At 45.5% G+C, this 71,450-nt stretch overlaps 1 protein-coding gene and 1 non-coding gene across 4 annotated transcripts; both read left to right on the top strand.

Annotated features, from left to right (window-relative positions):
* The first annotated feature begins 677 nt into the window (after positions 1 to 677).
* On the top strand, positions 678 to 811 carry LOC130025627 (small nucleolar RNA SNORA72). The gene has a single exon (XR_008792759.1). It is a non-coding gene; the product is annotated as a small nucleolar RNA SNORA72 (small nucleolar RNA).
* Positions 812 to 7,844: 7,033 nt separating this feature from the next.
* On the top strand, positions 7,845 to 53,307 carry POLD3 (DNA polymerase delta 3, accessory subunit). 3 transcript variants are annotated; one of them, XM_056115913.1, is made up of 12 exons: positions 7,845 to 8,012; positions 8,904 to 8,959; positions 15,145 to 15,247; positions 22,741 to 22,780; positions 24,643 to 24,775; positions 31,503 to 31,740; positions 33,054 to 33,126; positions 37,845 to 38,010; positions 39,909 to 40,015; positions 43,569 to 43,678; positions 46,333 to 46,411; positions 52,345 to 53,307. In XM_056115913.1, the coding sequence occupies exons 1-12, from the start codon at positions 7,953 to 7,955 to the stop codon at positions 52,545 to 52,547; spliced, it is 1,368 nt and encodes a 455-aa protein (XP_055971888.1). In that variant the 5' UTR covers positions 7,845 to 7,952; the 3' UTR covers positions 52,548 to 53,307. The 3 variants fall into 3 exon arrangements, with proteins under 3 accessions (XP_055971888.1, XP_055971887.1, XP_055971889.1); XM_056115912.1 differs by having other exon boundaries at positions 31,503 to 31,749; positions 52,345 to 53,306; XM_056115914.1 differs by having other exon boundaries at positions 7,851 to 7,987; positions 31,503 to 31,749.
* Positions 53,308 to 71,450: the final 18,143 nt, after the last annotated feature.

The following is a 71,450-nucleotide window of genomic DNA, read 5'->3' on the forward strand; positions in this document are numbered from 1 at the left end:
CTCCTGCACATTAACTTCTCTTTTTTGTTTCTATACTGTCACCTCTCAGGTCTCCTTCTCCTCTCAATTCTTCTTTCAGGTCTTCACTTCATGGCATGTTCCTTGACTGTTGGTGGTCCGTGAGCTTCTGCCTTCAGCTCTGTCCTTAGTTTCTCTGATTCCTTCAGATGGCTTCAGTTCTCATTACAAATTATCGATCCCTAATCTGTCTTTGTATCTGGACACAAGCATATCCCATCACCTAGTGGACTTCTCCAGTGGTTGGATATGCTATTGATTTTCTCTCATAATATGATTTTGCAACTGATACCTTATCTTATTTCCAACCTGACCATATGTTTCTTCTCTATAGTCAACTCAGAAGGAACTCATCAGCTGTTGCATTGGTAAGTACCTATCCCAAACACTTTCCACCAGCACTCAGTATACTGAAAAAGATCTTGATAATCTAAGATTTTTTTGAATGATGTGTGGGGTGTGGGATACGGGCTCAAGAATATATCTCTCATGTTAAGGACCTGGGGATGCAGTGGGGGCTACGGGTTGGGGGGCAAGGGGTATGCAGTGGGTGGGAAACAGAGCAAACAGTCGTCCTGGCTCACTAATTGTTTTGGTAACTGGGGATTTTACCTGGAAGTTTAAAAACTGATAAGGCACGTTAAAACTGCCCCTGAAAATCGGAACGATTCTCTCTGTTCCGATTTTGTGATAGTCAGGCAGGCTAAACATTGCTATAATAAGACCATACATGCGTCTCTAGATCTAACTCTTTACCTACTTAGCTCAGGTCTTAGAAATGCTAGTCACAATATTGACATCCCAATAGGAGCACCCCAGTAGGAGCACAACAAATTAGATTGGAAAGTAACAGATGCCAAATGAGCTCCGCAAACAGAAACAGTAATAGAAGGTTCAATCAGCACCAAACAACTTAGTCAGTCCTCAGACAAGACTTAACAACCCCATGGTGATATAAAACCATCTTCACAAATTTTCTTTTACCAAACCATTTTTGATAATTCCATTTAGTTGTTAACAAGCGATATAAAAATCAACTGTTTTGTGCCTCCTACAGGGGCAGGTTTGGAGGGTGGTTGGGAAAAGGGAGACAATGGTGGAGGAAAGGTGGCGAACTTGGTGTTGAAACATTAAATGCCCGTAACAACTGTATTATGAATACCTATGTAAATCTCAGTGTTTAAATATAGGTTTCTTTTTTTTTTTTTTTAATGCTGGTGATGAATAAAACTTCCTCTGAAGCCTCCTTTGGCTCTCATCTCCGGGTGTCAGCCGACCTTGGCTGTACATTTCATAATTCAGTTGATTGAGGGCGTGCATGTTCTCACAGAGCAGCACTTGTTTCTGTTTTTGTTTTTAAAGAGGAAACATTGGGGCTGAAGAAACAGCACTGGGATTCCGGTGCTTGCCTTGCATGTGGTGGGCCCCGGAACTCTGCCACAAGCAACCCCTGAGTACAGCCAGGAGTAACCCCAGAACACAGGTAGATATAGCCCTCAACCCCTTCCAAAATGAAATGAGGGGCTGGAGTGATAGCACAACGGTAGGGTGTTTGCCTTGCATGCAGCCAACCCGGGTTCGATTCCCAGCATCCCATATGGTCCGCTGAGCACTGCCAGGAGTGATTCCTGAGTGCAGAGCCAGAAGTACCCCTGAGCATCACCGGGTGTAACCCTAAAAGGAAAAAGAAAGAAAGAAAAGAAAAAGAAATGAAATAAATGAAAAAAGAGGGAACAGTGGCATGGCGTCATTATAATGCGTGACAGAGCACTCTGGTCTCCATTCTTGCCTGTTTTGCACGAAGTGAAAGAGGGAATCTTTTGAGATTGGACAGCCAAGACTAGCTTCCCCACATTCCCTTTGATCCTGGACAGGTTAGCTGCCTCCTCCTGGTTCTCAGGGCAAAGTTTAAGGACTGCTCACTTGGTGCTGACCACACTCCCAGGAGGGAAACAAATCAAACAGGTGGCTTGCTAGTAAAACCGGACCTTGGATGTCTGGGAATGAATGCATGAACAAGCTTATGCTCTGGAGTGACTGAGGCCTGGACACCAGCATCCGGGAAGGATGCTTGGACAGGTATATGGACCCAAGTCACTTTGTGCTCATGGATCTGATCGTCACCTACTCTGGAACGCTGCTCTCACCCTTCCCCTCTGCTCTCATACTCCCCACCTCTCTCCCCCAAGCCTGCAGCAGCCCTGCGGCCAGCAGGCTCTGGGCTTCCTAATCTAGGAAACTAGGAGTCTAGGGCTCCAGCCGATAGCAAGGCTTACTGCTCTTCTCTCCACCCCAGTATTAAGCATCATCTACACCTCCATCCTGTTTTTTGCCAGAATCATCAGGCTCTCTGACACTTGTCGTTTCTGGGGTGCAGTTGGTATGAGGAGGAGAGGAAGGCAGTCTACTGTTTGAAACACAAAACTGAGGGATTGCTTGGAAATCTGGAGGTTCTTTGTCCTGGCTCCCACTGCGGCATTAGTGACATCACCATCCCTGAGAGTTTGAGTTGGCTTCCTTTGGTTAGCAAATTCTTTGGTTTATTTCTTTGAGGCGGGGGGGGGGGGGGGTTGGGGATCACACCCAGTGGTGCTTTAAGGGTACCTCTCAACTCAGTTCTTGGGGGATCATGTGATGCTGTGGATTGAACCTGGGTGCATGCAAAGCATGCATTCCAGCCCATTGAACTAGCTCTCTGATCCCCACTTATTGCTATTATTTTTTGGTTTGGGGATCACACATTGTGGTGCTCAGGGATTATTCATGGTTCACGGGTTACTCCTGACTGTGCTCAGAAGACTGTGTGGTGCCAGGGATAGAACCAGGGCCTCCAACATGCTCTGACCATTTAACTCTGTGTCCAACCCTGTTTTTGCACAGCGGGTAGGGCGTTCGCCTTACACGCGGCCAACACGGCCGACCCGAGTTCGATTCCTCCGCCCCTCTCGGAGAGCCCGGCAAGCTACCGAGAGTATTCGATATGCCAGACACAGTAACAACAAAGTCTCCAATGGAGACGTTACTGGGCCCGCTCGAGCAAATCGATGATCAATGGGAGGGCCTCTTAATTTTTAACACTGATATAAGCTTCATCCTTAAGGAAAAGAAAGTGAGGTGTTTTTTAGTCTTTCACATTTCAAAAGGGGGAATGATTGCAGATTCCTGGGAGAAGAGATAATTTTAGATCATTAAATGTCTCAGTGTTTCCTTTTTAAAGTATTTTATTTTTATAAAGCTGCTCACAATAATTTATTACATTTAATATTCCAATACCAATCCCACGACCACTACCCTTACCCACCACTAGTTTGAATGTTCTAATCCTGCCCCCAAAGCGGGATCTAAGTAATTTATTTTGCATTCTTTGTTATAAATAATACACTAAAAATGATCAAAAAATTTCCTTAGAGGAAAGTATGCAAAGATTATTGTATTTCACTCTGGAGCCATTAAATCCTTATATAAGAATGAGATATTGCGTGGCCGCATTTGCTGTGGGAATTCTAAAATTTTAGATACTGAGATTAACTTAATTTTTTTTTAACTGGATGGTGACTTTGGGTCCTAGAGAAATTTATTTTTGAGTCTCTGGATCATGGCTATTAATGAGCTTATATGGCACCAGAGGCAGTTGCTGGGCATGACAGTCAAGCTACCAGAAACACAGGGAGGTGGGGGGAGGTCGCCCATTCCTGACTCCCTGTGTGCCTGGAGATTTCGGGCACAACTTCTGCATTCCTGTTTTTATCTTCAGATTTATTCATGATTGAGACTCAACCGAGCCTGTGAAAGTTAGCCTTGAGCATGGTGGCGATGGAGTTCTGGAGGTTTTCGGCTGCCAGCGCTCTGTTGGGGCAGGGAGGGGAACTCACCCACCCTCCTCTGGATTGCCTTGGATGAGACACCTGGCACAGGGTCTGGAGGCATCTCTATAGTGTATTGTTTTGTGTTCTCTTCCTGCCTTAGTGTTTTCAAAATGAGGATATTTCCATTTGTTTCTGGTGATAAAAATAATGCACTGCACTGCACTGTCCTCCCGTTGTTCATCAATTTGCTCGAGCGGGCACCAGTAACATCTCCATTGTGAGACTTGTTGTTACTGTTTTTGGCATATCGAATACTTCACGGGGAGCTTGCAGGCTCTGCCCTGCCGGCGAGATACTCTCAGTAGCTTTCCGGGCTCTCCGAGAGGGGCGGAGGAATCGAACTCCGGTCGGCCATGTTGGCTGCGTGCAAGGCAAACGCCCTACCGCTGTGCTATCGCTCCTATAGCACAGCGGTAGGGCGTTTGCCTTGCACGCAGCCAAACAAAAACAAAAGCAAAGATATAGACATTCAAATTTCATCATTTTCCGTAATTTTACCACTTTCTATGCTATCGGAGTTATTTGTTTATCTCTATGGTAGAAAATATTGTGTGATATTATTGTGTGATGTCTTTCTAATTCTAGCATTCGATGAGATCAATATCTGTAGCTTGAAATCTACTATTATTTACACATCAAAAGTTGGCAGCCACTACAGAGCCAAGCTGCTTTTATTCAGTAAATTGACTGCCAAACATTTATCACCATTGCTTATAACTGTCTCTTCTTTAAAGATGATGAAACCTAAGGATTAATGAGGTAAAGTGATCTACACAAGGCCATGCAAGTAAGTGAACTCCAACTGTGTTTAGACCCAGACAGTCAGCCACTAGAACCAATTTACTAAGGGAAGGGGGAGATGAGAGGGAACCTTGAGACTGGTGGAGGAATTCAGACACTGTGGTGGTGGGAGTAGAAACATTTGTTTTTATTTTTTCAATTAGCAATAATTGTGCCTGGAATAAGCCTGATTGGCTATGATACTGGCACAGTGCAAAGCTAAGGGTTAGCAACAGTGTACGCCTGAAACATTACTATAATATTGTAAATCAAGGTATCTAAATTATAAATATTTTTTTAAAAGCCCTGGTTTGAATTTGTTTTCTTATTTTCTTTTAAAATAATAACAAGCATTCCCAAAGCTAACATTCTGTTTAGCTACTTCCCCTGTTGGAATGCCTGAGTACAAGGAGAAAAGTTATCCCTACCTTTCTCTAGCTCCCAGCCTAATCCCTCCTGAGCATTGCCTGCTCACTCCTTCTAGATCCATCACTCCATATTTGGAGATGCCTTTGAGTGCTTATTTAAATGGGCTGGAGCGATAGCACAGCGGGTAGGGCGTCTGCCTTGCACGCAGCCAACATGGCCGACCCGAGTTCGATTCCTCCGCCCCACTCGGAGAGCCCGGCAAACTACCGAGAGTATTCGATATGCCAGACACAGTAACAACAAAGTCTCCAATGGAGACGTTACTGGGCCCGCTCCAGCAAATCGACGATCAACGGGAGGGCCTTACTTAGGGCCTTACCACCTTGGGACTGGAGAGATAATACAGTGGGTAAGTGGTCTTGCATATGCCCAACTTGGGTTCAATCTCGGCCATCCTATACGATCCCTGGAGCATTTCCAGGAGTAATTCCTGAGTGCAGAGCCAGCAGTAACTCCTGAGCATTTCGGGGTATGACCCAAAAACTAAACAAACAAATAAATTGATCATTTCATCACTGTCTTGTCTGGAATCCATTTTTACCCACTATTCCCTCTCCCCACAATCTCTTCTTTTGTTCGAGATTGAAGATTAAACCCATTTGTCCTAATCCCCTATTTTCTGTTTCTTTCTGGTTTGAGAAGCCTTGGTACAACAGTTAAAAATACTCAAGCAATGATGTCTTAAAATTTTTTTTATTGATATCAACATGCATGCAAAACACTACACACCGCAGAAGCATACAATCCAAAGTTATTGTTTTATTTATTTATTTCTTCAGCATTCTCAAGCAACACTTAAACTTTATTTTGACTTTTTTTTTTTTTTTAGATTTTGGGTTACACACAGTTGTGCTCAGGGTTTACTCCTGGCTCTGTGCTCACAGATCCCTTCTGGCTGTCTTGGGGGACCATATGAAGTACTGGGGATGAAACCCAGGTGCTGTACTATCTCCAGTTCCTGTAGCACTGTCCTCCTGTTGTTCATTGATTTGTTCAAGCAGGCCCAGTAACATCTCCATTGTGAGACTTGTTGTTACTGTGTTTGGCATGTCAAATACCTCATGGGTAGCTTGCCAGGCTTTGCTGTACAGGCGTGATACTCTAAGTAGCTTTCTAAATAGCTTGCTGGGCTCTCCGAAAGGGATGGAGGAATCAAACCAGGCTCAGCCTGGTCGGCCTCATGCAAGGCAAACGCCCTACCCGCTGTGCTATCGCTCCAGCCAATCCCTATTACGATGATTTTTAAAGTAGGATCCACACATGGCAGTGCTGGGGCCAGAACCTGTCCTCAGATCTCTCTGCTTTCTTGGTCAGTCAGGCTGGGGTGGTGATGCTTGGGACATAGAGTTCTGTAAATAACCAACTGTTACTGATTTTATTTGAAAAAACAGGATAAATATTTTATGCTAGGTGCTCTAGTGCCAGAAACTCTACAGTATTATCATCTGCTCCCTTGGGGGAAAAGTTATCAGTCTTGGGCAGGCTTTTACATCCTGCAATGTTCAGGGTTTACTTTTGGCTCTGAGCTCAGGGAACACTTAATATTAGGCTATGTGTAGTGCAGGGAATCAAACCGGTAGTCTTATCTACATGCAAGGCAAATGTATCAACCCCTGTTAATCGTTCCAGTCCCAAAGGCTATCACTTTCTGTTCAGTTATCTTGTCTTATCTCTCAAGCCTGTGGAGCAATGGTGAAAACTTGAGCTTCAGTTCCAGTGCTTACTAGTGAACCTGGAAATCCTTTCTTGATTCTTGGCAATGTCATTTACTGGGAACAAACACAATTCATTTGTAAGGCTGCTTTGAGGAATAAATGAAATCCCACCTTCAAAGCACCTGTGACAGTAAGTCTTATATATGATACCCAGATACCCAACCGTTACTGGTTTTTGTTTGAATACACAGGAAAAATATTTTATGCTTCTTATTTTATTATCTTATTTTGTTTATTATGGGTTGGAGGGATAGCACAGCAGGTAGGGCATTTGCCTTGCACGCAGCCAAACTGGGTTTGATTCCTCCTCCCCGCTTCGAAAGCAGGGCAAGCCACCAAGAGTATCCTGCCTGCACAGCAAAGCCTGGCAAACTACCCGTGACGTACCTGATATGCCAAAAACAGTAGCAACAAGTCTCACAATGGAGACATTACTGGTGCCTGCTTGAGCAAATTGATGAACAATGGGAGGACAGTGCTATGGTGTTTATTACAATTCACTGCTGTGTGCCCACTATTCTAGAAGCACCTGAGCTAGAACAGGCGCAGCTAGATATTTTTTCTTTTTTTGGCTTTTTTTTTTTTGGGGGGGGGGGTCATACCCGGCGATGCTCAGGGGTTTCTCCTGGCTCTGCACTCAGGAATCACTCCTGGAAGTGCTCGGGGACCATATGGAATACTGGGAATCTAACCCGGGTCGGCTGCGTACAAGGCAAACGCCCCCACCCACTGTACTATCGCCCCGGCCCAGATATTTGTTGAATATGAAGAGGTCAGGATTATTTTATCAATTTACAGGTGGCCAGACTGTACGTAGCTCCTAAACTGCAGGCACTTTGTCCTGGTCAGAGGACCCAGCAGCAAAACACGCCTCTTGATGCCAGGATTCAAGCCCGCCCTCCTTGCCCGCCCACTTCCGTTCACTCCCTTTAGCTCCGCCCACATCTGCCGCTTAGCGACTGATTGCGTCCCTCGGCGGCCGCCGTAGCGCGTCGCCCCCGTTGCCGGGGAGACGACCCGGCCGTGGGAGGGCGGAGAGACGTTTCCCGCCGGCGGGAGCTGCGTCTGCGGCTGTGACGGCCACCGCGGTGTCCCGAGGAGTGTCCGGAGGGGTGTCCCGCGGCCGCGGGCCCGGCGCTGCGCCATGGCGGACCAGCTCTACCTGGAGAACATAGACGAGTTCGTCACGGACCAGAACAAGATCGTGAGGCGCTCGGGGCCGGAGGGCTGGAGCTGGCGGCGCGGGGCCTGGTGGGGGTGGCGGGTGGGCGTGGGGCGGGCGCGGGACCTGGCGGGGGCGTGGGGGGCGTGGGGCGGGTGTGGGGGCCGCAGCTACAGGTGCTGCCCCGACGCTCCCCGCCTCCCGGCAGGCCGGCTCCCCGCTCTGCCCCCCGACCGCTCTCCGGCTCGGGCTGCGTTTCCCCCCACCCCCGCCCTTCGCCTTCCGGGAGAGCCCCCCGCGGGGTGGGAGGCACCCTCGGCCCGGCGGGCGAGGCGGAAGCCCCCGGTGAACTTGGTCTGTGGTTGGTTAGGAGAGGGCGAGGGCGTTTGCCAGCTGCACGCGTCGCCGCTGCTCGCGCCAGCCGGCACCCAGGGGCGCCTTCTCTCGCCCGACGCTGGGGAGGAGGGTGATGGGGAACTGGACAGTCCAGACTCCAGGCCGGTACTCGCAGGTCCGGCGTCCGATGCGCGCCCCTCGTCTGCCCTTCCCAGATCCTCCAGTTGTCTCTGTGCCCTTTGGGGGGTTCTCTGGGTTATCTTAGAGGGTGCTAGGAGGGTGGAGTTTTTGATGGGAGACCCACGGGAAGGATAGGTCTAAGAGAAATAAGGGGGGACAATGAGAACTTACGCTTGCGGTGTATATTCGGCGCTTTATATTAGACTCTCGCAGTAATTGATCTGTGAGGCAGACTTCTTAATATTTGTAAAATGGACATCGCGGTCCCTCTTGCCCAGACGGAGGGCTGTTGGCGAAAGTGGGAGGCATTTATTATCATTTATCAGGTCATCTAAGAGCAGGAATCTCTAGGACTCTTTGGAACTGAACTACAGTCTGGAGTCATCTAATACAATACTTAAAAATTTCTTTCTGCAGGTGACATACAAATGGCTGAGCTACACGCTAGGGGTTCATGTTAACCAGGCCAAACAGTAAGTCCTTGTATTTTTTTCTATTCCTTGTAGTTAGGTTACAGTTTCTTTTTGTTTGATTTTGGTATTCTGTATGGCCTCAAGGATGGGGAATAGAAGACAGTACTATTTTCACTATCTTTTATGATTTTCTGCTTAGAATGTGGGTAGATTTACATGCAAATATGGGGTGATAAATTTACTGGACTGGGTTGATTTGCCGTCTTGCCGTGTGACTTGCCCTGTGGCTAGCATCACTCTGTTATTTCAAGGATATTAAACAGGTTGACCTATTCTAATACCTGAGGCCAACTAAACAGGTTATGGCACTGTAAGTTCAGCTTCTGTGTCTGTTACATTACATCTTCATTACATTTTCACCAGTGGCCCTTAGGCACGTGTGTGTTGGTGTGTCAGTGAAATAGTTTCATGGGTATTCAAAGTGCATAGGTGTTTGACACAGTTGTCCAGCAGTGTTCAGAGTTTACTCCTGGCTCTGTGCTCAGGAAACACTTATATGTACATAAAGCAATGTGTGGTACCAGAAATCAAATCCGTGTCTATCACATGCAAGGCAAATGCATCAGCCCCGGTTCATTGCTCGCCGCTCCCACCCCACCCCACTCTCTGCCTCTGTGGCAGTCACCTTCCTTCTTTCTGTCTCTCTACGTTGGGCATCATGGTTTGCAATACAGATACTGAGAGGCCATCATGTTTGGTCCTTAGTCTACTTTCAGCACACATCTTTTATCCCCAGCTATCCCTCCAACCTTCATTGACTTAGTGATCCCTTCTCCATACAACCTTCTCCCCCAGCACATGAGGCAGGCTTCCAACCGTGGAGCAATCCTCCTAACCTTTGTCTCTACTGTCCTTGGGTGTTAGTCTCATACTGTGTTATTTTATATTCCACAAATGAGTGCAGTCATTCTATGTCTGTCCCTCTCCTTCTGACTCATTTCACTTAGCATGATATTCTCCATGTCTGTCCACTTACAAGCAATTTTCTTGACTTCATCTTTTCTAGGGCTGGAGCGATAGCCCAGCGGGTAGGGCATTTGCCTTGCACACCCGGGTTCGATTCTTCCACCCCTCCCAGAGAGCCTGGCAAGCTACCGAGAGTATCTTGCCCACACGGCAAAGCCTGGCAAGCTCCCCGTGATGTATTCGATATGCCAAACACAGTAACAACAAGTCTCACAATGGAGACGTTACTGGGCCCGCTGGAGCAAATTGATGAACAACGGGAGGACAGTGCTACAGTGCTACAGTGCATATTTTCTAACAGCTGCATAGTATTCCATTGTGTAGATATACCGAAGTTTCTTTAATCAGTCATCTGTTCTCGGGCACTTGGGTTGTTTCCAGATTCTGGCTGTTGTGAACAGTACTGCAATAAACATACGAGTCATTTCTGCTGTGCTTTTTTGTATTCCCGGGATATATTCCGGGGAAGTGGTATTGCTGGGTCATATGGAAGCTCAGTTTTTAGTTTTTGGAGGAATGTCCATATTGTTTTCCAAAATGACTGGACAAGTCCGCATTCCCACCGACAATGAATAAGATTTCTCCCCGCATCCACGCCAGCACTTCTTGTTCCAGATCTTTGTGATGTGTGCTAGTTTATTTTGGAAATTATTTTAAGATCTGTCTTAGAACAGTAAGCTTGACAAACATATGCTCCTCCCTGCCATTGACTTACATAATACAATATATAGAAATATAAAATAATGTGATTATATAAATATAAAAACATTTTATATTTATAAAATATAAAAAATGATAATGCTGTGAAGGAATTTAAGGACAGCATTGTATATTCTAGACTGTTTTTCTTGGGAAAAATTATAATGGAACTGGTCAGGAGGAAATACTAATAAAATGAGATTAACAGTTAATGACATGTAGGAGGTACATTTTATAAGAAGTAACATTTTAACAGTAATACTTAAGACGATTGCAAATTTTGTTGGTTAATGTAAGGTGTTTGGCATACTTGGATAGATAAACATGTCTAAGATGCAAAAGTCTATATATAATTTTTAATTGTTTGTGCAAAGTTAGGGCTGAAGCGATAGCACAGCAGGTAGGGCGTTTTCCTTGCACACGGCCGACCCGGTCAGCCCAGGTTCGATTCCTCTGCCCCTCTCGGAGAGCCCGGCAAGCTACTGAGAGTATCTCACCCACACGGCAAAGCCTGGCAAGCTACCGGTGAAGTATTCAATATGCCAAACACAGTAACAGTCTCACAGTGTTACTGGGCCCACTCGAGCAAATCGATGAACAATGGGAGGACAGTGCTACAGTGCAAAGTTGACCTTGTTACTATATGTTGGAGAACTGAGGTTGAGGTCAGAGACACAGTATTGTGGGTATGCACTTGTTTTGCACATGGCCAACCCAGGTTCCATTCTTGACATCACAAGTGGTCCCCTGAGTCACACCAGAAGTGATCCCTGAGCACAGTGCCAAGAGTGGAGTAAATCCTGAGCACTGGTAGGTGCAAAATAAATAAATGGAGAGAGACCTGGGGTTGAGCAAATTGTAGTTAGAATACAGCAAGTGCTCCAGTAATGGATGTGGGCTAGGTTCTGTTAGGTGTTCGAGGGCAAGGTGCCATGACTGCCAAGGATTGAACTTAAGTCTACTTTATGCAAAGCACACTACTTTTTTTTGAGGGTTTTTTTTTGGGGGGGGGTGGGGAGAAGGGGGTAAGTCAAACCCCGTGGTTCTCAGGAGCTATTCCTGACTCTTCACCCAGGAGTGACCCCTGGCAGTGCTCAGGGGACCATCTGTATTGCTGGAGATCAGACCAGGGTTGACCGCCTATAAGGCACATAACCTCAACCCCAGTCCATCTCTCTGGCCTTTTCTTTTCTATAAAGGGTGGGAACTTTACTACTCTCTCAAGGTATTCATTGTAAAATTGAACTACTTTCCTTCCATCCCTCCCTCCCTTCCTTTTTTTTTCTTTTTTTTTTTCAGACACAGTCAGATGTGCTGAGGGCTTCCCTCTGGCTTTGTGCTCTGGGATTACCCCTGGCAGGCCCAGGGACCATATGGGTTGCTGGGAATTGAACCCAGGTCAGCCACATACAAGGCAAACACCCTGCCTGCTGTGCTATCTCTGCCCAAACTTGCACTTAGAAAAATGTGTTGATTAAATGTGACTTGATTTGCGTCTGTTCACTTCTTTATGGCGGACTTGGATAATGAATGGGAAGTGGGAGCAGAATTGACACCTGGAGGTGAAATATTGCAGCCAAGAGATTTGGAGGGCATAAAGTCAAGCATTGCTCAGGAGGAAGAACTCAGACTTGGCAACTCAGTGGAAAGGGAGAAGTAAAGAGTAACGACTCCCGGATTTCAGGCTTGGGTTGTTTGAGCAGATGTTGTTGTCAGGAATGCAATGAATGAAATAGACTAGGAGAACGTGTTGTAGAATATGTAATACGGTGACACAATCTTGGTGTGTCCAGGGTTACCAGTTTTAGCACTGAAAATCCGGCCTCTGGAGACCCATCCAATCTGGCAAAGCTGGATGAGGCTGTATCCCAGTATAAAGGTAGAAAGAGAGCCCCAGCAGATACAGAAATGGAGGAGGAAGTCAAATCAAGTAGGAAACAGAATGGAGATAGTTCCAGGGGAACAGGGGCCACTGGTGCATTGATTATGAAAGCTAAGAGAGTGGTCAGTGATCAGGGTTTCTAACTCTCTTTGACAAATGTGACATGTTAAGGTGGTTCAGTAAATGCTGCTTGAAATAAATAGAAGATGATATCTCTCACCGTTTTTGTTAAACTGAGTTATTGAGGAGGCAAGTGTCTCCTGTCGGAGCACAGGGATTTCTGTGTTGAGTGTTTAGCAGTCTCAGGTTAGTGACTCTGAGTGGTCATAAAATTGCAATTTCATGAGCTGCACACTTGTGGTCATACTTAGTGATTCTTTTTTTCTTTTTTTTTTTTTTTTGGCGTGGTATGAGTTCACAAAGTAAAATGAGGGGGCTGCAGCTGCGATGTGTGTACTTTGGTGGGCCAGAGTCGCCTCCCCACCTCCCCAAGCCTCCCCAACAGAGAGACAGGGGACCACAGCTTGATGGTGAAAATGGCCCTTTTAATGCAGAGCTGCTAGCATACTTATAGAACATCTAAGGGGGAGGGGGTGTTGAGCTAAAGACACAGGTGTGATTGATCATTTACATAGATAAACCTTTGGTGGAGGAAATTCTCTTGGGGAGATTAACTCAAGGAGACACTCTTCCTCCCAGGGACATCTACATTGCTTTTATCTTTCCTTCTAGTTGTGTAGGTTATCAGTACTTGTAGTTGTTTGGATAAACACAGTAAGAGACAAGGATCCCCAACTTAGTTCTCTGGCTTCTGAGAGCAAGCAGAGCTTTTACCGTCTCTGTAAATCTCTAAGTCCTCCGGCCAGTTCAGCTTATCCTTCCCCAGAGGGGTTCTGTCTCTTAAGTCATAATAGCTTGCATCAAGATTTATGCTTTCTAGACTGTCCCATTTCGATGCCAGGGTAGCTTTGCCCCTTGCCCCGGGTCCATCCCAGTCCCACAGCGGGACCTCCCTTTTGGGGTGTTAGTACCTATAGGAACTGAAGCCTGAGTCAAGTAACTATGCCCAGGAGTAGATATATCTCAGAGTCAGTCAACTCCCAAGTATTAGGAGCATAGCATTAATGAGCTTTCTGTGTTTAACCAAAGAACATTGGTCTATAATAAAATATAAAAAGGTTGCAGGGGAAATAGAAAAACAGGTACAGAGACACAACACTTCAAATACAAAGCAGTACGAATGCAAAGTTCAGAATTAACAGAAAGTTTTGACTTAAAAGTAATCAAGACGAGGTTGGGGAACTGTGACAATGAGAGGTAAAATACAAAGGAAATGTTAAACTTTAACTAAATTAGGGATGCTAGCAAGGGCTCTATAAGCTTCTCTGGGAGGAGGAAAGGGACATTTCACTGATGAAGCCTAAAACACTTAGGGTTAATATCCATCAGCACGTGGCTGGGGGCGGGGTGTGTTGGACTCCTCCTGGCAGTACTCAAGCCTGCTTCTGGCCCTGTGCTCAGGGTTACTTCTGGTGATGGTTGGTGGTCTATGCGTAGTGCCACGGATCGAACCAGGATTGGCCATGTACAGAGCAAGCACCTAAACCCCTGGCTGTCTGTAATAGTTCTTAATGTTTAGAGCAATGAATCCTTTTGAGGATCTAAATCCTCAAACTGTCTCCTTCGCCCCATCAAAGCATATGTACATTTTGTTTACAACTTGGGGTGTTGGGAGGGCTTATAGATGGACACACGAACCATAGGTTGTGAGAATCAGTCAAATCCTATTTTATACCGTCAGTTATTAAAAGGACTTGAAAAATCACTTAACTCCTAGGATCACATAACTTGTAATGTAGCTGCTATTTTTTTCTTCTGTCTTTTATACTTCCTCTTCTTCCTCTTCTATCATCCTTCCTCCTCCTTATCATTATCACTGTCACTGTATCCCTGTCATCCTGTTGTTCATCAATTTGCTCTAGTGTGCGTCAGTAACATCTGCATTCATTCTAGCCCTGAGATTTTAGCAGCCTCTCCTTACTCGTCCTTCCCAATGGTGCCACGTTGAAGGCTCTTTCAGGGTCAGGGGAATGAGACACATCATTGTTACTGTTTTTGGCATATTGATTTGATTATTATTATTATCATCAGTATTATTCTTTTGCGCCTCCCAAGCATTGCTCAGGAGGCCCAGAAGCCACTCAGTGATACTTGACCTACTTGATCAGTGATTCAGTGTAAGGGCAAGGATGCAGTTCTCGGGGGCCTTGAGGGACCGAATGTCGCTCAGGCGCTTGTTACACCCTAACTTGTTCTATCTCCCTCCTGAGTTCATTCTTGACTCAACTGTTCTATTGTGTGTCAATGTCACTGCAAGCAGGTTCAATACTCATTGGATTCCTTTTATTTCCATTGCTTGATCACTGTGCCAAATCAATACAAGTTGACCCAACCCTCCCTCCCTTCCTTCTTCCTTTCTTTCTTTCTTTCTTTCTCTTTCTTTTTCTTTCCTTTCTTTCTTTCTTTCTTTCTTTCTTTCTTTCTAACATATCTAACTTTTAAAGCACAAATTAAGAGTCAGTGGGCAAGGTAAAAATGAACGCTTTCACTAATGACTCCTGCCTTTTGTTTGGAACAGGATGCTATATGATTATGTTGAAAGGAAGAGGAAGGAAAATTCAGGAGCTCAATTGCATGTAACCTACTTAGTATCTGGCAGTCTCGTTCAGAATGGACATTCGGTAAGTTTGCTCAAATCTTATCATGAACTTAGATGTATCTGATCTGTGGACATGAGAGGAGGGAGCTAAGGGAAACTATGATTTAGGGTTTTTTGGTTTTCTTGCTAGAGGAGCAGTTTTGGGCTACAGCGGGCAGTGCACTAGCCCTTTAAGCCTGTCTCCCGAGCCCCCAAGGTTAGTATTACGGAAGTTTAAAAAAATTACTTGAAAATGACGATTATTTTTAGTCTTTTGTTTGTTTGTTTTGGGGGCTACACCCAGCAGTACTCAAGGCTTACACCTGGCTCTGCATTCAGGAATGACCTCTGGCAGTGCTCAGGGCAGCATGTACAGTGCCAGGGATTGAACTCAGGTAGGCCACATGCAAGGCAAGTCCCTTAACTTCTATACTATCTTTCTGGCCCTATTTTGGGTGTTTTTTTTTTTTTTAAAAAAAAAAAACCTTAAATTTTGGAAAGTTTGAGTAGTTTCATGACTGTTGCGGAGACCATTTTTATGAGATTTTCTTAGATAGTAGGACATTTAGAGACTGCTTCTGGGGGCTGGAGTGATAGTACAGCAGATAGAGCACTTTCCTTGCATATGGTTGGCCTGGGTTCAATCCCCAATATCCCATATGGTCCCTTAAGGACCACCAGGAGTAATTCCTGAGTGCAGAACCGGGAGTAACATCTGAGCATTACCAGGTGTGGTCCAAACACCACCCTACCTCTGCCCCCAAAATAGACTGCTTCTGTTAGGCTTCTCTCTTCCTCAGGAAGGTATATTGCAGTTTATTAGTTGTCAAGCCACAAATTTAGGAGTTCATAAAGTGCAATTTAACTTAGTTTTTTGGGCTCTCTCTGTGCTCAGGGTTTACTCCTGGCTCTAACCTCTGGGATCACTCCTGGTGGGACTTGGAAGACCATCGGGGTATTCCAGAGGAATCAAACCTGGTTCAGCCATGTGCAAGGAAAGTGCTTTACCCATTGTTCTCTCTCTCCTCTTTCTGGTACTCCACATGGCTCTCTGAAGCCCACCAGAAGTGGCCCATAAAACAACTGAACTTGATTTTACTTTGAGCCCTCATTTGGAAGACGTAGTCTGCATGGCCGAAGGATGGGGTGTTGTTGGGTTGCTGAGCTAATTAATATTTTTATTTATCTTTTTATCATTCCATCTGATACTTGGTAGACATGACCCGTCAATGCAGGTTGCTGCTGTTTTCATCCTCCTAACCACAAAATTTCCTCTGGTCTCAGTTTCTCAGCGCTGTTCCATGCCCCTCTCTGGGACAGAGGCATCCTTTTATACCCCTGAGTGCTGTTTCATGTGGTCCAAAAAACAGCCCCACCTCACCCCAATTTTAGAGAACTTCTATATAGGTTTCAAGGTTAAAAATTTTGTTTCAGAAGCCTGGGAGATAGGAGTTATGGTGTAGCCCTTACATGTGCCTGACCTGAGTTGGATCGTATGCTCGCAACCCATCCCCATTCCACCCTTCTCCCCGCTTCCCAGGAGTCATTGTGAGTGGTTTCTGGACACCCCGAGCATGGCTTGGGAGATCCCTCCCTATGTTGAAAATTAATTAAAGAATATGTGTTTTAACATAAAACTCCATTTTTGTTCTGATTACATGACAGATTTTTTTTTTAAGGGACAGTACTTGACAGTGTTCAGAGGTGATGTGGTGCCAGGGAATGAACTCTGGCCTTGTACATACCAGACAGTGCTCTGCCACTTGCACTGTCTCCCTAGCCCATGACAGCAAGTTGCAATGGATCCTTGGATATCTTTAGGATTATTTCTTCAGGATTTAGGGTATTCTTGAAAGAACCCTTAAAAATGCATTCAAGTTACTCACTCAGTGCATTTGTGGTGGCAGCTTGGACCCAGGGATCACTCCTGGTGGGACTCTGTGGACCATATGCAGAGCTGGAGTCAGCATCTTAATCCCTGAACTATCTGGCCCCAGGATTTCTGGTTTTTTTTTTTTTTTTTTGGCAGAGCTGTGGGGCTTGGGTCCTATCCGGCAGTACTCAAGGTTTACTTTGTGACTGTGCTCGCCCAGGGGACACTCAGTTCCAGGAAGCAAACCCAGGACTCCCATATGCAAAGCCCTCAGCTCTTCTCAGTGCATTTGAGGCCTTTTTTTTTTTTTTGATATTTTATTTTTTAATTTATTTATTGAATCAGTGAGGGAAAAGTTACAAAGCTTTCAGGTTTAAGTCACTGTGATGCAATTATCAAACACATTTCCCTTCACCAGTACTTATTTTTCACCACCAAGAACCCCAACATACCCCCCTTCCAACCCTCCCATTGCCTGTGAGGCAGATGAATTCTAGTTAACACTATCTACTTTGATTAGTTTCATTGTTTCAACAAAAGATGCACCATTATTATTTAGAGTTTACACCCCCAAATCAGACTCGCTGAAAAGGCATTGTGAAATAATTTGTTTACTACAGCTGGTTGCAAAAACCAAATGAAGTCATGCTGCGGCCGTGCGATTTTGGATTTCTGATATTTTACTTATTTCTGCCGAGAGTCACATACTTCTAAACTGGTTTCTGTGGCTCTAGAGCCATGGCCGTGCCGGAGATGCGCTCGTGGGGGGCAACTCGTGACCTCGGTAGGGCGTAAAGGACGAGCCGGGAACGCCCCCCTTCCCATGAGGTTTCAGTCACCCTGTCACAACTGGCTCATACCTGGCTTTCCAAAAGGCTCTGAGGCGGCTGCCATCTTGCTTTCCAGAGGGTAAAAGGTTGAGGCCATTTTTGAATGTTTGGAGTTTTTTTTTTTTGTTTTAAGGTCGCACCCTGTAGGGCTTCCTCCCGTTTCTGTGCTTAGGGTTTACTCCTAGTGGTGCGTGGGGACTGTATGTGGTACCAGGGATTAAAAACAGGTACCAGTCTGGAGGGATGGGTGTTGAAACACTCTATGATTGACACCGAGTCATGAATAGCTTTGTAATGGGGTTTTTTTATGTAGGAGTACTGCTCTTTATTCAGCCACTGATTAGCTGATTGAATTGTGCATGAACTCATTAATCCATTTCTTACCTTTTTTTTTCATTTTTTATAATTGTATATATTGAATCACCATGAGGCATTTACAAAGCTTTCGGGTCTAAGTCTTGGTCATACAATGAAACACCCGTACCTTCACCAGTGCCCATTCTCCACCCCCAAAAACCCCAGTATACCCCCATCTCACACCCTCCCCCCTACCTGTGGGGCAGACGATTTCCACATTACTCTCTCTCTGATCACATTCAATATTTCGACACCAGACCCACCATTATTATTTGAGATTTTACCCCAGCACTCAGATCTGCTGAAAAGGCAACAGTAGACAATTTGTGTTCTGTTGCTGGTTATGAATAACATATGATGTTGCGTGGCTGCAGTAGGGCCATGTGATTTTGAAATTCCGAATTTTAACACTTAAATCTGGAGGGATTTCTGCCACTGGGTTTAGAGATTTTTCTCCTGAGTCTCTGGGATCATGGCTGTTGAGCAGCTTGATCAGGAGCCAGAGAGGCCGTTCGTGGGCGATGACGTGGGTTCTCATTGGGACGGAGAGACCAGGACCGACTCCACCCCCATCCTGTGAGGCCCAACAAGTTTCGTCACTGCGGGCCCAGACCTGACTGTTCAGTGGCCTCTGGAGGATGACGGCTACCAGGCCGCCAAGGGGGAGCAGGCGGAGGGACAACATCCTTTTCCCCCTGGGGTGGCCCTGCGACAGTAACCTACTGCGGGGTCCGGATGCATTTCTGCCAAAAGCCGCTGGGTTTCGAGATTTGTTTCTGAGTCTCTGGGATCATGGCCGTTAAGCAGCTTGATCAGAAGCCAGAGAGGCCGTTCGTGGGTGATGACTTGGGGTCTCGTTGGGGTGGGGAGGACAGGTAGCTTTGTAATGTTGACTCGGTTAAAACAAAAATGAAACAAAAATATTGGCTACCAGTCTGTTTTCCAACATGCCCATCATCAGGTATTCTTTTCTGGGCTGGAGAGAAAGTGCAGGGTTAGGGACTTACCGTGCACGTGATTGATCCCTTTGGTTTCCAGCAGCACGTGGATCCCCCAACTTTCCCTCCCCCTTCTTTGTTTTTCTCCGTCTGGCTTACTGATGTTCTTCTGTTTCTGAATTTAAATTTGACCCATTTTTTTTTTAAGAAGCAACGATGCATTTTCAAATAAAACCTTAATCAGAATCTGGTATATAAAGTATATCCAGAGTGGGGTTACAGTGCCGATAAGCAAATTCACTGGGTTTTATACACTGGTGAGGGTTCTGATACTATCATTTCTTCTGCATTTATTGGCTACAATTTATTTTTTATGAAGGACTTTCATCAGCTAGCCGTATTTTCTTTCCTTTCTGAAATGCTCAGGGGCTTTCTCCCAGCACGGCCCCCCTTTGTGGTTCTTGAACTCATTAATCCATTTTAACGCAGAATCTGAGCGCTGCGTCGGTCTGTTTTGCTTTAGCACCAGCAAGCTGCCATTTCTAGTGTGTTGTGGATAGTTCCTCATACTTTTTCTCATCAGCGCTGTCATTTTTTTTTTTTTTGGTTGTATAATTCTGTAGAGCATGACTTTTTTAGAAATGTCTGTTTTACTTTTTTAAAAAAGAAAATGCATTATGAAATCATACTCATACTCCTAGTTCAAACTTATAATTACATTCTTAAAACTTAATTTTATGTTGCTTTTATGTTGTGATTTATAGTGGTTCCTAACATATGTATTTGCTTTAGCCAGTTATGACATTTAAAAAAGCAAAACAAATATTTTTGTTGCAGTATCTTAACTAAAAACAATTAAAGATTACTTTGCGGTTCTTTTTTTGTCCTAGTAGGTATGCAACTATCCTCTTATTTTAGAATCACTTGAAATAAGTCCTCTGCTAATTCAATATATATTATTTTATTATTATATTATTTTTCCCCCAGTTTCAATTTAATATTTTTGTCCTTTTTCTATTTTCGTTGGTTTTGTGTTTTTATTCCATTGCTTTTGTTTTTATATATATTTCATGTATAGCAAATGTATATTACACAACACATTGAAATAGAGGTAGGTAGATAGACACATACATATATATATTTTGTGGTGCTGTGGATTGAACCCAGGACTTCACACATGCAAGGCAGCTACTCTACGAATGAACTACATACCTGGCCCAGAATATATTTTGATAGAAGCAGACATACTCTTAATCACCTTTATCAGATAAATGGGTGCATACTTTGCTTTTCTTCACGTTAGATCCTGAGCAGCACTTCAGCAGTCACAGAAACATTCCTCACTGCTTAGACAGTCATGTGCTTCTACATTGACTGGTCTACATTAGTGTATTCAGCCTCTTGCTGATAATTATGTGAGTGATATTTAGTCTTTGGCTTTTATAGCAGCGCTGCAGCAAATAGTTCTGTGGGCTGGAGCGATAGCACAGCGGGTAGGGCGTCTGCCTTGCACGCAGCCAACATGGCCGACCCGAGTTCGATTCCTCTGCCCCTCTCGGAGAGCCCGGCAAGCTACTCAGAGTATCTCACCCGCACGGCAGAGCCTGGCAAGCTCCCCGTGACGAATTCGATATGCCAGACACAGTAACAACAAAATCTCCAATGGAGACGTTACTGGGCCCGCTCGAGCAAATATATATGTGTTATATATTTTTGTATATTTGAGAGCTGCATTCCTAGAAGTAGGGTATACATGTGATTCTGTTGGGTATTGCCAAATTTTCCATCCTATCAACAATATAGGAGACCTGTTTCCATATAACACACCATTTGGGCCTATTTACTTTTACAATGAATTTCTTTGTGCATAACTTTTGCTTCCTTTTTTAAAGGTATATCAATCTTTGTTTTCTCTGTGGGTTTGTGCACGCGCGTGTGTGTGTGCTTGTGTGTTTGTGTGTGTGTGATTTAGAAGCTCTATATTAATCCTTTGTTGTATATCTATCTCACATACCTTTTTCAACTTTACCTTTCTTTTTTGAGTATATTAAAATTTATTACTACCGTTTTCAAAACTTGTGATCTTGGTTTTTCTTTCTTGCCTTTGTGTAAAGACAAACAAAAGAGACACATTTGCTACTTGAAACCTGAAAGCCGACTCTGCAATGTGTCACCTAGAGCATGCCTTCTGCGACCAAATCGAGCAACCAAAACTTTATTGTTTTCCTGAGTAAAATTCAAGCAGCCATCGTCGGGTACAAAAGCTGCGATTTATTTTGCCATTCTTGATCAGCCGAACTTGGACACACTTCCTAGCTGCAGAATTGGGCTGTTTGACCTCAGCTCCCAACTTCCTCCAGCACAACCCCCTTTGCATGGGAAGCACCTCCAGAAGGGTCGGTCTTCAGGGCTGTGCTCAAGTGCGCTTTTCTGTACTGTCTGTCATTGCTGCAGAGCTTCCAGGCAGTCAGAAGACTGACCACTTACCATCCGGCCTGTAGCATGGGCCTAAGCAAAAGAGCCACCTTATTCTTTGTACTTTGCTTAGTTTGGGGAGCTTTTTGGTCACGGAAAAGTTACTTCTTTTTATGTGTAGCTTATTTCTAGACTTTTGAAGTTCTGCTTTGAAAAGTATTCCTTTTTCACGTATGATTTTTTTTTTCTATTCTGTTCTACTTGTTTTTGGTTTGGAACCACACCTCACGGTACTTATAGGTGTTACGGCTCTTGTCTTGGGGGTCCCTCCTGGGATTGTTAGGTGACCTTGTGGTGCCAGAAATTGGCAGTTTCTGCTTGTTTTCTTATTTCTGCTCTCATCCTCTTGGTTTATGGCAGTCCATTCCATTGTTTCTTTGAGCTCCTTAAACATCCTCAACATTTCCTCTAAAGTCTGTAAGAGAGGTCATATAACTGGTTTTCACTGGTTGAGTCTGGCTACCATCTTGGGTCACATGGCATAGTGGGGTTCTGTGTCGCTTTCCCATTGTCCTTTTGCACCCTGGAGGTGAGTTTTGTGTGTTTTTGTGCGGCTGAGTGTCTAGAGCCAGACTCTGAGATACGATGAAGTAAAGAAACGCATGACCACATTACAGCTGCGCACTTCAGGGCTCCTGACTGACTCTGGGCAAAATGGTGCAGTTCTGAGTGCAGCTTCCTAGCTGTGAATTCAGGGACACTGCCCCCTTTTTTGGTTGTTTTGATGGCGGGCTTCATGCACACTGGGCTTCAGGGCTTGCATGTCAGTTGTGTGGGGAACCAGAGACAGCATGCTCCTGGGGAGGTGGAGCTGGGGAGCGGTCACAGTGCAGCGCCACAGAACTCACATGCTGCGTGGGGTCAGGAGTGGCCCTAGCCCCCCAGCCCCCTCTGATTGGGGCCCCCACAACAACAGCAATAAAAAAAATTATTCAATGGTAGCAATGTTTAGGGTTAGCTGGTATTTCTAATTTCACAGCCAAGTTCCACTATTCTTGTCGGGGAAACTTAAATTTGCAAGGTGTGCTGCTTTCAACACTAATAAAGTGTTATTTCCTCCTAGTGCCACAAGGTTGCAGTAGTGAGAGAAGAGAACTTGGAAGGTAAGTGTTGCAGCCGTTCAGCAGGATATCACAACTTTGCCATAGGTATGATTGAAAATCTGCTCCTAACATCTGCAGTCATCAGATCAGCTATTTAAAGAGCAACATATTTCTGTTATTAGTAGTTTCTGAAATGTTTGTATATGATGTACCCCTGTCTTGGAGACCAGTAAAGCTGCTGACATTGATAAAGCACATTCATCGGAGCATTCTAAAGCTCCTGACAGGTGAAACTATCATAAACACTGTTAGGGACACCTCATCACGGTGAAGACAGGGATCCAGGGGTCTTGTGTTGTTGCTTTTTGGGTTTGTTTTGGGGCCACGTCCAGTGATCCTCAGGGATTACTCCTGGTTCTGCACTCCGAAATCACTCCTTGTGGTGCTCAGGGGACCATATGGGATGCCGGGTCAGCCGCGGCAAGGCCTTAACCCGCGGTACTCTCTCTCCAGCCCCAACTTATATTGTAATAATATAACAATAAAAATTAAAATTAAAAAGTGTTCTTCGAATGTCAGAAGGACTTAATATAGCTTTTAAACAAAACTGTTCCACTCATTTCAAGAGTGAACGAGCTTGCCAGGTGGTACTTTGGGACCACTACTGGTGATCCTCAGCCTGCGAGGCCTGTCTGCTCAGGGCTAGTTCTGACACTGCGACGCTGCTCAGGCCAGCCATGATGAGGTCATCTCAAGATTCTGCATGCTACTGTTTTGTTTAAAATCCCAACTCGGGGACCGGAAAGATCGTATAGATGGCAAGGATTGCCTTGCATGTAGCTGACCCTGGTTTGAATCCTTATCACCACATATAGTCCCCTGAGCACCGCCAAGGATCACTCCTGAGCACAGAGCCTGGATTAGCCCCTGAGCACTGCTGGATATGGCTCTGAAACAAAAGAACAAAACAAAAACCTGATTGAAATTATTTTAATATCAGGGTCCATATGATCTCAGACTTGTTTTAAGATAAATTCTGCACTGGCATATAAAAAAACATACCTTTTGGAGTCATTTTCTAATTTGTTAATCTTGGCAGTGGAGATTCCTTTATCAGAGTTACCACAATGTTAGACAAAGCAAGATATATCGACACAGCAGATTACACAGTGAGTAATCTCTTAAAAGCAAGCTTCTTGCAGGTACTGAGGATGTGGGACAAATGGAGTCTCTCTTTACCTTGTGAATCCTGAAATTGTTCTTATGATCTTTGGTTTTCTCCTGCATATTTAGCTAAATAACATTTTTGTTACAGTGCTTTTGTCATTAATCTAAAGGTGAATTATATAAGTGAGTTCATAGTAGCTATTACTTACTCCTCTTAATTATTTGCTAGGATTCCTCTGTTCGGAGCCACACTCAGGTATGCTCAGGGCCCAGTGTGGTGTTTAGGGGTCACTTCTGGTGATTCTGGGGGCCCTGGTGGTGCTGGGGACTGAAACCAGGTCTTCTGCATCTAATTTATTGAGTTTACCTCTGGCCATTTATTAGTGTGAGATTTGTCCCTGTTTTTTTTTTTTTTTAAAATTCAGGGTAATCATAAATCACTAATTAATATTTACCAAGTGTGGTAATCATCAATTACTAATTAATATTTACCGAGTGTCCCCGGGTGAGTGATCCCCTCACAGGTGCTGTGCTTAGAGCTGACTCACCACCACCTACCTTGTCATAACCTTGCCATAATGTCCCATTGCAGACAGAAGAGTTCTATCGCACTGTGTAAGAGGCTGTTTGGCCTTTGTGCACTTTCGGACCACCGCAGGTTGCAAATGGTTTTAATGCAGAAGGGTGTCTTGTTAAAGTCCCTCCCTGTTATGAAACATGTGTATTGACAGGCTGCTTTTCCTGTTGACTTGTAGCAGTGAAGTCCAAGCTCTCGGTGACTGCCAGCGTCCATGTGTACAGCATCCAGAAAGCCATGCTGAAGGACAGTGGGCCTCTGTTCAACACCGACTATGACATCCTTAAAAGCAACTTGCAGAACTGCAGCAAGTGAGCGCCTTCATGTTCCTTGTGGGCTTCTTTACGAATTGATTTTGTAAGATGTTTACACAGTGGCTGCCTCTTAAGAGTGAGTGCCAAGTCTAGTAAAACCCCATTTATCTTGCAGCAAGACACATGCCTGGTTTTATTAGTACATCATAAGGTGAAAAATAGCAGCCACAGCCCATATTGAAATCCCCAGTGGACTCCCCATAAATCTCTTTCTCATATATTTATCCTGTCACCACCACCAGAAATGTTTATTGTGCCCCCTTGTTACTCCCTCACCTCAGTTTCTACCTGTCTAAATCTTAGACCTTCCTTCAAGAACCAGTTCAAATCTTGTCCTTCCCAAAACTATTCCATATTTGACCCACCTTTGCCTTCCATCTGAAAACAATGTTCTTGATCTTCCTCAGCCAGGACCAGATCTTATTAATCTTTTTTTTTCTCTTCTCCCTCTCCAATCTTGTTCATCTTTTATGTTTTTCACAGCCCAGGGTGGTGATGATTAATGCACGTGGGTTTGGAAAATGATGGTCATGGGATTGAATTATGGCATTGCTACTTACAATAATGAAGACTGGTGGCTTTAGACAAGTTGCTTAAGTTCTTTGAGCTTTGATTTATGTTTAAATCAGCAATTATACTGCCTGCTTTGTGGGGTTTGTTTTTAAGATTTAGGTCAGATCCCCAAACATATAATGAGCACCTAACTGCTTTTAACAGATACTGCACTTCACTGTAGCACTGTCCTCCTGTTGTTCATCGATTTTCTCGAGCGGGCCCAGTAACGTCTCCATTTTGAGACTTGTTACTGTGTTTGGCATATTGAATACATCACGGGTAGCTTGCCAGGCTTTTTGCCGTGCGGGAGAGATATTCTTGGTAGCTTGCCCGGCTCTCTGAGAGGGGCAGAAGAACCAAACCCGGCTCTGCCATGCTGGCTGCGTGCAAGGCAAATGCCCTACCGGTGTGCTATCGTTCCAGCCCGTAACAGATACTAAGCAGGACAATTGGAATTAATTCAACAGAGAACTGATGAGTGTCTGTGATATGCCAAATACTCTGGCGTGAGAGTGTCCTGGTCTCTGTCGTAGTTGTATGGGAGAAGGCACTTACACGGTGTGCTCTAGGGGTGTCTGCCCCATTTTGGAGTGGTGTGAAGTTGAGAAAGCACGCCAAAGAAGGCTTCTTAAATGACATCTCAGTTGATGTCTGAAGACCCAGTAACCAATCAAGGAGAAACAGAAACATTAAGACCAAGCAAAGAGGAACCATGCTGTCACGGAACCACTGTAGTTTCCCGACTTCTATTAGAATTGAAGGTGGTAAACGATGAGATATGGGAGTGGTGTAGGAGTGAGAATCTATGCTTTGGTTGCTCGGAGAAGGCATGTGGGGGCCTGAGCCATACTATAGCAGGTAGGGAGGTTTGCCTGACATGTGGCCAACCCAGCATCCCATATGGTCCCCTGAGCACTGCCAGGAGTAATTCCTGAGTGCAGAGCCGGGAGTAACCCCTGAGCAACATCAGGTGTGACCAAAAAAACTAGAGGAGAGAGAGAGAAAGGGGGCTGTGGACTTTATTCTGAGAACACTGGAGAGCCAGGAAAGTTTTTATTTCTTTTGTTTACGTTTTCTTTGCGGTCTCAGGGATTGAACCCAGGGCCTCACATATGCAGGGCAAGTGCTCCACTGCTGATCTGTGTCCCCCAACCCCACTGAAGATTTTTGAGCAGAAGCGATCAGAATTAGACTGTAGAATGTGAGGTGTGGAAGATAGACCAGAAGGAAGGCCTTATCAAGGAGGTCCAGAGATGATGCATCTCCAGGCTAGAGATGACAGTTTGACATTTGTCTGGTGTGTGATAGGTAGCAGGATAGGGGCTAGGAGAGTTTGAAAATTACAGAGACGTAGTCAGTGAAAACTGGCTCTTGTGATCATGGTTGAGGACCCGATTTGTGTGATGGGGTGTGGTGCGGTTTTCATAGTACTAAACATGAGGGCTATGTTTCTGGCTTGTGCAACTGGATGGGCGATGGCGTCATCACTGAGGAAGCAATATAAGAGGACCAGGCTTTGGGAGAGAGGAAAATATGATGAATTGTGTTTGAGCTTGGTGAGTTTGAGAAGCCTGGAGACATCCAAAGTTGAGATGTAAAGTCCAATACAGAAGTGAGTCTAGAGCTAAGAAGAGACTTTTGGGGTGAAGACACTTATTTTGGACCCAGAAAATAGCCAGGTAATTGGGCTGTAGTCGTAGACACGAACATATAGAATGCGAGGAGGATAGAATTACTCACTTTCTGACACTGCACAGATGAACATCTCTGTGCTTGAGCTTTCTCATCTCTTAACCCCTGAGGTTGGAGATTATTAAGTGGATATATAAAGTACATAGAACAGTGCTTGGACGCTTAAGCATTATTTAAGTGATAGACATTTTAACAGGGATGGGTGGATTAAACAGGCCAGAGAGAAGAGGCTGATCACAAAAATATACCTCTGAGACTAAGAGGAATTTCAGAGTGAGAGACTGAGAAGCAAAATACAAACAAAAACTGTTCATTGGATTTAGTAGGTAACATGGGTAAACGTGTTGTCAGTGGAGTGACCAGATTTTGGTTAACTGAGTGACTTGAAGTGACTTGAAGAGAGACTTGAAGTGAGGCAGCAGATATGGATAACTTCAGGAAATCGACCTCTAAAATACATACAGGTAGCTAACGAGGAATTGACAAAAGAGGCTGAATGTAAAGTAGAAAAGGCCTTGGACTTACTGTCTGTAAAGAGACACTTGAGAAAGTGAATGGTTGAAGATCCTGGAAGACCTGGGGCAATGGCTAATAATGTAGAGGACTTGAGGAGAAATACGGAATTACCAAAATTAGCGGTAGGGCGTTTGCCTCGCGTGCAGCCAGCCCGGCCGAGCCAGGTTCAATTCCTCCACCCTGCTTGGAGAGCCTGGCAAACTACCAAGAGTATCTCGCCCGCACAGCAAAGCCTAGCAAGCTACCTGTGACGTATTCAATATGCCAAAACACAGTAACAACAAGTCTCACGATGGAGACATTACTGGGCCCGCTCGGGCAAATCGATGAACAACTGGTGGACAGTGACAGTGACAGTTTTGTAGGTTCTGTGAGGAACTCTATTTTGTTAACTATATAGCCAAAATGATGCCTGGAAAACTGAGCATTCACTAAATAAGTCTTAGGTGAATTAGTGATAGGCTTTCATTCTTTTTTGTTCTTTAACTTAAAACACAATATATAATCGGCATTAAGTATTGATTAAAAAATGCAATTTGTATAACCAAAGAGAAATAATACTTACACACTATTTATAAGTCTTGTGTCTTTCAAGGAAGAATTACAAAACACTTTGTGGAAGACATACTACTAAATTTCAAAAATCTTTTAAAATCTAGTCATGACACGTCACTAGAAATCAGTTCATTTGTATCTAAGAAATGACAAATAAAAGTGACTCAAAAGTTTAAAATGTAGTTTGCTCGGGGACTACGAAAGTAGACATGACGAGTGAAACTGTAGTCATAGGAAGCACTTTAACAAGAACTTACTCTGTTAGACATATGAAGCAGTTATCTCCAATAAAGAACTTTGCATTTGTGATTTTTAAAGAAACAAAAGAAGGGAAATGACAGTGTCCGGTGAAGACAAACTCTTAGACTCTGGCCGCAGGATGGAGGTTACCTAGTGGGGTGTCAAGCAGGTTGAAAGGATCCAGGATCCAGTGAGGGGGGCGATATTGGCACTTGAGTGGGAGGTAATGTGGGGTAACATTGTACCCCATGGTAAAGGCCCTCCCGTCGATCGTCGATTTGCTCGAGCGGGCCCAGTAACGTCTCCATTGGAGACTTTGTTGTTACTGTGTCTGGCATATGGAATACTCTCGGTAGCTTGCCGGGCTCTCCGAGAGGGGCGGAGGAATCGAACTCGGGTCAGCAATGTTGGCCACATGTAAGGCAAACGCCCTACCCGCTGTGCTATCGCTCCAGCCCCTACAACATTGTATCCCATGAGCATAGAAATATTTACACTCCTACAAACCAGTGCTACTGCAATAAAAAGAAAATGTTTAAAAAGGCAACAAAGTTTGTATTTGTTCTGAGAATTATGGGCCAGCTGAGATCTGACTCATTGTTTTTTGTGTTTTAAGAAGTGCTATGACAGGAATTGGTTGAAATTTCAGGATTGAGCAGAAATTCTTCTCTCTTCCGATGTATTCCCAGTCTAACTTGGTCTTTCTCATTGCCAATTCCTGGGCCTGACCCTAAGGTGTGGAATGTTCACCAGATGGAGAAAGACTTGTCTTGGGGACAACTTTACATATTGACAGTGAAATAAAACATTGCTCTTTCCCTGTACATGGAAGTACTACAAAGCTAGAGAGACAGAACAATAGGTAAAAGTAAATTATTTGGAGCTGGAAAGATACACAGCAGATAAGGCGCTTGCCTTGCACACAGCCAACCTGGGTTTGATTCCTGTACCCTGTGTGATTATCTGAGCACCCCCAGGAATGAACCCTGAACACAGAGGCAGGAGTTAGTCCTGAGCACCTCAGGGTTTGCCCCACCTCTCAAAGAAAGAAAGAAAATTGTTTCCATCTGTTCTTAATTGCACATGATACCTTAATAGTTGGGCCATAATAAGTCAGTAGAGCACTTTTTTTTTCCTTTTTTTTTTTTATTAGTGAAACACCATGAGGTACAGTTGTAGATTTACAATTTTTGTGCTTGGGTTTCGATTATACAATGATCAGATACCCATCCCTCCACCAGTGCCCATTTTCCAGCACCATGGATAATATCCCCCCCACCCCCATCCCTCCATCCCCCCTGCCCCTGTGGCAGGGCAATCCCCTGTGTTCTCTCTCTAGTGGAGCACTTTTGTACCTATGGACTTGCTTCAGGACTGCTCAGTCTAAATAAAGTTTCATTTGAAATGAAGTGATCTACCAGGGATTTCTTCGCATGCTATTTGTTCCAGTGGAAAAAGTTGTATTTGGCTGATACCGGAGATAACTGCTATCCTCACCTTATTTCTTAGCCTCCGTTTTCTCCTTCCCCAAATTCAGTTGATACACTGGAGGAGGGAGACGGGACCGAGAGGTTGTGCAGAAGAGAGCATGTGCTCGCCCCTGGCTGACCTGGCTCTGATCCCCGCACCCCTGTGCTTCCCCAAGCCCTGCCAGGAGTAAGACCTGAACACTTCCCATCAGACAAAAACAGGGAGGGGGGGGGAATGGAGCATGGGGCAGGGAGCCAGAAACTCACTTCCAATGACATAATTATTCTTTCAACATATTTACTGACACTTGATTATGTTCCAAGTCTTGTCTTGAGTATCTGAAATACAAAAAAATGAATTCTGCATTTCTCCTATCTTCGAGGAGCTCTCGCCTGATCCAGTCCCCCTCTTTCCTTCCCACGAGAAAAGTAGAACGTGCGGGAAAAGAAAGAAAATATTCTTTGTTAGGAATGGCTGCAAAACTTTGCTTTAAATACAGTTCTTTGCGTGGCTAGGTCAAAAGTACAGTGGGTAGGGTGCTTGCCTTCCACATGACCAACCCAGGTTCTATCCCCAGCATCCCATATGGTCTTCTGAGCACTGCTAAACGTGGTCCCTGAGTGCAGAGCCAGGAGTAACCCCGAGCACTGCTGGGTGCTGCCCAGCCCCCAACAAATATATAACCCTTTGAGTAGGCACAAATGTTAAAACATGATGGATTTGAGTGAACTAGACAAATGTGTGAGAGAAGCGAATGTTCCCTTTAATATTCCTTGCACACTGTTCCAAATTTCTTCTCTTGGCTTAGAGCATTCTTGTCTGAGGCTTTTAGTTGGTATTATTAGAAATTATTAACAAATGACTGTATGCTACCATGAGTTATAGGCGCCAGTGACTCTTTCCAACTTTTTCCCTGTTTCTAAAGCATAATCTATTCTGGCCAGTAATTTTGTTAATATTCAAAACTTTTTTTTTTTAATTTTTTATTTTGGGCCACACCTGGCATTGTTTAGGGGTTATGCCTGACTCTGGGTTCAGGGATCACTTCTGGCAGGTTCAGGGGACCACCAGATGTGTTGCAGGAGAATGAACCCAGGTTGACTGCATGCAAGATAGATGCCCTACCTGCTGTACTGTCACTTGGCTCCCGTATTCAAACTCTTAATCTTGCTTCAGTCAATATTGCACATTTAGTCCTATGAGGCCCTTAAAAGAACGAATTCCCCATCCCACTCCCACTGCAGAATGGTGAAATTACTAATTATTATTGTTTGGGTATGTTCTTAACTGTTTTAAATTTGAATACTCTTTTTTTTTTTAAAAAAAAAAGGGTTTTTGGTTACATCCTGCAGTTCCCAGGGATCCACATGTGACTCTGCACTCAGGAATTACTCCTGGCAGTGCTTGGGGGACCTTATGGGGTGCTAGGATCAAACCCTGGTTTGGTGCATGCTGGGTAAGCGCCTTCCCACTGTACTATCTCTCCAACTCCTAGAATACTTAGAATATTTAAAATACTTAGAATATTTAGAATCTAAATAAGAATTTTATACAAGATAGTCTCTGAAATGCGTTCTAGTTTTAAAATTCTGTAATTGTATAGGATTAGGGTGAGACACTACCAGAGGGCAGAAACAAGAGTCCGAGACTAAGGTTTGATGCTTACCATGCTCTCATGTGATGTTTCCGCCCTTAGGTACAGTGCCATACAGTGTGCCGCTGCAGTCCTCAGAGCTCCTGCTGAATCTTCACCTTCTGAAACATTTGAGCAGTCAGATCAGGTGTCAAGTGAGACACAAGCCACCAATGGTCATGGCCCACCTCCTGCCAAACAGGCTTCCCAGCAGCCCAAAGGAATTATGGGAATGTTTGCTGCTAAAGCTGCTTCTAAAAGCCAAGATATAAACAAGGAAACCAAAACAGAGGCTAAAGAGGTAACCAGTGTAAGTCTACTCTAAAGACATGCCTTTGCATTTAAAAAAAAAAAAGAAAGAAAGAAGAAAAAGCAATAAAGACATTCCTTTAAAGGTTAGAAATACAAAAGCATTAATAACTCTTAATGGTAATAGTTGAATCATACAAGGTTCTGAGTTTACTAACTTTTCTACTCTAGTTTGACTTTCTTGCTACTGTCATCTAAGAAAATCCGTTTTTCCTTTGGATGATGCTTCTCAGCAAGCCTTGGATTTTCCTTAAATTACAAAGAATTAACAGTGTGTCATTTGGAGAACTTATATTCTGATTTTTGCCACGTATAGCCGTCCTGGTATGCTTCACATTTCTGTTCTGGTCTCTAATTGTTTTAGGAGCCTCCCCAGTAGTGCTTGGAGACCCAGGAGCTACTCTTGGCAGTTCTCACCAGTGCTACAGGCCTGATGGTTTTCTGCTCAGGCTTGGCAGTGTACTGCCGCTTGGGTGTAGCCGCTTGGGTCTAGCAGCACTGGGGCAAGTAGGGCAGAGAGAGAGAGAGTAGGGGGGGAGGGGGAGAGTGAGAGAGAGAGGGAGGGGAGAGAGAAAGAGTGAGAAAAAGTGTTGGGGACAAGTGTTGGGTGCCAGGGATCAGACTCAGAACCTCAGGCATGCAAGACATGTAATCCACCCCATTGAACCATCCCTCCTAGCCTGAAACCTAGATTTTAGAGTGATTTTCTTGGATGTCATTGCTGTTCATTAACCAGTACTCAGATACACTTCTGATAGTTATGCATGGAATGCTTTGGAAGCCTTTCCCTGTCATGTACCATAGTGCTTCTAATCTATTTTAATTCTACCAAACTAAGTTGTTTTAAATATACTTAAGAATTAAGTCTAACCACATTCATGTGTAATAATTTTATAAGTACCCTGAGAAGCTGAACTCTGGAGAGATGCTATCTGCTCTGGTTTTGGGTTTTTTGGGGGGTTTTTTGTTTGTTTGTTTTGCCTTTTGGGTCTCACCCAGCGATGCTCAGGGATTACTCCTGGCTCTTCACTCAGGAATTACTCCTGGCGGTGCTGGGGGACCATATGGGATGCGGAGGATTGAATCTGGGTCGGCCGCGTGCAAGGCAAACGCCCTAGCCATTGGGCTATCACTCCAGCCCCCTGGTTTTGTTTTTATAGATAGTGTCGACATGTGTTTGCATGATCACACAGAAACTGTAATGTCATTGCCGTGTGCCCCTGAGGAGGTTGTTGAGACTTGTTTGAAGATCAGATTAAACACGAGGGAAAAATCAACTGTGTTTTCTTTATTAACGCTTTATAGGCATCTTCAACAGCCAACAAGGCCCCAGGAAAAGTGAATGTGATGAGCAACTTTTTTGGAAAAGCTGCCATGAGTAAGCATGTTTTTACCTTCATGAGTTGTGCGTGGATATTAATATCATTTAGTATGCCCAGGTGAGAGCCACCCCGGGGCATGATCATCAGCCGTTCCTATACTCCTGACATAAATTGCAGTCTGCTGACCAACAGGGTGATTAAAGTAACAAGGGTGATTAGAATAACAATCATAAGAGTGGATGTACAGATGAGCTGGGTTCACTTTCGCTCTGTTGGACCATAGTTTACTGTTCCTATGTTTGTTTACTGCTTTGAAAAGAAAAACATCACCACAAGTGGATAATTACAGCAAAGGGCAGTCTGGTAAGTAGTGGTGTTGAAGTTACTACTGTGGACCCTGGAGTGAAGGTTACCAGGTGTGACTGTGAGTCTGCTATTAGCCTCGAAGCTGCAGAACAAACTTTGGGCCTGTCCTTAGTTATTTATAGATTACCCACAGTAAAGCTTCCTCGCCGTGACTTAGAAAAGCCCCAGTAGTATGACCATTTAAAAACACCTTTGGAGAAAGTCAAATCTCCTTTATTGAAAGTAGTGTAGTAAGAACTCTTGGATATGGAAGGGACCAATCATCAGTCACATGTTTTCCTTCTTCTCATATCAAGTCCCCCTCCCCGAGGGTACGTAGCAGAATACCAGGGGGAATGCAGGAGCCGCAGGATAATTATGGCATGCTTTCTTGGAGCATCAGAGATTTTTGTGGGAAAGTTATTTTGTTACATGCCTATGTAAGCAAAATTAATCAGAATTCAGCTTTTCCATGATGGTCAAATTGGTGGTTGGGGGAGGAGTCAGGGTGCTAATTTTATATTTGCCATGAAAGCTATCAGAGCATTTTTGAATTGGGAAAGTTTTCGGAAAACTGGACACTCAGATTGTTGGGAAGCACAGTGCACAAGCTGGGCGTCCTGCTCCTGGGCAAGAGACACACCTGCTCTCCGTCCCTCTGCCCTTGCAGTTGGGCAGCCGCTTGGCGATCTTGATGGGGTTCACGTGTTTATTGTTATTTTATGGGTTTATAACCATAAAAAGCAGTGAATTTTAAAATCACAGTTTCTAAAATACACCACGAAAAACATTTGCAAACTGTTAAAGCAAACAAAAACCAGCAGTATAGTGGTGTACATGGATTCATTCACAAGTTTATATTTTTATTTGGTTTTGAGGTCATACCTGCCAAGAGTCTCATGGGGGTTGTTCTGGATGGTGCTCAGGGAAGTGGGATGCAGGAATCAAGCCCAAACTGGGCCTCCCTCAGGTAGAGCACGTGTGCTAGCCTTTTGAGCCATCGCCATGGGTCCGTTCATGAGTTTATTTAACAGATATTTATTACCATATACTGTGTGTCTGGCACTGTTATGTCCTCATGATGCAATAGAAAAAATGTCAACAGTTAAGACCCCGGCCATGAGGCCCTGACTATACTAGCAGAGATACGTTGGGGAGACCGCATGTTTTGCATGTATAGGACCCTGGGTTTGATCCTGGTACTACACCCCCGCCCAAATGATTATTAAAGAGCTAAAATTTTATGGTATGTGAGTTAAGTTATGACTCAATTATTTTAAAACCTTGAGCAATAGCACAGCGGCAAGGCGTTTGCCTTACAAGCGGCCAACATGGCCAACCCGAGTTCGATTCCTCCGCCCCTCTCGGAGAACCTGGCAAACTACCGAGAGTATCTCGCCCTCACGGCAGAGCCTGGCAAGCTACCCGTGACGTATTCAATATGCCAAACACAGTAACAAGTCCCATGATGGAGACGTTACTGGGCCCGCTCGAGCAAATCGATGAACAACGGGAGGACCGTGACCAAACCGTGAATGCTCTATATTAGTGTTTCCCAAAATATGCCTTAGCTCCTCCCCCCCGCCCCCATCGCCCTTCCACTCACCCCATACGGCACTGGAACATTCCAAGAGGGTGTTGGTGTTAGAAGCCTCAGGTGCAATAGGTGTGGAGGGATTGTTCGTTTGCTTAAAGAAGGTGGTTTTCCAGGGGTGGACAGGGACACTAACGCACACATTATGTATATAATATATTTGTATATATATGTATGTATATATGTATATGTATATATATATATGGGATTTTTTTTTCTGAAAAGGAAGTGGTAGGCCAGACAAGTTCGGGAACTTCTGCTGTATATGTATATAAGATCGAAAATACAGAACTCGAGCGATAGCACAGCGGGTAGAGCATTTGCCTTGCACGCAGCAGACCTGGGCTACTCCACTCGTCTCGGAGAGCCCGGCAAGCTACCGAGAGCATTGCACCTGTATGGCAAAGCCTGGCAAGCTACCCGTGACATATTTGATATGCCAAACACAGTAACAAGTCTCACAATGGAGACATTACTGGTTCCGCTCTAGGAAATCGATGAACAACGGGAGGACAGTGCTATAGAACTTGTGACAACATTAAAGTCATCCCCTATTTTACTTGAAAAGGTGTTTTATATTTTTTCGAGAATTAAAAGGAGTTACTTTGAATTGTCAGATGATTCGATGACAAGTTCAGACTAGTGTGAGAGTCAAAAGGCTGAGTGCATACTGTGCACACAGGAAGTCTGTACTCTCTTCCCAGCACCACCTGTTCCCCAAGCACATAGCCAGGAATAACACCTAAGCACTGCGGGGTGTGGCCTCCAAACTAACCCCCCCCCCAAAAAAAAAGGCATTCAGAAAGATAATCTCATAGTATTTTCAAGGGTTTGTTAGAAAAATAGAAAAACTTTTTTTTTCTTTTTGGGTCATACCCAGTGATGCACAGGGGTTACTGCTGGAGGTGCTAAGGGGACCATATGGGATGCTGGGAATCAAAACCGGGTCAGCCACATGAAAGGCAAATGCCCTGCCTGCTGTGTTCCAGTCCCACAAAAATAGAAAAACTTTAGAGTCTGGTTACGCAGTGACGTGGCTAACCAACTAGTAGAATATTATGTAACCAACCAGAATGTAACCAACTAGTAGAATTCTTCAAAAGAATCCTTATTCCATGAGGCAAGTAGGAAATAGGAAGGGGGGAGGGGTGTTGCTCCTGATGTTGTACATGGGACGATTCATTGCCAGAGGGCAAACCCTTACGAGCAAAGCATGTACTCCAGCCCACCTTGCTGTCTCCCCAACCCCCTGGTGGTGGAACTTTATAAAAACTGCTAAGTGAGAAACTATTTAATATTATGCAAAATGTGCATAAACCTTAAAGGCGTGCTTGCAACTTCAGATAACTAATTTTGGCAGATAGTCACCACCCATTGGACTTTCTCAGCATGTATTTACTCTTTTGTGCAGTTGAGAGAAAGCTGAAGTGCTGGTACTTGAACGATAATGAAAGTGCTAGAGAGAGTGCCTCCGCAAGGGGGAGGGCCCGTGGGGTTCTCTTGAGCCTTCCAGAATGAAAAACAGGAGGATCGCACGTTGTACTCTTATCCATCTATTCTTTCACATTACATGTTAGAAGATGGTTATACTAAGTTGTGTGTAAAAGCCAAGACTAAAGTGTTAGCTTTTTTATTGTTGTTTGTACACTAGGTGGTTTCTTCGGTTGTTTGATGCCACACAACCAGAGCTACTTATGAAAAAGCCTCCTGCTATTTATAGTTTTCTAAAAGTACTTTGTGACACTGTGTTGGATTTGCGAGGAGGAAGTTTCTCCCACGTAGTGCTCAGGGGGGCCCAGAGGTCAGTCCTGGTGAGACTTAGCCAGCCAACTGGATGATCTGATGCTTGGGCCCAAGAGTGCGGCACTGCTCGGACCCTTCTGGCACTGTGAGGACCAGGGATCGCACCTGCATCCAGCGCATTCCAGAGCGTGTACCCTGGCTCTGTGCTGGCTCCCCAGCCCATCATGACTGTTCTTGGAACAAACTAGGAATGAGTTTAGACAACAGGATGGCTCCTCTTCTGTAATTTCTCAGGGGGCCAGGCCCATCCTGATTGATTTTTTTAAGTCTGCTGCATCGCAGCTTTATTTTTGTGTTTTCAGCTTGATACAGGAGAAGGCGTAAGGACCTTGAGAGATTAAACTGACTTAATTTCAAATTCTGGCTCTTTCATTGTTACCTTGGGTAAGATGCTTAACTTCACATTCAGATCTCTCTTAATCCTTACGATAATTGTGCAAATATTACTCCAGTTTTCATAGAGAAAAGGACTTTGAGGTAAAAGAACTTGTCCAGAGTAAAAAAAAGGTTTGAAGTAAACTTTCTAATTCTAGAAAAGTCTCTTAATTCTGTCATCAAGGTATCAGTGAAGTGGTAAGTGTCTGGACATAAAGAAGCTAAACAGTATTAGAGAAAGAACGTCAGAACTTGGTATAAACTTTCTCTTGTCACTCTTTAATGTTGTATATTCTTGGGAAACTTCTGCCTCATCCCTCTGACTCTTAGTTTCCTCACTTAACACCTGAGAATGATGATACCTCACAAAGTTGTTTTAGTTTCTTCCAAGCCCTGATTTTACTATCATCAGTCTATGGGGGGGTCTGATACAGTGAGGAATTAACTGGAAGCAGAAAGGAAAACTTATGGCCAGCATGGTATTTTGAAAGAAGTGTTCTTTGACTGTGCCATGAGCTCTGTTAGGGCAGGGACTGCTTTTTACGCCTTTCGTCCCTTCTCCTGACGTATTACCTGGCACTTGTTAGATTGTCACAGGAATGATAGATTAATATTGTGCTACGAGGTTATGTATCATCTGCTATACTTTATTTCTAGGTAAACTTAAAGTCAGTTTGGATTCAGAACAAGCAGTGAAAGAAGAGAAAATAGCAGACCCACCTCCAGAGTCTGTCCCTGAACCAAAGCTGGCAGCCCCTGCAGGCCTGAAGAAACCCGGCAGAAAGGCAGAGCCTGTTACGATGCTGCAGAAGGAAAAAAAAAGGTAGGAAAATTTTGTCGCCTGTGGGGGAAGTGTGTCTCTGCTGGGGTTGAGCAGGTCTGTTTGGGCTTATTGACAGCAGGCAGTTCTCAGTTGAGTTCTAAATCCTCCTTAATGCCCTGGAGATAGAGCCCTGTAACCCAGACGCAAAGCCCACTCGCGTCTCTGCTCAGGCACAGCTGTGGAGTCAGCCAGTTAGAGGATTTAGAGCCCATGGCCAGTTTTGAGGGGTCCTGGCGATACTAAATTGATTGTCTTTTCTCCTTTACTTGGTTTTAAATTTGTGGACATGGTATAAATGTGCCTGATTATACGTCTGTCTACTTTTCACCTCAAATTGCCAAGTGAGGGGGTTCCTGTTTCCTGTCAAATTTGAAAGAAAAAGTTCTTTGTTTTCTTTTTATATCAATGAGTTTATTTTTCAAGTGGTAAAATGTAATTAGAAAAGAAAATAAAAAGCACACAAGCTGTTAAAAATGGATCCAGGAATTTGAGACACTACCTCATAGTTGGTTGGAATTACTCTGTTGAAAGAAATTCTAAAGAACACTGTCAGCACTGATAGGCCCAGAAATACTTGGATTTTGTGGCAGCGTTGGGGCTCCTCTTGTCAAAAACATTAACAGATGCGGACGTTTTAGAGGGTCCAGGCCCTGTTCAGTGGCCCTCGCCTCCCAGAAACCTGTGATACGGTTGGATTTCAGCATCTCCACCCGTTGTTTGAGGTCATCAGCTTGCGGTTGATGGTCACGGCCAGGAATGCGCTCAGTATATTATCACTGAATATCATCTTAACTGTATGTTTTCAGTATTTGCCCTTTACCAGATGGAAGAAATTCTTTTCTATTTGTAGTTTGCTAAAAGGTGTTGAATTCTGACAGCTGCTTTTTCTGCAGTCATTGAGCTGACCATATGGTATTTCTGCTGATGTAGTCAATTATAGTGATTGGCTTTCACATGACCAGCCTTGCATTTTTAGAATAAACTTGTATGTGATATATTCTTTTATATAATGCTGGATTTTATTAACAATGTAAGGATTTTTTTTTTGCCTTTATATTTATGAAGGCTGTAGATCATTTTCTGGCACTATTTCAGTATCAAAGGTATGTGACTTCATAAAATTAGTTGGGAGGAGTTTCCTCTTTACCAAAAAGAATCATAGCACTATAGCACTGTCCTCCCGTTGTTCATCAGTTTGCTTAGGCGGGCACCAGTAATGTCTCTATTGTGAGACTTGTAGTTACTGTGTTTGGCATTTCGAATACGTCATGGGTAGCTTGCCAGGCTTTACTATATGGGTGGGATACTCTCGGTAGCTTGCCGGGCTCTCCAAGAAGGACGGAGGAATCGAACCCAGGTTGGCCGCATGTAAGTCAAATGTCCTACCCTCTGTGCTATCGCTCCAGCCCAAAGGGGATTGTATAGCAACAATTTTCATCTTAAAATTTTGATAAATTCAGACTGGAGGGAGATCTCAAAGGGCTGAATGCATACTCTGCATGCGGGAAGTTCCCATTCTGTTCCCAGCACCACATAGTCCCCAAGCACACAGTCAGGAATAAACACCTGAGCACTATCAGGTGTGGCCCCAAAACTAACCCACCCAGCTAACCCTTCAGCTCTTACCCACATCTCCCACAAAAGAAGAATTCAGAAAGATAGTATCATAGTGCTTACAAGAGTTTGTTACAAAACTATAAAAACTTTTGACTCACTTCACCCAATGAAGTGGCCTGGTTGTTGCCAAGGAGCAGAGAATCCTTCCAAGAAGCCTTATTGGTCTACTGAGACTCTGTTCTGTCCACTAGAATTAAGAATATGAGTGATAATAGCGTAGTGGTAGAATTCTTACAGTTTCGTTTTGTGTACATGGTCAAACTATTCCTGTCTGGCCACAGGGGGAAGCGAATGGAGTTATCTGATGATGAGAAGAAGGAAGCTGAAAACATGAAGAAAAAGAGGAGAAGAATCAAACTTCCTGAGACAGACAGCAGTGAAGATGAAGGTAGGCATTTCCTCAACATGGCATGACTCAGTTGAGGTGGCCGTGACAACGGAATTTATTTCTCACAATTTCAGAGTCTGAGTATTCCAGACTAGATGTAGCAGGCTCTGACTCAGTTTCTGGGGAGAGATCTCTTCCTGGTATACTACTTCTCACTTTAGCTGTATGTGGCAGAGAAATTGTCTCTCTCCTGCCTTTTCTGAAGGTCCAAATTTCATTCACGAGTGATCTACTCTTAGGACATAATTACCTCCCTAAAGCCCTTCTTCTAAGCATCATGGTATTTGGAATTAGGGCATTAGTAAGGGATTTGGGGTAAATATCTCAGGGGTCAGTTCTTTCTGTGATGCTCAAGGAGCTAAAATGTGATTTATTATGGGCCACAGCGGTTCTAGTAATTCTAGCATTGAGGGTCATAGAACACCTACTTCTGTTTAAAAGCTATTCCCGCCTTTTCACCCAAACCATAAGTTTCTTATAATTTGCCAGAATAAAAGATACGAAAGAAAACTAATAAATTTATTATCAAAGACCTTTTCTTTAAAAAAATATATAAAATGGAAACATTTCTTTGGTTGCTTTCATATGAGTCTTTTAAAATGGGCAATATTTTAGTAAGCTTCTATCTACATAAGTAAGATGCTAAGATAGGAAATCCATAGTGTCTTTGTTAATAGGAAACCATAGTTTGATGCCACCATAAATTGTGAGCTCTGCTGTCAGGTAAGAAAGCAAAGGAATGGAAAAATCATGGGAAATGAATATGCCTTTAAAAAGATGCCAGATCTTCTTAGAGCCCAGATCTCGTCCCTAATCGTAGAAAGTGAAGCAGTGGGGCATCAGCAAGATAACAAGTGGCTAAGGCACTCGCTTTGCACCTGACCAGTCCAGGTTCAATTCCCCATGCCCCATTTGGTTCCCTGAACACCACCAGGAATAAGCCCTTGGCACTGCTGGATTTGGTCCCAAAACAAAGACAGACAAACAGAAAATAGAGACGAGACTAAAGAAGAGATACTCAGATCGAGCTGGTATTATACCAAGTGAATTCTGTCTTGGAAAACCTAGTTTGAGAAAAACGGCTGGAGAAAGTTATGTTTTTATCATCAGTTCTCAGTGACTTCATGACCCAGTTGGGGCAAGGGAGAAGGTGGAGGGGACTCTATTTGGAAGGAATTCAGCAGCACAAAGGTGTAGAGACAAAAGTGAACCACAGTACAAGAGATGAACGAATCATAAACGCAGCCAGACCCCAAAAGGAACCTCCTGAACAGTCGAAGGATCCAGCTCAGCTGGTTGGAGCTTACAGAAAGTTACAGAAAGTGCAATAAGAACTAGAAGAAACTGCTGCAAGAACTAACGGGCTTCTTCCAAAACAGGCTTCAGCACAGCTGAACAGGTAACTCTGAAAAATCACATCTACATAGAGTTTAAGTGCAAAAGAAATAAAAAGACTTAAGAAATTGTGCAAGGAAGCTGACACTCCTCTGGAGAATTAGACACTCCCAATCATTCTCAGATGCTAATTTTTCCAGCCTCTGCTGTCTGGTGAGAGTTGCTCCGCCCACTAGAGCAAAGATTTGCTGTTATTCTCTAGGGTCATTTGGGGAGGGGTGGGACATTTTGAACATCCATACGAGAAAGCTGGTATATGTGTGTTCCATGTCATTTATCAAAATGCTTTGACCAAGACTATCAAAATGAAGACTCCTAATTGTGTGGATGAAACAACATCAAAGAAAATTCTGACCAGTTAAGAGTTGAGGAATCTATGCAGATCCCAGGAAAGCTATTGAGTTAATAAATAATATGTGCTAATTTGAACAGTCTTCTGTATTTCCAACCAGGAAAAGCACTTGGAGAATATTATGGACAAATTAGCTAATATATTGAAAAAGGAAACTAAAGCCAGAACTTTAGCTCAGTGATAAAGCAGTTGAGTTGCCTCTGTGAGACCCTGGCTTTCACACACACACACACACACACACACACACACACACACGACACGATTTGGTCCCCAACACACACAGGAATACACAAGGTAAGCTGGATGCTGGATTAGCTGGAGTCTTTAATATTAATGAAGGAGCCAGCTCTAAGTCAAGGAATTAGTGTGGTTGATTGGGTCCTCATTACATAATTCTGAAATAGTCTCTGTACTTTTGGTCCTTATTCCGCAAAAATAATACCCATGGGTGATTAGAAATATGAGTGGGTTTATTTCGTTTGGAGAGGAGAAGAAATGTGATAGAGGTGGACAGCCTTTAATAACAGATGATAAAGAGCGGGGGCTGAGTTTTTTTTTCCCCCTCTGGCAGAGATAACTTTTGGCTGAGCTGCTCTCCAGTGCTTTCACGAGCACTTTCTCTGATGGTTAAGCAATAGGTCAGCTCGGGATTTTCACTTCTCTCCTGGGTCTCATACTGAGACCACACTTTCTGGAACTCTTCAGAAAGACGAAGCCCTTGTGGTAGAGCTCTCTTAGATGATACCCTGTTCCTAGCAGCAGTCCTTCCTCCTGTTCTCATTGTTGTTTTAGCCATGGGGCAGTCAACTAGAAATCGCTCCTGGTGACTGCAACTTCTTTAACACATCTTAGTTGTGAGAGTTGTTATGGTGATCATTGTTTCAAATAGGCTTTTACCAACCCCCCAGGTTTATGTTGCTAACATCAGCCGACAAGTTTCCATCCAACCAGCGTCTCAGGTGATTACAAATAATCCTCAGATCATGGTCACGGAAGAGTGGCAGGGGCCTGGTATAATTTGAGGATTATCTCCACTTACTTGCTCTTAAGAGAAAATGTCTGTTCCTGAATGGTAAAAGCAGCCAGGGATAATTTGAATGGTGAAGCTGAGGAGTCAGACTGACTTGGGTTTAAACCAGGAATGGGGAACCTTTTTCCTGCCAAGGGCCATTTGGATATTTATAACATCATTTGTGGGTCCTGCACGGCAAGCAGACAGGCCACAGGCAGCTGACACGTATCTATCCCATTGTGTTCCAGGGCCAGAACCCATTCTCTACAACTGAACGTTCCCCACCCCTGCTTCAAAGCCTGCATCGGTAGCAAGCTCTGTGACCTTGACAAGTTAACTCACCTTGTGAACCTCTGTTTTCTCAATCTAGAGTGATTTTTGTCTGTTAAGGTTGTGAGGGTCTAGGAAAATGATAGAAATGAAATGCATCACCTAGGGTTGTTGGTTGGTGGGTATTTATAAAACTACTCTGTACCTTGACTTACCTGTAATATAAAAGTTAGCTAAGAAGATCTCTTAAGAAAGATTTCAACTCAAGGAGTTCTTGATTTTCTGGTTCTCTGAGTATAAAAAATTGTTTTTTTATAATACTTCTGCTTTTTTATAATACTTCTGTTTTATGTAGTAATGCTGAATGAATATATGTCAGTAGAGATAAGTGCAGGGTCCTTGTTCTTCACAGATCACTGCTCACAAACTTGTCCTTTGCTCGCTGTGGACGTTCACAGAGCAAGTGGAGGCTTTGTACCAGTCATGCCGTAGTTTTCTTACCTCAGCTCGTTTCGTCCTTTCAGTCATCCCGGATTCTCCTCGGCCGTATGAAGCTCAGTCACCGTCCCCACCCCCCGCGTCTCCACCCCCAGAACCAGTTCGAAAGGCTGAGCCGGAGGCGCCTGCCATTAAGGTACAGCTTTCTTGGCACGCTTGTTCCAGCCACAGACCTGAAACTCTTTTGTGTTCTGTTTGCTTCCTGTCTGTTTTCCAGATGCCAGTAAGCGGCTCTTGTCTCCCTCACTCTCCCATAGGTCAGAGAAAGCCGCCGTTCCCACACCTCTCACCTGAAGTGAGATTGTGGCTGTAACGTGTGATCCCGGGAAAGTTGAAGAGGGATCTCGGGAGCAAATCTGTTTTGTTTGTTTATTATGACCTCCTGAGTCAGGGGTGATACAGAATTGTACAAAACGAGATCTCCCCATTTGAGAAGAAAGTTTGTGAAATTGCAGAACAACTTAACACAGTTGTTTCTCAGAGCCCTACTGGGAACGAGCTAGGTCGAAACAGCTGGCAGCCATTAGGGAAACCTAGTTTGGAATGGCCTTCAGCTCCACCTCGCTGCCATCACCTAGTGTAGATGATGAAGAATGAGAAAAAGTGCTGGTTCTTCTCCACGCCTTGATCATTTTCATTGTACTGTCATTCAAATGTTGCACTGTGTCACTGTCAATGTCACTGTCCTCCCGTAGTTCATCGATTTGCTCGAGCGGGCCCAGTAACGTCTCCATTGTGACAATTGTTACTGTGTTTGGCGTATCGAATACGTCATGGGTAGCTTGCCAGGCTCTGCCGTGCGGGTGAGATACTCTCGGTAGCTTGCCGGGCTCTCCTAGAGGGGCGGAGGAATTGAACTCGGGTCAGCCATGTTGGCCACTTGCAAGGCAAACGCCCTACCCGCTGTGCCATCGCTCCAGCCCGTTGCACTGTGTATAAAATCTTTTAGGGGTGGCCAGGGGGGCCCCCAACGGCTCTTCCCCTAGCCACCTGGGTTTGAGGGTTGGGGGGGTGCCCAGGCCACTCCCGCAGCCAGGGCGGCCCAGGCTGTGGGCCAAGCCAGTTGATTGATCAGATGCCACTTATTCCATTCTCCCCACGTGCCTGCCCCAGTCTCTCTGAGCCTCCCATCCTAGTCTCACACTGCTCCTAATTCCCGTCTCCTTCTGTCTCTCCCGCGCATCTCTCCACACTCCATCTCGCAGCCTGGGCGCTCTCTCTCCACATGCCTGCTCCTGTATTCTTCTACATTCTTCTCTCTCTGTCCCCCTTGCTATTCCCTCCGCGGTCCATCTTGCCACCCTGCTTCCCTGCTCTCTCCTCTCTCTCCCCAGCTCTTTTATCTCTCCCACTCCCCTGCACTCTGGGCTGACACTGCACCTAGTCAGGTAGGAAAATGAACATAAGAAAGCCCTTCCTGAGGGCCCACCAAATTCAAAGGGAACACCACCTAAAAGCCCTTCCTGACTGCCCCAAGCAAAATACCTCCTACGGTGTTTTTTCCTTTCCTCAGTCCAATAACCATCAGCATCTTAAATACTAGTTATTTTTGTATGGACACAGTAAGAGATACCATTGAGGCTTGTAGGGCAGCTCTCCTGGGAACATCTTGCCACAGACTCAGACTACAGTGTTCAGGCCAGATTAATTATTCTTAACCCTAGCAGGGTCTAAATCTAGTTATTACCTTTTGGATCATGACAGCATTTGTCCATGACGAAGTTCTTAAGTTATAGTTAAGCATTATGGCGCTTTGGCCAGACCCATCTCAATGCCAGGGTAGCACATAGCTTACCGTTTGCCCTGGTTCCATCCAGTCCCTCGTCGGGACCCTGCTTTTGGGGGTGCTAGGAAGTAAGGGCAGCTGAGGCTTAGGTAAGAGAACAGAAGCCCAGGAGGAAAATATTACTGAGAGTCACAATACAAAAACATGTCTTCTTGTGTCCATACAAAAAGGACATTGCTTTGAATAAACTATGCAAAGGACTTAGGGAGAAGAGAAAAACAATATTTACAAGTCAACAGAGCACAAAGAAAGAAGTTACAAATAAACACAGGAATGGGAGCACTGTGATGGGAGCAACCCAATATACCTAAACTACCTGAGGCTATGCAGGAAGGACAAAATGTTGTTATCCTCCTACAGCACTGGTTTTCTCTTTCGTTGGAAAGAAAACTCTGATTGACTTACGGTGATGCCCAGAAATGGGTATTTCAGCAACTACTTACTGGTGTGAAACAAAGGGGGTGTAATGTTGGCCTGTCACTCTGAGGGACTGGTGTCTATAATGAGGCGTGTTCCCCAGAACCTTCGCTCCCCTGACAGCTGCTGCAGCCCTCCCTTCAGCCCTTTCAGCAGGGGTCTGTTTCGTCTTTCTCCACAGCATCCTTGTGCTGTTGTCCTTTAACCATGGTGCCTATAGCTCCTGTCAGGCTTGTTGACGGACAGCGGGTCAGTTGGGCTGCTATTTCCCGGAAACAGTGAAACGCTGGGCCTGCACATACAGCAAGTGTAGTAGGACTGCTTCCCTATCAGTCAGCTTTTTAATCACAGTGGAACACTGAAGGGTGATGGATCTGGAGCAGAAATCTCTTTTGTGGAGGGGTTGGGGGAGCCACCCACCTCCTAGTGCTCAGGGCTTACTCCTGGTTCCGTGTTCATGGTGGACCTCTGGGGACAGAGGTGCTGCATCGGAGCGAGCACGGCAAGCACCCCACCTGCTTTGTTATTGCTCTGGCCCCTCATTACTTTTCTCTCCAGCTTAATGTTGTATATTCTGATCTTTCCAGAGCTCAAGTGGAGAAAGCAGAAGAAAACGAAGGCGGGTGCTGAAATCTAAAACCTTTGTGGACGAGGAAGGCTGCATAGGTGAGAAAAGTTTGGGCTGTAAATCCCATCGTTAGCATACTGAGGCAGCCAGACCTGAAGCAGCGGGCCTTAAACTGTAAAGTGCCCGTGACTCCCCCAGACTATGCCCTGCTGCTGTCTTGTCCCCCACACTTTGGTTCTTGTGGTTTTTTAATTTTTTTCCATTTTCATTAAACACCATGGTTTACCAAATATAAACTACCCCCCCCCCAAATTTGATTTACAAAAAAGAAAAAAAAATCATGATGCACTTGTTACAGGCATTCAACATTCCTACACCAATCCCACGACCAGATGAGCTTCCCTCCACATTGTCCCCATTTTCTTAGACACCACCACCTGCTTAGCAGGCCCAAAATAATTTAATTTATATTAATTGTTATATTAATTGTGGCTAATGAAATTCTCAAAAATTACTTCAGTAAAAGAAAATTTGTGAAAATTGTATATCATCATGGGGACATTAAGCCCTTGTCTGAAGGTCTGCCAAGATGTTGTTGCTAGGTAGTTGAGCCTCTGTTAATTTTGTTTTTTGAGCTTAGCTGGCTTCTCTGCTACTTTCCCATCTAATTTTTTGTGCGTCTGCTGGGGTGTCAGTATTGTAGAGTTTGGAGATGCCTCATAACCGCAAGCGCAGCCGCACGCTCCAGAAACCCCAGAACACTGAACTGGGCAGTGAGCTTACGTGGCGGCCATTGTGGGGTGAGTGACCCACACTTTGAATAATGAGATACAGTGGGTCCTTGAAGAACTTCATTCCTTCTGTGACCTTTTGTCAGATAGAAGAAAAGAAAAACAAAATCCAGGTCCAGTCAACAATAGAAAATCAACACTGAACAATTCAGTGTTACTCAAGGACCTGATTTCAGTGTATGGCATTTGCTCAGTTGCTTTCTAAGAAACTAGCGATGATGTTAGGTAAGCACTGGCTTTATAAAGAACACTGCAGCTGAAGTGAGGACCCCTGGGTTCTTGTTGGCACCAGGTCAATAAAAATAAGTGTTGAGTACTTCCGTACAGGGTATATCAATTTTGGGGGGGTAGGTGGAGAAGATTCATTTTGTCTTCATGTAGGGTTGTTTAAGACTGGGTCAGCAGTGGAAAGAAGCTCCTACAGATCAGTGGATTCTGAAGGGCGGAGTCCTTGGCATTAGTTCTTCAGAGATACTGATCTAAAACACTGCCTTTAAGTTTCCTATTTGTAAGCCACGTGGGTGTTGAGACACTGGCCGATCCTTTAGTCATTTTCAGCTTGTTCCATCCTTTCCATATTTGAGCCAGACTGTTGTGTGGCCTTAGGGTAGACATCTTGAGTACTGATGGGATACTCAGGCCCTTGTACCATAGTTTTGTGTAAGCAGAGAATTGTGGGTTTGGGCCCTTGGTTGGAGACCCCAGAATCATCCTTTCTCCCTTCCTATGGTACCTGTCACAGCTCAAAAATATTCGACTCTTGTCCTTTCCTGATTTATATTTTTACCTTCAAAAGATAGATGAGCTTGGGGCTGGAGCGATAGCACAGAAGGTAGGTGTTTGCCTTGCAGGCAGCCGACCTGGGTTCAATTCCCAGCATCCCATGTGGTCCCCCGAGCACCTCCAGGAGTAATTCCTGAGTGCAGAGTCAGGAGTAACCCCTGAGCATTGCTGGGTGTGGCCCATAAAGCAAAAAAAAAAAAAAAAAGATGAGCTCTGAAGAGTCCCCTTTTTCTCAGCACTGAGGTTGTTAAGACTGGTGAAGACATCTCGTCAGCTTGGTGCCTATCCTCTTCCCCACTTCTCAGCCTTCTGAAAGGGCCTTTGTCCTCATGATTCTAGCACAGTTGGGGAATAACATCCATACATGTGGAAATTCTGTACTCAGCCAAATTTCTTCCAAACTACAAATTCTAGACTTCATGTGGTCTTGTTTTGAGGCTTCTAGTAGTGCATTTTTAAGCCTCTTGGTTCGGTGGTAGTAATATATGTGTTTGCTGTTGATTTCTTATTTTTCCTGTTAAACATTTAAACTTAAGAGGACAAAAGCAGGAGTGCCAGTTTTTCCCCTCCTATCCCAGAGGAAAAGTGGCAAATACATCTTTATGAGAGTTCACTGGGAACTTCTGGCTAATTACCTATGCTTTGTTCAAAACACAGTACAAGTTTTGGCCAGGTGTGGGCTGTGAACTTTTTGCGCGCCTGTCTCCAGACAACACTATTAAAAGCCTTGGAGGCAACCATGAAAACTCTGCTCACATACCACTTTTTTTCTTTTTTTGTTTTAAGGTTTTTAGTCCAAGCTCACCCTAATGAATCTTGGCTCCTATTAACAACAGTAGAGTTCCGCTTGCTCCCTGCTTGGGCGTTCCAAGCATACCAGCTCAGAACGATGGCTCTGTCTTAATGCCACAGAGTTGTTCTGGGGGCTTAAAATACTGATCTTGGGGACTGAGCCATAGGGCAGCGGGTAGAGCACTTGCCTTGCATGCAGCCAGCCTGAGTTCGATCCCTAGCATGCCATATGATCCCCAACCACCACCAGGAGTAATTCCTGAGTCAGAGCCTGGAATGGCCCCTGCGTATCACTGGGGGTGGGTGACCCAAAAACCAAAAAAACAAGAAGCAGCTGATATTTTCAGTTGTGGGAGTTTGCTGCAGGAATTGTGGCATTGGGCCCCAGTGATGGGGATTTCTAGACAAAATGAATTTCTAATTGCAAAATAGTTGAACGAAGAATTTAAACATTTACCTGCACCTTTGTGCTTTTTGTTTTTTTAATGGTAGCCCAGATAATTGGCATGTTGTCCAGCTAAAATAAAGGTCCTATACTTAGGGCATGGCAGTGGGGAAGAGGTGTGGATGGGACTTTGGGCCATGCTGAATGGTTCTCAGGGGCTACTCCCTGCTCGGTGCATAGGGGACCATGTGGTACTGGAGGATTGAACTGAGATTGGCCGTATGCAATATTAGCACCTCACCTCCATTCTGCCTCTCCAGCCAGAAAGGCCTTGTTTGCCCTGGCCCAGAGACTCCCAACTGAATCCCAAAATGAATTAGTGCCATACAGAGATGTCTCTGGAACCCAACCATTTACAGTCTAGAAATTTACGTTTACAATCGTAGCTGCGTGAGCTCTCATGATATTCAAAATGAGCTATGGAAAATATATTATCTAGTGTCTGCTCCTGGCAGGTAGGCTTGAATGGTGGTGGGAAAATTCGAGCAAAATTAATGCCCAAAATTAGAGAGAGAGTATTGGGGAAATTGTCTGCCATAGAGGCAGGGTGAGGCCTGAGACGTGTGTATGTGTGTGTGTGTGTGGGGGGGGTGATACTTGGGACATTGGTGGTGGAAAATGTGCACTGGTGGAGGGATGGGTGTTCCATCATTGTCTTGGTTGAATCTCAATCATGGAAGCTTTGTAACTCTATCTCACAGTGATACAATAAAGTAATGTGGAGTTCATGCCTAATTCGAACAGCTTATTCAATGACTGGAACAAATAGCAGTACTCCTACTTTTTTTTTTTTTAAGGCCTTGTTTTCATTTTGTTGTTGGAGAGTGGGACCCCAAGCAATACACAGGAGGCCCTTGGGGACTCCACTGGTGACTCAGTCCAGGAAGTTAGGGTCGCCAGACATTTTCAGCTAACCAGGCAGGGCACTTGTTGAACGCAAGGGCCCTGTGGTACCAGCGCCAGGCACCTCCAGGGCTCATCCAGCCATTCTGCGGGGAGCATGCGCACGGGAGTCAGACCCGGGTTGGGCATGGTGAGCAGGCACCCTCGCCACCGCCTTCCCGCTCCAGGGTCGGCATTTGTAGGCTGAACTCTTGGTCTTACAGTATGAAGTTCCAGCAGCTTTGCATGTAGATGAGGTCTCAGAGCACACCAGGTGTGCTGCCCATGGAATTTTGTTGGTGCTCCCCTAACTGGTTTTTCATTCCCCCAAGCAAGACATTGCATAAGATTGGCACTAAGGCGGCCAATGGTTTTATTAATAAGTAGTGAAATAATGAGCTATTCGATGTTGGAGTTTAGTATCAGAGACTTGGTGCCATTTGGCTAGAGATGATGTAGCTTGTGAAGGCCTTGGTGGTGTCTTCATAGAGCAGGGACTATTAGTTAATAGTAAGTTGTTTTTTCTATATCTGTAGTGGTATTGTAGGTTTCTTTAATTGGAAACATTGAGTCAATAACTTAGCACTTTGTTTCTGTAACCTAATGATATTATGCGTTTTAAGTTTATTTGGGATGGACGGAGGGACGGATAGTAATTACATAGTAATTACGGATTGTAATCATAATTATTGGACTAGTGGGTATGCTATGAAAATTCTTTAATTATCTTAGAATAATATTTTTCGAACTTTGCTGAGCATGGGAACTTCCTGAGGATCTGAAGTTCTGATTCTGTGGCCTAGGTAGAACCTGAGATTTTGCGTGTTTTGTTTTACAATGTCAGGGATTGAACTCGGTGCTTTATACATGCAGAACAAGTACTGTACCACTGTGCAATCCTCCACTCACTACCCCCCCTCCCCCGCCCTGGCCAATATTTTTATTTTTAATATGCTCAGAGGAGATTATCGTATTTCTGGTCTGGAGCTCCCAGGAGCCCAGCTGAGGACCGAGGCCTTCGAGAACACACTAATTTATGTTTGAAGCTTGACTCTCTCTTTTTCAGCTGGCAAGAGTCAGAAAAGCGAATTCTAGAGTCTTGGAAGTAATGGCAAATCATCGGAAGGGCGGGGAAGGGGGGGCACTGTTAATTGTGCATCTTGAATAGGATGAGTAGATAAGGTGGAGGAAGGCTCCCTACTTATCCCCAGTTGACCTCGAGGTTAATCCACGGTGAGGAGATTGCAGGACTTGCCAGAGATTTTCAGGGTGGTGCGAGAGAGCATGGCCCTGAGGACATGTTCAGAAAGCCTTTTCTCTGTTCATCCCACACCTGCTGGGTCTGAAACTCTGAAAATGGAACCTGTTTTGTGACATGCCGTGCAGGTGACTTGAGTGGCAAACTAGGTGCTAGAGTAAATACAAAGCATTTCTCTAGACCAGCTTAACAGTTAATGATAAATACTTCCGAGCCTTAAACGGCTGCCATTCTTTAATGAGGGAAAAAATCCGTTTCTCTTGCTTATGCATATTCTGTTCCTTGGTTCCACAAAAAGGAGTCCTTTTCTTTTAGTTCCCCAGCACATTCTGCCATTGGGGGACTGAGAAGGAACTCTCCTCGCCCCTGTGGCTGCTGTAGCTCTCCCAAGCCGCAGGAAGGTGGCATTGTGCTCTTGTGGTTGTGTGGGCGGCATTGCCCACTGGAGCTCCCTGGAAGCTGGGCCAGTCCTTCCCCACTTTTCCCTGCTGGACAGGGTGCAGGGAGGTATGTGAAAAAGGTTACCAACAGGAGAGGAGGCAAAACATAGTCTTCTGGCTGTAGGGAGTAAGAAGACGGGTAACTTTCTCATTTTATCATTGTCCTTTCAAAGTTTCCTATCAGTTTCTGGCATCTGGTAGGATTTTCTTGGAGTGGTTATCTTCGATGTATAGATTGCAAAGTCTTGGGTCACAGAATCAGTGGTCACTCAGAACTAGTAAGTCTGTGTCTCTGAGGTGTGGCAGAGCGTGGGGGACTTGGGGTAGAGCTGGCCTGGAGGGTCCCTTGGCAGTAAGCCAGGCTGGGAGCTGGCAGGATGGCAGAGATTCCAACCAGGACCACGGGTCGGAGAGGTGAGGGTGGGGCGGTGAGCGTGGGGCGAGGTACATGAAATCAGCTAAGGCTGCAGTGGCGCCATGCATGGCAGTGGGGGCTGAGGGTGGGGCTCAGGGGATGCCCGATCCCCTGGCGGGAGGCTTCCAGGCACCTCTGTCCGGGGGTTGGAAGGGATGCAGGTGAACACGGCCTCCTGTGGCAGCGACAGGATTCATTCATGCCCCACGTTTCTCTTTGTCGTAGTGACTGAAAAAGTCTACGAGAGTGAATCCTGCACAGATAGTGAAGAGGAGCTGAAGACCAAGACCGGCCCTCTGCATAGGCCCCTCGCCCTGACTGTGAAGAAAGAGCCCAAGGAGGAACGAAAGGGACCCAAGAAAGGGACTGGGGCTCTGGGCAAGGCCAACAGACAAGCACCTATTACCGGCTTCTTCCAGAAGAAGTGAGCTGCCGTCTCTGAGGGCCGCTGTGGCGAGGGGGGCTGACGCTCGCTTACTGTGTAAGTCCATTCAGCGCCGCACCTCGCCTGTGGCAAGACTGTGCTTTCCTCCCGGGCGGCTCCGTTTGTTTCTGGTTGTTGGCCAAAAGGAAGTCACCTCGAAGCAAGAGGCAGAAGAATATTTAAAATCAGTGTCCCTTCTGGTGACATTTTCAAGCACAATCTTTCACCTGTCCAGGAAAAGAATTTCTTCTGAGCATGAATTGGAGCAGGTTTCGGAAAGATCCCTGAAGCCGTGGTGGCTACTGCACTGGCCTTGCTCACCCTGTTGTGTCCTGGTGCACTTGTGGCCCAGGAACTGGTCCTTGTTGCTGTGTATTCTGGGACTTGTGTGCATCTGTTACCCCTGAGTTTCCTGATGTGTTGACTACTCCCCTCCACTCCTTCCCCAAGGCCACACTTCGGGAGAGGCTCTTCACTTTGAAGTCGTCTCAGTCCTGCTTCCACTAACGGCCGAGACAGCAGTCTCCCTGGAGCCCTCCGTCCTCCTGTGCAGTGCGCTGACCCTGACTGCAGACTGGTACACCCCGTAGCCTGGCTCTCCAGCCCTCATTCTTGGCTAGGGAGAGCCTCAGCCGAGCATAGATAGAAATGGACCGAGGCGTTCAGCTCCTCAGAAGCCGTCGCATGACGGTGCCAAGACGCGTCCTGATGTTGACCCAGGCGCGCTCTGCTCTTTGACTTTTCTCTCCTCTCCTCTCCCTTGCCCTGGACAATTAAATAAAGGTGAAAAAGAGAATCTTTCCTCTGTGCCTGACTTTATTCCTTCCTGTGTCCAGCTGTCAGTAAAATTTCCTCTGGAGGAAACCGAGTGTTTAGAAGTGGCCCTTCTCCAGGTGGGGCATGAGGAAACCGACGTAGACAGTCTCTGGATCTGCAGTCTCCCAGGCCTGAGAGATCAGGCTCCCCCAGGAAGGGAGGGAGCAGCCGAGTGGTGCAGTGTCTCAGCAGCAAATAAGGCGTTCTCATTTGTTGCAGATGGGGAAAACTACCGATCCCACGGCTGGCTGGCCAGCGCTTCCTTCTGCTTGGACAGCGAGTACCCAGCTCCCAAGTGCCGAGCTGCACCTCCCACGTGGCCTACTCTTGTCCTGAGTGACGTGAGAACTGTGACCAGCCTTGGATTCGTCTGTGCTTCTTAGCCACCAGCATCCAATGGCTTCCCAGCCAGCCATTCCGGGGCTTGGTTCAGAGCAGAGGGAGGGCCAAAGAGCACTTAATGGGCTGAGCACTTGCTTTGCATGCAGGAGTTCCCCATCTTATCTCTGTCACCTTGGTCCCTTGAGCACTAAATAGGGAGCAGCCCTTGAGCACCATAAGATGTGCCCCCCCCTAAAAAAATGAAAAAGCAGGGCTTGCATTACATCGAGGACTTGAGCAAGCAGAGGCTTCGTCTAACAAAGCATGGAAAGGTTGACTTGTTCCCAACCCCTTACTTTTTAAAATGTTAATGGATGGAAATAGGAATGGAAAGCCTGAACTTAAACTTCATTTAAAAATGTTTTTTTTAAGCCTCTTGGGATTCCTTTCAAGTGGTTGTTTTTGACATTGCCTCTAATCATTTTTCTAATTTAAAGATAAAAGCAACAATCACCTTTCTGTTTGGGGGCCACACCTGGTTGCGCTCAGGGCTTACTCCTGGGAGGTGGGAGGCCCATAAAGGTAGCGCCTTGCCCACTGCACTATCTCCTGACTCAGTTTTTTTTTTTTTTTTTCAAAAAAAAATTTTTTTTTCAAAGAACCTGTTGGGATCTCTTCAAAAAGTGAATGTAGGGATGGGAAAAGGTGATGGTGGTTGTGGTTCAGCTGCTGAAAGGTGGAAGCTGCTGTGCTCCCGCTCTTGCCTTTGCCTTTTGATACAAACTCAGCCCTGTTCCCCGTGGGTGTCAGGTAGCCTGAAGAATGGTCTTAAAGTAGCGCTTCACCTGGAGTGGCGGATGCATCCTAGGAAGCATTGCAGCCAAGACGTGTCCAGTATTTGAAACCGCCGGGGCATGGGGCTGGTTTTCCATTGAGCTTGCAGCTCAGTCTGAGATGCCGAGGGACCCACTGCCTTTGTCTTTTTCTTCCGGGATGTCTTGATTCCTCCCCTCTCCTTTTATAGAACCATTAACATCGAGTTCTGCCCTTGGACACTCTACTAATTTGCCTTTCCTCACCAGCAAGCACGTTTCTAAGCCGCAGGTCCTTTCTCAGGATGGGGCTCAGATGCTTTTCCCTGGACCGTGAAGACCGAGGTGCTGTTAGCAGCATGAGCTTGGCATGCAGTGCCTTCCTGCGATTCATCCTCCAGGACACTCCAGCTGGCGGTTTGATCTAGAAGGGGAGATCATTGTCCTGCTGAGGAAAGGTTTAGAAGGTGGATGTTTTCCAGCTCTTGTGAATCGCTGTTTCCTTTGTCGGTACCCCAGCACGGCATGCCCTGCGAGCTGGGGGATGAGTCCCAGCACTAACCAGGCCCTCACCAGCCAGTAAGATGCTGTTCCTGGGGGAATGCGGCAGCACATACCTGAGGGTCCTCTGCAGAGGAGGGTGATTTGGCGAACATCTCCCTGGAGGACAGAATGACAAAGCAATCTTTTTGAGAATATGTGAGTGGGATTTCCAGGCCAAGGGAAGGGAAAGGCTCTTCCAGAGGAGGCAGTGCCTCGGCCGGTGGGGGAAGCGGGCTTTAAGGATTTGGGAATAGGAAGAGGTTGAAAAATGAAAGTCGTCCTGAGGAGTTTAAATTTAATTTGAAGGCTCTGAGGGCCACTTAACAGAGTGGAAGGAGGAACATGAGCAGTTGTTGAATGCTAGTTTTGTTCAAGCCAGGGAAAGATACTTTAGGGGTTGCAAGAGATCAGCAGTTACTGTTTGGGAGCTAGAGGACACACTGAAGCACCTCACATCATAGTCAAGATGGTGCTTACACTAGTGGTAGACCAGGAGCTAGCTTCCAGCTTCCAGCCAGAGTGATGGCTGGCCCGGTCTCTCCTCCTGAGTGCCATGTTGCGTTTCTCCCAGGCCACATACATTGGGCCTCAGCGCCAATGGGTTGAAGCGAAAGTTCTAGTGGGATTAGGAGGAAATGTCATGCTGCACACAGGCTGCCTCATGCTGGCAGCCGGCATGGACAACTGCGGCCGCTCCTCGGGTCTCCTCAGCAGGGCCGATGTCTTTCACAGAAACTCTAGGTTTTTTAAAAGGGGTTTCTAAAGCCGTCAGTTCTTCTGACACCCTCGCGGATATGAGCCTCCACTCGCCTCCTGGGGGAAAACGCTGAGGGAGGAGGGTGAAGGAGGGGAAGAGTTCTATTCCTTTTCTATCTTTGTTTTTCTAAGAAGACATTAGTTATGACACAGGAGAGCGCTGGAGAGAAGGGCCATATAAGGAAACCAAATAGTTTCTTCAGGACATGCGTAGAAAGAGTGCATAATAATGCATTTGCCAGAAACGTACTCTGTGTCAAGACTCATTTTGGTAAACTTGTCTCCTCGCCTGGGTTCCGGAATCTCGGTATGCGGTCATGCAGCTTTCTACCACCACGAAACGTTCTGGCGCTGCCTCCGAGGCTGGTGAGGGGGCAGTGTTGCTCTCTGAGTTATTGCTGTGGCGGCTCCGTCAGTTAGCCCATGCTGTCACCATGCCCTCACTGAGGGCACATTGTACCCAAATGACTGCATTTGGGACTGGCCACTCCCTGCTACATGACACTTCTCACCACTTGTATCTGTGTCCAGTTTTTTCAGTGTGTGCTTAAGTGCGGGCCACCCACAGAATGCCACCCAGGCTCTGTAGCCAGAGAAACTTGGGAAGAATTTTGATCCAAACCCACCTCAACTCTAGAATTCCCCGCCTCTGTCAAAGCCTAAATGTTGTCTGGCTCCCACTCGCCTCTCTGTTCTTGCCAGACTTATTCTTGAGGCTTTTTCACCTTGGCTTCTTCGGCTTCTAGTCCCCATCCCTTCCAATCCCCCCTTCCCCCCATTTTTTTAAATAAAGACTAACAAGTTCTTCATGGCTAATCCTCCTTTAACTTCTTTGGGTCTTTTAGGCTTTCTCAACATTCTTATGTCATCCTTTTACCGGACTGCTGTTGAAGAATGGAAAAACCATGCTGTTTAGTATCTGCTCTGGATCATTTATATCCAAAGTGTCAGCAGTTGTTGAATGCTAGTTATGTTCAGGCCGGGGAAAGATACTTTAGGGGTGCCAAGAGATCAGCGGTTACTGTTTGGGAGCGACAGGACACGCTGAAGCACCTCACATCATAATCAAGATGATGCTTACACTAGTGGTAGACAAGGAGCTGGCTTCCAAAAAGAAGAACATAATGGAGAAAACCATGCAAAAAAAGCGTAAGACTTAAGATAAGAGACTGAGAAAGACTCATTAACTTGAGGGGTTTTAGCTGTTCCAACGTCACTCAGGGCACACACACTAACTGTACAGAGACCACAAGAAATGAATCCTTCGATGACTTCTTTCTGTCCCAACTCCCCTTCAGAAGGAGTATTGTCAAGAAGGCAAGCTGGTAGGAGAGATTAGGCTCAGAGGCTGCTTAAAAGGCTGTCTATTGGCTCAGCGTCCATTCAATCTAGCTTTGCACAAAATCGGCCTTTTGACCCACTGGGGGATGCTGTGATGGAAATGAGGATCGGAGGGGCTGAGGGCCCTGCATTCATGGCTGTGGCCTTGGGGCAGTTCTGTGCAAAGTGCAGTTGACAGTGAGCTGCCACCTACCTTCAAATGGGTGTTTTTAAGCTCTTCCATCATATACGGCAAGAGTGAATTGACTCAAACTACTAGGGAGCATTTTCGAGTCCCTGTCATATGTTAAGCCTTGTATCAAGTATGTAGAGGTACAGCTGACCTTGAACAATATGGACTGGAGGTATGTAGTCCACACAGATGTGGATTTTTTTCTCCAGTAAATACTGCATACTATTCTGAAGATCACTGTCACTGTCACTGTCCTCCCGTTGTTCATTGATTTGCTCAAGTGGGCCCAGTAATGTCTCCATTGGGACAATTGTTTCTGTGTTTAGCATATCGAATACGTCACGGGTAGCTTTCCAGGCTTTGCTGTGCAGGTGAGATACTCTCGGTAGCTTGCCAGGCTCTCCGAGAGGGGCGGAGGAACCAAATTTGGGTTCTGAAGGTATTTTTTTCATATATTATTTTGCAGTTTTAAGAGCGTGAAACCAGGCCTCCTGAATACAAAGCCCGTGCCCAACCTTTGAGCTATCTTCCTGGCTCCCGTTCCTTATATTCTAATAACACTTTTTTTTACTTCAATGATATATAGTAAGTAAGTAAGTAAAGGCCCTCCCGTTGATCGTCGATTTGCTCGAGCGGGCCCAGTAACGTCTCCATTGGAGACTTTGTTGTTACTGTGTCTGGCATATCGAGTACTCTCGGTAGCTTGCCGGGCTCTCCGAGAGGAGCGGAGGAATTGAACTCGGGTCGGCCATGTTGGCTGCGTGCAAGGCAGACGCCCTACCCGATGTGCTACTTCAATGATATATACTACATATAATATAGAAAATATGGATTAAATAAGTACGTTATCAGTAAGGCAGACAAATAGCAGGCTATGAATCACAAGCTACTACTCTCTTTGGGAGAGTCTCCAAAACTGTACATGAGGGGCTGAAGCAATAGCACAGCGGGTAGGGCATTTGCCTTGCACACGGCCGACCTGAGTTCGATTCCCAGCATCCCATATGGTCCCCTGAGCACTGCCAGGAGTAATTCCTGAGTGCAGAGCCAGTAATAACCCCTGTGCATTGCCGTGTGTGACCCAAAAAGAAAAAAAAAAAAAGGACATGAATTTTCAACACAAGGCAACAGGGTAACGGTGGAAGGTGCCCCTCACCTTCATGCTGGTCAAAGGTCAGCCATACCAGTTCTTAACTTTCAAAGCAATTCTGTGTAGACACAAAGGGGCAGCGGTGCTCTATCTCTCCCGCTGCCCATGTTCGGTAGTTTCTGGCCGCTTCCCCCACCCAGGGGAGGTCGATGGTGATGGGCAGGCGAAGGAAGGAATGAGAGCCAGGCTGGTTGGTCTCAATTGTCATTTATTCCAATCTCCTCTCCATTCACTCCTGTCTCTCTCTCTCTCTGCTCTCTGCTTCTCCCCCAGCCATGCTGTTTCATTCTCCTTCTCAATCGCCCTTCATTCTTCTTCTGGCTCTGGCTTCCCCAGACCCCTCTTACAGTCTAGTTAAATCCCAAAGCATGAGGGGTTGGGTCTTACACATAGATCACAATCAACAGAGGTAAAGTCCTTCCCTCAAGGGAAGATTCTTCTAGGACAGATTCTCATCCAGGAAGACGACTTTCCCAAGACTGAACATCCAAACTGTTCCTAATGTGTGTGAAGATGACACAGACAGCATCTTTCAGGGAGCACGTCTCTCCTGGAATCAGATGTGCCAGAAGCAAGGCCATTTTCCTCCATGGTATCTTGTCCTCCTCCGGATACAGAGTATTTGTGCTCACAAGGCAGTGTGGCCCCAGGTTAGTCCAAGGGAAATCTGGGTTTTCTCACTGCATTGAAGATTAAGGATCACAGAGGAAGAAGTCCTTAGGCTTCTGATTAGCGCTTTGCCAACATGGAAAATGAAGGGTGACCTCGGATTGGACACTTGGGAAAGCCCAGGTGCGAGAGAAAAGCAGGGCCCTGAGTGATGAGTGTTTTCACTGAGGGCAGGAGGGTGGTTCTAGTGGATTGAGGTCACCTGAGTAGAGAGGGAGGTCTTTTAAAAATTTTTTAAAAATATTTTAGCCACATTGGATGGTGCTAAGGACTTACTCCTCTCTCTGTGCTCAGGGTAGTGCTGGTGGACTAGGATTCGAACCAAGGTCTGCCATGTGCAAGGCAGGAGACTTACCTCCTGTACCATCTCTCCGGCACCACAGAGATCTTTCCTAATAGCCTAGACTTTCCACTGTAGGCAATAGGAAGCCGTTAGGGCATTTAACGTTTGAAAATTCACCCTTTGTAGCCCGATGAATCACCTCATGAAGTAGGTTCTAAGTAAAGCCCAATGACACTTGCATCTTGGCAAGAGAGATTTTGTTCGGACTTGGGCAAAGGACTCCTTTGATTTCCCTTGGAAACCCAGGACAAGAGAGAATTAAGAGTGCCTTCAAATGTGGAGGGATTAGCTTTCCTCTGGGGTCATCTCATGCTTGGAGATTATCTGGCTCTTGCCTGAGCCATGATCTGAGTTGAACCATGGAGATGGGATTGGTTCCACGGTTCCACTGAGGACCCATGTGAGCCTTTCTCTGACGCACGAGCTCACTCTGATTTAGACCGGAACTGACTACATCTCCCTGGAATTTTGGGGCCAGAATGACCCATGGTCTCAGACAGTCAATGAAAATCATCCCAAATCCTAGTTATCACCCCTCTAGTCCATGCCAGGTACTTCCATGTACTTCACGTCACTTGATCTTAACCTTTTCACAAGGCATCAGCCATCACTTCATCCATTTGGGAACTGGATGGTAGGTAGGGAGGCTGCCCAGGAACTGCAGATCAGAGCTGGACTTTGAGGGAGCGAGTGTCCTGTCAGCCTTCATCCTTTTTGCTTGTTTTGTTTGGGGGTGGGGGGGACTACACCCAACTGTGCCCAGGGATCACTCCTGGCATGCTTGGGGACCATTTACAATGCTGTGCATAAGACCCAGGTGGGCTGTGTGCAAGGCAAACATCTGGCCCCCTCTATACTCTCTCCAGCCCTACCATCCTTTTTTTTTCTTTTATAAGTTAGTTCACAATATTTGATTACATTTAATATCCAAACACCCACCCCACCACCATTATACCTTCCCACCACCAAATTTGGGATGTTTCCACCCCAAACCCCAAGCCCTGTCCCAAAACACAACCGGAATAATATATTTCATATTGTCTGTTATGAAGAACTGCTGAACATGCTTACAAAAAAGTGTTCATACAGGAAACGGTGTGAAGATTGTTCTATTTTGGCAGGAGCCATTAAGACATTCTATAAGATATCACTAACATGTTGTTAAAGTTTGGGTGATGTGAGCTTTGGTATATATATCTGAAAATATGTATATATGCATATATATGTATGTATACACACACACACATTTCCCTCTGATTTGTTGCCTACTATCTGAACCCCATCAAATGTGGTGTGGTAATTATGGAGAATGGGTAGGGAGTGTCTTATGATGTGTTGCGTGGCCACAAAAGTGGCCGCATGGTCCAGGAATATGTTTACTCATCTGTGAGGCTCAGTCCGAGCATGTGGGAAGCGGCCTTGAGTGTGGTGGTGGTTGGGTTCTGGATTTTTTTCAGCCCCACCATTCCTAACCTGAGCTTTTCTCAGCAGCGGGGCATGTGTGAGCTGACACACTGATTCAGACTCAAGTCCAGCATCACTGGATGTTTATTCTCCTGAGACTGTATAGGATAAGCTGCCCCAGAGGTGAGCTGTTTGCTGCAGAGCTCCTCCTAAAACCGTGGGGACAGTTTGCCTAGCGCTCCTCCCTCGGGCCCCCACTCTTGGTTAGAATTGGGCAGTTTGGGCAGAGATAGTATAGCGGGAAGGGTGTTTGCCCTACATACAACTAATCTGAGTTCCATCCCTGGCACCCCTATATGCTACCTCACACACCAGGACTGATCCCCTGAGTACAGAGCCAGGAGTAAGCCCTGAGCACTGCTAGGGGTAGCCCCAAAACAAAAAATAGAACTGAGTTTACATCTTGTCTTATGTGAACACCTCAGACATAGAAGAGATGCTTGAGACCATGACCTTTTGCTCTCAGGTCATCACTTCTTATTTCTGTAGCAAGAATGTGGACTCTCAAGGTGGCAAAAGGTGAGCCCTGCCAGTTTGCCACCACTACGACCTCAGCGACCTCTGGGCCTGTTTGCTTCCCTGAGCGTGAGATGATAACCTACCTGAAGGTCTTGAGGGTTGGAAGTAAGTAAGTAAAGTAAAGGCCCTCCCGTTGATCATCGATTTGCTCGAGCGGGCCCAGTAACGTCTCCATTGGAGACTTTGTTGTTACTGTGTTTGGCATATCGAGTAAGTCACGGGGAGCTTGCCAGGCTCTGCCATGCGGGCGAGATACTCTCGGTAGCTTGCCGGGCTCTCCGAGAGGGGCGGAGGAATCGAACTCGGGTCGGCCATGTTGGCTGCGTGCAAGGCAAACGCCCGACTGGAGCGATAGTACAATGGGTAGGGTGCTGCCTTGCACGCAGCTGACCCGGGTTTGATTCCCAGCATCCTATGTGGTCTCCTGAGCCCCGCCAGGAGTAATCCCTGAGAGCCGAGCCAGAAGTAAGCCCAGAGCACTGCCAGGTGTGGCCCAAAAACTTTTTAAAATTAGAATTGGAAAGTGCCCATTCATTGTGACTAATCAGTCAGTCAGTAATCACTCACTGGCAGGCAATGCTTTGGTTTTAACGTTACCCGGGTAAGAAAAAGGAGTGGTCTTTGGGTGGTTCGAGGGTGGTCACAGTGGTGTCAGGGGCTCCTTATGGCCTGGTGTTTGCAGCTCACTCCTGCCTCACACTGTTCAGGGGACCATGTGATACTGCAGATCCAACCCAGGCCTCTAGCATGCCAAGCCCAGCCAAGCCGCATGCACCGTCTCCCCAAGCCCAGAGTGCTCACTTTCCCCAGCTGACCTTTAGCAGGATGTCCACTGGTGTTAGGGCACGCATTGGGCTCTCAGAACTGATGCCCGGACCAAGTGAGGGGTGTTTGTGGGCGTCCTTGCCTTCCTGTGGGTTGCCCTGACATGTGGGGGCACTTTCTGTCACAGTGTTTCAACCATGTTTTTGTTTTCTTTTGTTGTTTGTTTGTTTTAGATCACACCCGGCAATGAGCAGGGGTTACTCCTGGCTGTGTACTCAAGAGTCACTCCTGGCAGTGCTTGGAGGACCATATGGGATGGCAGGGATCGAACTCTGTTTGACTGTGTGCAATTGCCTTGCACCCTCCCCGCTGCACTAAAAGTCCAGCCCCTTGACCACTTTTCCACCTGAAACAGTTCAGAGGAGAGCCCTGGTCCAGTCTGTTCCCCCAGGTAGAGGCAGCACTTAGAGATGGCAGGAACGGGTCTCCAGCAGTGAGGAAACCTCTCCCTCTCTCCCCTCCCCAGGAAGGTCTGGGGTGCTCAGGCAAACCTTGCACCTGCAGTTGGCACCAGCTGTTTTCTTTGTTTGACTCCCGACTTGCAGCCCTTTTGTGATTGGCATTATTCTGACGAAACAACCATCTCAACCTTCCACTAGACGTTTGGTCAATGGCTATCTTATTGTTGTTGTTGTTGTGGTGGTGGTGGTGGTGGTGTGTGTGTGTGTGTGTGTGTGTGTGTGTGTGTGTGTGTGTGTGTGTGTGTGTGTTTTGTTTTTTATTTTCTTGGTTTTTTTTTTTGGGGGGGGGGAACACATCCAGTGATGGTCAGGGTTTTCTCCTGGTTATACACTCAGGAATTATTCTTGGTGGTGCTCAGGGGGCCATATAGCATGCCAGAGATCAAACCCACATCAGCAGCATGCAAGACAAACCCCCTACCCACTGTCCTATCACTCCAGCCGTCAATGACTATCTTATTTAGAATCTCTTTCCCTCTTTCTCTCTCCCTCTAGAGGTGAAGTTTTAAGGCAGAAGCCAGACCGGCCAACACTATGTTGCTGCTTAAAGCCGGTCAGCGGCTCCTGATGCTGCTATCGACCCCTTGCATGGACAGCCTGAGGGTTTCACCCAGTGGGCACACACACAGGCAGCAAAAGGCACCTCATAAATTTTGGCTTTGTTTGTTTATGTAGGACAGGCAACGTGGTGGAGAGGGAAAGTCCAGCACTCAGGCGAGTGTGGCCTCAAGTCCTCCCTGGTTCTGTGACTGTCTTCAGGGCACCTGTTTGCTCTCAGCACTAGTGCAGATCATGCCCCTGCGTGTTCCTTGCCATCATCCCTTTACCCTCAGGGTCCCTTCGTCTTCAGCCCTGTCCATCACCTTTAGGGGGCTGTCTCAGCCGTGATTCTTTCATCCACACCTACAATGGGGAGTAAGCCTAGAACATTGTTTAAGAAACCATTGGATGAATGGTAAATGAGTGAATGAATGCTAAAACTGCTTCTCTCTCATTTTTGGTTTGTTTGGTTTCGTTGTTTTTTTGGGGGGTGGGTATGGGGAGCACACCCGGAGTACTCATGGCTTACACCTGGCTCTGCACTCAGGGAACGCTTCTGACAGGGCTCAGGGGACTATATGTGGTGCCAGGGATTGAACCTAGGTCCACCACGTGCAAAGCAAGCACCCACCCAAGATAAAGTACTATCTCTTCTTTTCCCTCTTTCTGGACATGTGATCCCGGGGATATCACTTTACCTGAGCCTCAGTTTTGCAAACTGTGAAATGAAAACATTAGATCTCTGTCCCAGATGTGCTGAGATGGCAAAGATTTATTCCTTCAACAAATGACTTGTGTCTTTGCACTGGGTACTCAGCCAGGCTCTGAAAATACAGCATCACGAACAGGTCAAACTCAGATTCATGGAGGTTTTCTTTGTTGTTGTTGTTTTGGGGATACACCGGCACTGCTCAGGAGCTAATCCTCGCTCTGTGCTCAGGAATTACTCCTGGTCGTATTCAAAAGACCAAATAGAATGCTGGGAACCAAACCCAGGTCAGCCGCATGCGTGACAGACCCACTATACTGTCTCTTCAGTTCTGCCTTCATCGAGTTTTGACAGGTACTTGTGGAACACACAGAAAAGACTTCCTGCAGATCTGTAGGAGCTGTGTGTGGATATTGAGACTCAGGCTTCACCAATAACTAAAAGTTAGCCAGGTAGCAAGGTGCAGGACTTCGGGCAAAGGGTCTGGGAGGGAGGACAGGAATGAACAGGTAAGATGATAGCAGATGAACAGACTATGCCAGACTGTCCAGAACTCAAGGGGCCAGAGATATGGTACAGCAGATTTGCCTTGCACACAGTCAACCTGAGTTCAATCTCTGGCATCCCATATGGTCCCCTGGGCCTGTCAGGAGTGATCCCTGAATGCAGAGCCAGGAGTAAGCCCTGAGCATTGCAGGTTCCCTGACCCTCCCCTCCCCCACAGCAAACCCAAAACACAGACTGTCCAGAACCCTGCACCTAAGAAAAGGGATTCATCATTCTAAGGCAAAGGGGAACTGTTACAGATACTTTCTCTCAATCTGAGATAAAAGGAAAAGACTGAGCCCTTTCTTACATGCTTCTCCACAGGAGACAGCGAATGTGACCCATTGCATACATGAAAAACCAGAGGGGTGTGATGGAGCCTCATTTTGGAATCCAGTTCACTCCTCTAATACTCTGTCGTAGTACAGATTTGAAACTTTCCCATCTCAAATCCTCCAAACGTCTGGTTTTCTCCCTCAGTCCTTGTAAGGAGATTGAATATCCCCTTACGAAAGGAAGGAAAAGAAGGGCTGAGAGAAGTACAGGGGACAAGGAGGCCATTTATAGCAGGGTCCCAGGGCAGACTTGGCAGGTGGGCGAGAGCCTAAGAATTGTCCATACTCTGTAGATTCACTGCTTATTTGGGGCCTACCCAGAGATGCACCCCCAAAATCTGAAGAGTGAGTGAACAAAAGAAATTAATTGATAAAGTGATACCTTAACCGACAAACCCAAATAAGAAAAGGATTCAATGGGGGCCAGAGAGAGGTTCATGGATAAGGCACTTGCCTTGCATTCAACTGACCTTGGCTCCATCCCTGGCTTCACCTTTGGTCCCTCCAAAGCATTACCAGGTGGATCCCTGATCACTGCTGGGTATAGCCCTAGAGCTAAAATAAGAGCAAGAAAACGGTGCAGTGAGACTCAGAGAAGTCAGGGAAGCTCAGAGTGGCAAGATTCAAGGTTGAAGAAGTGAAAGAGGGCAGACCCTAACGCCCTTGCCAGCCATTTGAGGAGTTTGATCCTTTTTCTCTGGAATGTGGGACCAAAGGCATGCAAGGCTGACACCCCACCACTGAGCTACAGTCTGGCCAGATTTTTTCTTAAAGGAAATAAAGCAAGGCAAGTTCTCAAAGAAGTGATGATCGGTTGACAAGAGCAACAGCAGTTGGCTATTGTCAGCTTCATACGACAGACTTTCCGTGGCATAGCTCTTATGCTGAGAACAACCCTGGGGGATAGATAGGCAACTCGAGGAGCCTGGCTTCCATCCAAAATATAGAACATCCCTGCAAGGTATGGATTATCCCCTAATTTATATGATTATATGGCTCTGCCCCTAGCGACCACAGCTGTTATCTCAGGAGGTAGGAAACTCCTTTGGGATGTTCCCAGGATGTTCTGTCACTTCAGAGAATCAGATCCAATATGGTGCCCACCAGCCCTTCAGTCAGAAGGTTGGCGGAGGTATGAAGATGATGCCCACCAGCAATGCTGAGCTTGTACAGACCCTCAAATTTCTTTCCTTCTGTTGTCAAGTTGTAAGTACAGGAACATAGGAAGGGGGTGCCAGAGGTTTAGAGCAGCTTCTGCTCCCTGGGATAAAGTTCCTCATTGTAGAAACTTCCACCTGGGTTTTTTCTTGGCAAGCCCGTCTCTCTCCAGTCCATATGGACCCCCAATGGTTCTCCTGGGATTCTTCACTGTGGCCGAGTTGCTTATCAGAGTTTCAGGTCAGTTTATGTGTAGATTCATGCAAGTTTTGGTATAGATTTATCCAAGTTTGGGATTCCTGTGATGCAGGGGACACATAGACAAGTTCTTCCCATTTGACCATCTCGGCCCTGCCTTCTGCCTTAGAATGGAGCTGGGGTGGGGTGGGGGTAGCGGAGGCGAGACCCAAACATGCTATTTACAACAGTGCACATAAAACAGATAAGGACAGAGGTCAGGGGCATGTTTCTCAGCCTTCTTCACCCATGGTTTCTTTCTGAATTGTTCCTCCCATCTTACAGCCTGGTCTGCTACTCCCATGTCATGGCCTCCTATTTACATGAATTTTTTACTTGTGGCCCCCTCCCGGGATGGGGGGTGGGGAGGGGCATCAGGAATTCATATGGCCCCAATTGAGAAAAACTGTCTTAGAAAACCAGGATAGGAAAAGATAGGCCAAGCAAATGAAAATCATGTAAACCTTGAATGGCTGTATTCGTACCAGATTAAATCAGGGCCAGTATCAGATTAAATCGGATTAAATCAAAAGCTTTGTAACTGCTCTCACGGTGATTCAATAAATAAAATTATAAAAAAATTTTTAAAAAGTAAGGTGGAGTTCATGCACAATTCAATCAGCTAATCAGGGGCTGAATAAATAGCAGTACTCCTACATTAAAAAAAAAATCAGGGCCAGGCAGAGCTGCAGACCAATGGGACAGGGTTGAATATACTGACATTCCCAAAAATATGATCATCTAATCTTTGATAAGGGAGCAAGAAATGTGAAGTGGAGCAAGGAAAGCCTCTTTAACAAATTGTGCTGGCAAAACTGGACAGCTACATGCAAAAAACTGGGCTCAGATCTCTGCCTAACACCATGTACAAAAGTAAGATCAAAATGGATTAAAGACCTCAACATCAGACTGGAATCCATAAGGTACATTGAAGAAAAAGTTGGCAAAACCCTCCATGACATTGAAGCTAATGGTATCTTCAAAGATGTCACACCACTGGCCAAGCAAGTGAAAACAGAGATAGACAAATGGGACTATCTTAAACTAAGAAGCTTCTGCACCTCCAAAGAAACAGTGACCAAAATACAAAGACAGTCTACAGAATGGGAAAGGATACTCGCCCAATACACATCCAACAAGGGGTTGATATCAAGGATATACAAAGTACTGCTAGAATTCCACAAGAAGAAAACATCCAACCCCATAAAAAAAAATGGGGCGACGAAATGAACAGAAACTTTCTCAAAGAAGAAATCCAAATGGCAAACTGGCACATGAGAAAATGCTCTACATCATTAATCATCAGGGAGATGCAGATCAAAACAACAATAAGATATTATCTCATACCACAGAGACTGGCCCACATCCAAAAGAACAAAAGCAACCTGTGTTGGCGTGGATATGGTGAGAAAGGGACCCTCCTTCACTGCTGGTGGGAACGCCGACTGGTTCAGCTCTTCTGGAAAACAGTATGGATGATTCTCAAAAAATTAGAAATTGAGCTCCCAGTTGACCCAGCAATACCACTCCTGGGAATATATCCCAGAGAGGCAAAAAAGTATAGCCGAAGTGACATCTGCACTTGTTTGTTCATTGCAGCACTCTTTACAATAGCCAGAATCTGGAAAAAACCTGAGTGCCAGAGAACAGATGACTGGTTAAAGAAACTTTGGTACATCTACACAATAGAGTACTATGTAGCACTTAGAAAAGATGAAGTCATAAAATTTACATATAAGTGGTACTACATGGAAAGTATCATGCTAAGCGAAATGAGTCAGAAAGAGAGGGACAGACATAGAAAGATTTCATTCATCTGGAGAACATAAAGTAACAAAATAGGAGACTAACACCCAAGAAATAGCCAAGATAAGTACCAGGAGGTTCACTCCATGGCTTGTAGGCCAACCGCACATGCTAGGGGAAAAGGCAGCTCAGTTAGAAAAGGAAGCACCAAATAAAGGGTGTTCGGAGGATCCTCCCAGGATGGGAGATGCATGCTGAAAGTAGACTGTAGACCGAGCATGATTGCCGCTCAGTGCCTCTTTTGCAAACCACAGCACCCAAAAGTAGAGAGAGAACAAAGGGGAATGCCCTGCCACAAAGGCAGGGTGGGATGGGGAGGATGAGGGGTAGGAGTGGTACTGGGATCAGTGGTGGTAGAGGATGGGCTGTGGTGGAGGGATGGGTACTCAATCACTGTATAACTGAAACCCAAGCACAAAAATTTATAAGTCTACAACTGTACCTCAAGGTGTTTCACTAATAAAAATTTCGATTCCTCTACCCCTGTTGGAGAGCCCAGCAAGCTACCGAGAGCACCTCACCCACACGGCAAAGCCTGGCAAGCTACCCATGACGTATTCAATATGCCAAACACAGTAACAAGTCTCACAATGGAGACGTTACTGGGCCCGTTGGAGCAAATCGATGAACAACGGGAGGACAGAAAAATAAAAAAATAAATTAAAAAAGTAATAACAAATAAATAAATAATTCAGGGCCAGAGCAATAGTACAGTGAATAGGGCACTTAATTTGCACACAGTTGATCTGGGTTCAATCCCCAGCACCATATATGGTCCTGAGTCCCGCCAAGCGTGATCCCTGAGTGCAGAACCAGGAGTAAGCCAGGTATGCCCCCCCACTCCCCACCCCAAATAAATCAGATTAAATCAATTGCAGGATGAGAAGTAGTACTGAATATAAAGAGGTGTCCTTTTCCGAAAGAATTCATCAAAAATAAATAATATACCTAAATGTGTACGTGTTTAATTAGGAGAAGTAAAAACTGATAAGAACTCAGAACAGTAGATAAACCCACAATTTAGAAACAAATAGAATCATGAGGAAGATCTTCTGGAATGGCAAGGAAAAAGCTCAGAAAATGCTCTCCTGGAAAAAAATGAAAATCAAAACTGGACAAACTGTCAGACCTGAAAGTGGTTATAGACTTACAATGCATTGAAAGGCATTTATTTGAAAAACTGGAACCTTGAATGAGAACAGTGGCTGTCTGTGGCCTCTGGGCCGCAGGCTGTGCCACCCTTCCCCTCCACCCTCCCTGTCTCCGTCACTATGGTCATTGTTCCGCGAGAGGCGAGCTGTGAAAACCTGCTTGGCTCTGCCATGGGGCTGGCTTGATTTGGAACGGAGCTAGAAAAACTCATGCCCAGGGGCATTGAAAGGAACAGTATCAACGGCAGTGACAAAAACCAAACCAAACCAAACAAGCAACAGGGCAGCAGCTCAACCGCCCTGAGGTTGAGGTCCAGGTAGAAAGGAACAAGGGCTCCTAAATTCAACAGGGAATGAGACAGCAATCAGGGGCCTTGCTGTACCCCCACTAGTCTCTGACAACCAGAGCCCTGAGTAGTTACATATTCCTGGTATAATATGTAGCCAGCAACAGGTAAAGGAATCCCAAAGAGCCGCGCAGAAAGTAAAGGTATTGTAAAATGTTTGGATTTGAAATACACTCTGGGACCCACCTGTTCGGTTCATCAGAGTTCTTGAAGAAGATGCGAGAGTCTCGTATGTTCAAGTAGTTTAAGCATAGACTTCCCATTGGTCGATTACTTACTTAGCAGGGCTAACTCAGAAGCAAGCCCTCGGAAGCTCATCTTTAAAATAAAGCAGAAGGGGCTGGAGCAATAGCACAGCGGGTAGGGCGTTTGCCTTGCACGCAGCCGACCTGGGTTCGATACCCAGCATCCCATATGGGCCATATGATCCCCTGAGCACCGCCAGGGCTGACTCCTGAGTGTAGAGCCAGGAGTGACCCCTGTGCATTGCTAGGTGTGACTCAAAAGGCAAAATAATAAATAAATTTTTAAAAATAAAATAAAATAAAGCAGAAGTTCAAGAAAAGATAAAATAGGAAAAGAGAAAGACAGCAGTTTAATTTCATCAAGATCCAGAGATTGTCTAGGGGAGTCACTGAACAAACAAACGCAGTAACAGCTGCTGGGCGTGGATACCAGATTGTCAGATTGCTGTCACTGGAGTCAGAGAGAAAGGACAGGGGCTAGGCGCTCTGGCCAACAGCAGTCCCAGCATCACCGGTGGTTGCAGAGCCAGGAACAACCCCTGAGCACTGACAGGTGTGGCCCTCAAGCCAAATAAAATTGAAAATAAAATACAATTATTGCTACAATATATTCTTTAACAACAACAAAAATGATGAGCTGTGCAAAGAAAATGGGAATGTTATGACCCATGTTCAGGGTAAAAATAATAAATAAACAGCCAATACAATGTTATGAAAGGCTTGAAAAAGCACATCAAATAATTTGGCCTGATTCACATTTACAAAATACTATACTCAGTAATTTAGAATACTGATATCTCTGTGGAAGATAAGTCAAGAAAGGTTTTTCAAAACCAGAACTCAACACTTCTTGATCAACAAAAAGACAAAAACAACTTTCAAAAAATTCAAAAGAGAACAAAATCCTCAATAGGTAAAGTAGACTCTACAAACAGCATTGTGGTTAAAAATGATCATATGTGGAGCTGGAGAGATACAGCCCCTACAGTGGATAGGGCGTTTGCCTTGCACGCAGCCTACCCAGGTTCGATTCCCAGCATCCCATGTGGTCCCCTGAGCACTGCCAAGAGTAATTCCTGAGTGCAGAGCCAGGAGTAACCCCTGTGCATCACCGGATGTGACCCAAAATAGCAAAAACAACAACAAATGATCATATGTGGGGCCAGAGCAATAGTGCAGCAAGTAGGGCGCTTGCCTTGCACAAGGCCGACCCAGGTTCGATTCCTAGCATCCCATATGGTCCCCCAAGCAGTTCAAGGAGTGATTCCTGAGTACTGAGTCCAGGAGTAACCCCTGAGCATTTCTAGGTATAGCAAGTAAAGAAGAGACAAGGAAAAGAAAGTAAAAAGAAAAGGACAAGGGAGGGAGGGACAGAGGGAGGGAGGGAAGATGATCACTTGTGGTGAGCTATTAAACACTTTCCCACTAAGTTTAGGAGTACAGCAGTGATATCTGCTGTTTGAGTTCATTCAGCATTGTAATTCTAGTTATCTGTATGTGCGGGCACATGAGTGTGTTGGCTGGTGGCTGGAGCAGAGGATGTGTCCCCCGCCCCCCTCCGCAAGCTGTACTCAGGGGGCTACTCCTGGCTTTGCTCTGGAGTACCAGGCCATGTTCAGGTGCTGGAGATTTAGCCAAGTC

The sequence above is a fragment of the Sorex fumeus genome, unplaced genomic scaffold, assembly GCF_029834395.1.
Source record: "Sorex fumeus unplaced genomic scaffold, SorFum_2.1 ptg000030l, whole genome shotgun sequence".
In the NCBI taxonomy this organism is placed as follows: Eukaryota; Metazoa; Chordata; class Mammalia; order Eulipotyphla; family Soricidae; genus Sorex; species Sorex fumeus.

What these genes read in the sequence shown, in the direction of transcription:
- POLD3 (XM_056115912.1), top strand. Translation starts at nt 7,953, where the DNA reads ATGGCGGACCAGCTCTACCTGGAGAACATAGACGAGTTCGTCACGGAC. An exon ending in TCGTTCAGAATGGACATTCG is followed by an intron (nt 15,248 to 22,740) that starts GTAAGTTTGCTC and finishes ATTTCCTCCTAG; the next exon opens with TGCCACAAGGTTGCAGTAGT. An exon ending in AACTTGCAGAACTGCAGCAA is followed by an intron (nt 24,776 to 31,502) that starts GTGAGCGCCTTC and finishes TTCCGCCCTTAG; the next exon opens with GTACAGTGCCATACAGTGTG.